The sequence below is a fragment of the Acanthochromis polyacanthus genome, chromosome 10, assembly GCF_021347895.1.
Source record: "Acanthochromis polyacanthus isolate Apoly-LR-REF ecotype Palm Island chromosome 10, KAUST_Apoly_ChrSc, whole genome shotgun sequence".
Classification (NCBI taxonomy): Eukaryota; Metazoa; Chordata; class Actinopteri; family Pomacentridae; genus Acanthochromis; species Acanthochromis polyacanthus.
Window position 1 is genome coordinate 33,966,622 of NC_067122.1, and position 72,089 is coordinate 34,038,710.

The 72,089-nt window shown below is 43.0% G+C and overlaps 2 protein-coding genes and 1 long non-coding RNA gene across 3 annotated transcripts; 1 reads left to right on the plus strand and 2 right to left on the minus strand.

Moving 5' to 3' along the window:
- Nucleotides 1–693: 693 nt before the first annotated feature.
- Nucleotides 694–29,135, minus strand: rnf130 (ring finger protein 130). Its single transcript, XM_022219310.2, has 9 exons — nt 28,140–29,135; nt 26,940–27,231; nt 22,323–22,514; nt 18,210–18,460; nt 13,169–13,240; nt 12,958–13,040; nt 12,293–12,389; nt 12,011–12,197; nt 694–3,936 (listed from the first exon to the last, which is right to left on the minus strand). Exons 2-9 carry the CDS (start codon nt 27,199–27,201, stop codon nt 3,824–3,826), a joined length of 1,257 nt encoding a protein of 418 aa, XP_022075002.1. The 5' UTR covers nt 27,202–27,231; nt 28,140–29,135; the 3' UTR covers nt 694–3,823.
- A 1,537-nt stretch (nt 29,136–30,672) lies between these two features.
- LOC110969258 (uncharacterized) lies at nt 30,673–35,953 on the plus strand. Its single transcript, XR_002596949.2, has 3 exons — nt 30,673–34,205; nt 34,475–34,528; nt 35,081–35,953. It is a non-coding gene; the product is annotated as an uncharacterized LOC110969258 (long non-coding RNA).
- A 12,249-nt stretch (nt 35,954–48,202) lies between these two features.
- mrnip (MRN complex interacting protein) lies at nt 48,203–53,785 on the minus strand. The gene is made up of 7 exons (XM_051954221.1): nt 53,589–53,785; nt 52,621–52,680; nt 52,175–52,281; nt 52,029–52,074; nt 51,798–51,925; nt 49,224–49,296; nt 48,203–49,094 (listed from the first exon to the last, which is right to left on the minus strand). The coding sequence occupies exons 1-7, from the start codon at nt 53,655–53,657 to the stop codon at nt 48,780–48,782; spliced, it is 798 nt and encodes a 265-aa protein (XP_051810181.1). The 5' UTR covers nt 53,658–53,785; the 3' UTR covers nt 48,203–48,779.
- Nucleotides 53,786–72,089: the final 18,304 nt, after the last annotated feature.

Below are 72,089 nucleotides of genomic sequence, written 5' to 3' on the forward strand. Positions count from 1 at the left end.
ATAAAACTACTAGAAAGATACACAAAATGACCATGAAGAGACACAAAATGACCACAGACACAAAATGACCACAGAGACACAAACCAACCACAAAAACACATAAATGGACCAAAAAAGATGAAAATGACTGTGAAGACACAAAATGATATCGAACAAGACGACATGGTCATCAATATCCCCCGCCACATGTGATGTCTATGAGTCTGTATCCAAAATAGTGATCAAGGGCCATAACTCTGTTAAATATTATCGCACAGGTCTCATTTTCGAACTTGATCAAGGTGTCCATGGTGTGAAGCTACGTAATCCTAGCTGTAATAGTTTCCGAGAAAAGCTGTCTCCTTCATCTCGGACGGACGGACGCACGGACGGACGGAGGGAGGGAGGCCAAACCTATATCCCCCTTTTCCGCTTCGTGGAGGCGGGGGATAATAACCAGAGACATGAAAGCACGAGAAAGAGACATAAAATGATCAGAAAGAGATACAAAATGACCACAAAGAGACATAATCTGACCACAAAAAGACATAAATGGACCAAAAAAGACACAAAATGACTGTGAAGACACAAAATGACCACAAAGAGACACAAAATGACCATGTCCCCGAGGACTGCAGACAGGGCTAGTTGGAGAGATGACTGAAGAGATGGCCTGCTGAGAATTTGAGAAATAAAGTGAGGCTGCACCTTAGAGCCAATAAAGACACTTTAATGACACAATGCTGAGGCAGTAAAGACACAGTGAACTAAAAGCATCACACATCCTCCTCCATCATCAGCACCATGACACACAGACAAGGACAGACAGTCAGACTGAGCATCCTGCTGGACGTCCTCAGGTCACTTCAGAGATAATATTGATCCATCGGTCAGGTTATAGATTGTATAATGTTGTTTAAATACTGATTATTATTACACGCTGAGTAATTCAGAAGCTGTTTAATACACTTTAAAGGAGCAATCCATCACTTCAGGAAATCCTCAGAGTCTCTGCTACACAAACACGTTAGCAGCTGTTAGCATGTTAGCAGCTGTGTGCCGACTTTACATGATTTATTGTATTAACGTGACTGACAGACATCACGTGTCGGTGTAAAATGTTCACTGCCTGAGTTTCACCTAAATATAAACATGACAGTGACATTCGATGTCCACCCCCTTTGACGCTGTGCTAAGCTGGACTAACAGTTTCTCTCTGCTCCCAGTCACTGTGCTGAGCTAGGCTAATCACATCACTGACTCACTGTGATTTTAATCTGACTGTGGAGCAGAGAACATGTCAGTCATTCCATTTAAACCAGTGCTCACCTCTAAATCACCTGTTTTTTTTAATCTCTTCTAACTTACATAGATTTAATGGAGCCATGCAACAAATTACTTTCATGTTGGGTAATCTTTTGGAATTACAGGCCCTTGAAATACATAGAGGTAGGTCAAAATTTATTTTTTTCCCCCGAGCATCATAACTTCATCAATACAGCGGTTAGATGCATAAAACTTTCAGGACTGAAAAACACATTTGAGCTCTAATAAACCTGCATCCTAATTACATTTACATCAACTCCAGATGTCACAATTTAAAGAAGAAACCTGATTTTTGTTAATTTTCACTATATCCAGCCATCAATATCATGGGATGTATCATAGTTTCAATAGCAGTGTAAAGATTATAACATACAGCCAAAGAAACTGGACCAAACACAGATTTTGCTTTTAGATTGTGACACTTGAAGTGGATGTAAAATTGATTCAATTAGTTTTAAACAGAACTGAAACATGTTTCTCAGCTGAAAAAAATATCTGTGTCTATCTCCTGCACTTATTGGGGTATGAGGGCTAAAAACTATGTAAATTGTGGGAAATTTGGACCCACCTCTATGGACTGTAAGGGCCTGTAACTCCAGCTATTATAAGACGTCAGACACATACCGTAGTATGAAAGCAAAACTTTGCATGGCTTAATTAAATATATGGAAGTTACTATCGATAAAATGTCTGCTGATTTTGAGGAAGTCTTGGGTACTTTTTTCAGATCTGGTTGATTTGAAAAGGACTAATGCAGAAGGGTTCACGGAGGAACCCAACGATACAGAGAACAGACAGCAGGAGGTTCGCTGAAATGTTGGACTGTTCCTCTGAATCTAACGTCTCTTCTTCTACAGAGAAACTTGATTTTTTGCTACAGGGAGATAACACTGTTACAGTTCACAGGATCCGAGTCCAGAATCTCCTCTGGTTTGGGTTTCAGTCTGAAGACAAAGACGAAGAACCAGCTCATTGAGTATTTACAGACAAGGAGTTCTGATCCAGTCCAGAAACTTGTTCATAATGTAATCCTCATCTGGCCCACCAGGAGGCCCAGATTTATGACAGACAAAACATTAGAAAACACAGATTCAGCGTTTAGGTTCTCTGGGTCTGCTCGGGTTCTGGTCTAGCTGCTGTCAAGACCGTATCGGTTCAAGTCCAACAGTCTTGGGCGCAAATTGTTCAGCCTGTTATCCAGGAATATAAGAACTCATTAAAAACCCCAGAAACCATTTCAAGACCCTTTGCAGGAAACTGAAGGATTTTGAGAACACAAAAACTTTTTGAAGACGTCTGAAATGCTTCCCAGGGGACTTTTTAATTGGGCTTAGAGAATTTTTCATGAACACAAAACCTCTTTTAAGACTTTAAGAACCTTTCCAGGAACCTTTCTAGGCACTCAGAAAGTGTTCCAAGAACATTTTCAGGAACTTGTAAGTTTTTCTTTAAAACTCAAGAACCTTTTTCAAGACTTCAAAAATATTTCCAGAACCTTTTCCACTCAGGAACTTTTCCAGAAACCCAGGCACCTTTTAATTTTTTTATTCAACAACCTCTTGAGGAAATCAGGAACTTTTTAAGAAACCCTTCCCACAAACCCTGTATGATTTTCAGGGGCCAAGCAACATTTCTATGAGAACTCAGATACTTTTTCCAGACCACAGGAACCTTTTTAGGCACTCACAAATATTCCTGGGAATCATTTCAGGATCTCAAGAAGTTTTCCAACAGCAAATTCACCACCAAAGAGCCCTTTAGGAACCAAAACACTTGAGGTAACCATTTTAGCAGCATGGGAACTTTTCCAGAAAACCATTACGGAATTTCAAATGTCCTTACAGACTGGCAAACTGCAATGGGAACCCATGAAACTCTTTTAGGATCTCTGGAACTGTTAAACCAACTATTATATGGTTCAGAAAATTTGGGGGAAGTCTTTTAGGAACCCAGGAACTTTAAGAAACTCAGTACTCTTTTAAGACTCTTGAATGAAATTCAACAAGTTTTCCCCAATTGTTTTAGTTGGCCAGGAACCTTTGACAGAACCCTTTCAGGAAAACAGGAACTATTCAATGAATCCAGGCACCTGTTACCAGGAACAAAAGCGCACTTTTGAGGATTTTACAACTTTTCTCAAAGCTCTGGACCTCCACAATAACATTGTTTCCAGTTACACCACAAAATCAGAGTTCAGGTTTCAGTTCTGGAGTTCAGTTCTCTGGGTTATTCATTTAGAATGACCCAACTACCGGCTCCAGTTTCTCCAGTTTTTGTCTACTGGAAAATAAAAATATGAGTGACAAAACTGGCCTAAACTGAAACCAGGATCCAGACCAGGATCGGTTCAGTCTGAAGAAAGTCTAGTGGAATAAATGATGGTTAAATGTTTGCCCTGGTCATCCCTATCAGACCCCCCAGCAGACAACAAAGAGTCCCTGCATCCACAGAAGGTTATCTGTCCATCAGCAGGTGGACTGCTGTTGGTACTAAGGGGTCATAACCATGGCGACAAGCCTCAGGACTTATTGTCGTCATAGAGGTCAAGTGAAGCCTGGATGTCCGGTAGCTCCATCTCACAGACAACACTGCGAGGAGACATCGAGTTTCTATTGAAGAAGTGACCGCCACCTGGTGAGACAGAAAAACACAAAAACACAAACATGACATTTATCGCAATAGTGAAAGACAATTTTCTTCATAGTTAGGATCAGTACCAAGATTAGGGTCAGTACTAGGATCAGAATCTGGGATAAGACCATGATCAGGATCAGAATCAGTACCATGATCAGAGTCAGTATCAGGGTAAGTATAAGTACAAGGATTAGGATTAGGATCAACACTAGTACTAAGATCAGTACCAGAATCAAGGTCAGCATCAGTATCAAAGTCAGTACCAGAGTCAGTATTAGTATCAGGGTCAGTATCAGGATCAGTACCAGGAACAGGGTCAGTAACAGAGTCCGTATCAGTATCAAGGATAGTACCAGGATCGTGGTCAGTACCAGGGTCATGATCAATGCCAAGATCAGGATCAAAACCTGTATCAGTGCCAGGATCAGGGTTTGGTATGATGAAGAAAATAGCACACCTTTTGGTACCAGTGTCACATGTCACCCCCTGCATTCCATTTTCCACGGTTATCCCCAATTCTGTTGTCTTTGTTGTATGTTACTGTCTGTCAGACACCTCCTCCTTAACTTTTGGTGTCACACCTTCCCATTTGCATCTGTATGCCAGATCCTTTGATTAAATTGCTCTTTCTTCTTTCTGTCTTATCCTCTGTTACTGATAACCAACTATACACAAATTAACCACTATTCATCCTTGTGTTTACCTACAGCCCCCTCCCTACCCTCGGATCCACCCTCTGACATCCCTATAAAATGGGTACCCTCAAAATACTCTGGGTCGGCTTACCTTCACAGACTCATGCTCTGTGTTGGTAAGCCCACCGTATGCTGGAATACCAATAAACACCCCACTACAGCAAACTTCGAAAGACTAAAGCTTCATTTCCACAAGCGTCTACTCAGTGCGACACGCATTGGCTCGTCATTGTTGGCAAGCGTTTCCATATGGACTAGTGGTTGGTAGGACGCAGAATTTTCTGCACCTTCTCGGCCGGGGTCCCAAGCGAGGTGACATGACCCGATACTAGTGCAGGCCACTGATTGGACAGAAGTGAAGGCCACTGATTGGACAGGGAGTGACGACACACAGAGCGACTCCAGCATGAAAACAAAACCCTGCATTAAAAAACTGTAAACAGCAACGGTGTGCATTGCTCTTCACAGAATTCTCTGTTCTTCATAAGTTTTAATATGACAGTCAGACCTGTACTGTGGATGAATGAAGTGTAGGGAGAAGCTGAAAAAGCTCAAAAGTGACTATCGGTCCACCAAGGACCACAACAGCCGGCGTGGGTCAACCAGGAGATGTTGAAAGTGGTTTAATGGATGCTATTTACTGGCATTCAAAGTTGTTTAAAGGCATTATGGAGGATGTTTTTTTTTTTTGTTTAATTTGTCTGATTCACATAAAATGAATATACTGACCTTTAGTGAACTTGTACGTATGGTCTCTAAAAGAATAAAAAATTTTAAAAAATTAACTGTGGACATGGCAGGACCTGAAAAACATCAGCCAATCAATGCGCTCGGACCGAGGCGTTTGGTTTGCTCCCCTTTTCCTGTCAATCAAAAATCTCAGGCCTAGTTACGTAGATTACGTACGCCTTGGACTTACGTGTTTTGTGTATGTGTTGCTTTGGTATAGCTTCATAGTTAGCTGGCGACTTGTTTTGCTCATCTTTTTTTACATAATGGCAGATAAAGATCCAGGGGGACCCAGCCGTAAAAGACAACTTCATGAGTCCTACGCAAGTTTCTGGAGGGGGGCGTTTCTTCGTAAATGTTAAGAGGGGGGAGGTTAGAGGGGGGTGAGGGAGAGGTTGTATGTGCGCATGCGCATGCTACGTTCAAAGTCGTAGGAAATTAAATCTCCTCTAATGCCTTTAAATCAATCCACTGGACTTTAAGAAAGTTCCTTGAAGACGTTTCACCTCTCATCCAAGAGGCTTCTTCAGTTCTGGTGGTGGGGTCATAACCTCTGTGAGGTTTAAAAGCTGAGGCAACACCAACTGTGACGTGAAACGTCTTCAAGGAACTTTCTTAAACTCCAGTGGATTGATTTAAACAACTTTGGATAACCAAGACCTGGATGAATGAGAACCTACACAGATATTTCAACACGGTCTCACAGGGATTCGTGAAACTGTAACGTCAGTTTTTGTTTCGGTTTCGTGCGCACCAACACGATGTCGTCATGTTTTTCGTGCCGCTCACCACGAGCGAAACCCGCTGTGGTAATCACATCTGAAAGTGGTTTATACCGGTGGATTCATGACGATCTAAGCTGTCCATCGGCGTTTGCGGCCGCCGCTGCGGCCGCCGGACATTCTTTAAATTCCTATGCAAATTCGGCGGATTCATGACGATTTAAGATGTGATCCGGCCGCATGAGTGGCCGGATGTCCGGCGGCCGCAATGGCGGCCGCGGCGGCGACCGCAAACGCCGATGGACAGCTTAAATCGTCATGAATCCGCTGAATTTGCATAGGAATTTAAAGAATGTCCGGCGGCCGCAGTGGCGGCCGCAAACGCCGATGGACAGCTTAGATCGTCATGAATCCACCGGTATAAACCACTTTCAGATGTGATTACCACAGCGGGTTTCGCTCGTGGTGAGCGGCACGAAAAACATGACGACATCGTGTTGGTGCGCACGAAACCGAAACAAAAACTGACGTGACAGTTTCACGAATCCCCGTGAGACCGGGCTGGATATTTACTGGCACTGCACCGGGGAGCAACGGGAGGGAGACTCTGCTGCTGCATTGGAGACATTTGAGAATGGTGAGTGTTTTATGACTTAAAGAAACTTTAACATCATTTATCCCATTGGTGGCAAGCTGCCTTTAAGCAAACGAGTATTAGAAAGTAACGTGGTTGTCTCTTGTAGCAGACAATAAGGTAGCTAGTTAGCCGCCATCGCGAGCTAGCTAGCCATCAGCGCTAACTCCATGCTCTGCTTCGTGCTGCTGTTTCTAACGTTAGCTCTCAGAAGCGAATACTTCAGTCAACATGACAAACTAAGCTAGTGGTCTTACAGGTTTATTTTTTTCACAAGTTGCAATGTCATGTTTTTCATGTACTCAGAGTGAGTGTTTATTTCTGTTCAAGAATCCCTTTCCACATGAAGCCTCCTTCACCTCCGTCACAGAGCCCCCAGCACCCCTGCCTCCACTCCAGACACCGACACTGTCAGTATCAACCTCCAGCACGTCACAGCAACGTCTTATCACCGGTGAAACACCATAAACAGAGACCATTGTTGATTTTGGCACTGTTGTTATTGCAGGTGTAAATGCCTGCAAGCGTGATCAGAACAGCGAGACCAAGGACCAAGAATTCAGGCAGGTGTAAATGCAAACTGTGCAGCATGCCAGCTCAGGAACGCCTGATGAAAGCTACGTGTAGCTGCAGTGACACATGAACAGAACACATACAGCTGCACTTTTTTCCAGTGACTTAACAAGTAAGTCAGTCTAATTAATTTACGTTTTTGGTGCAGCGTAGTATTGCAACCGTTCTTCTTATTGTCACTAGGTAACTGTGAAACAGAATGACTGGATGAAAATATACATAGAAATCAGAAAACACAGCTGTTCTTAACAACTCCGAAATGTGCACAAGACCAAATGAAGTTTCACACAACATTGTTTTTAGTTGTGGTGGCGGAGGTACTGTTTGTGCTTCGGTTAAAGAAAAGAGTGACAAAAATTTGTTAAAGCAAAACTATTATAGACATGATCATGATTGAAAATGGACGGATGGGTGGCTAAACACATCACATCATAGCTGTGGAGTTCTTCAAGCTCCTGGAGAGCACAATCTCTCAGGACCTGCAGTGGGAGACGAACATCCACTCCGTCCTGAAAAAGACTCAGCAGAGGATGGATTTCATACCACAGCTGAGGAGACACGGAGGAAGTACAGGAGCTGTTGATCCAGCTCTACACTGCAGTCATCCAATCTGGATCAGCCACATAGCAGGACATAACCAGACTACAGCGTGTAGGACGGACTGCAGAAAACATCATCAGAGACCCCACTCACCCTGGACATAAACTGTTTCCTCCCTCAGAGCCCAGTACACAAAAAACACCACACACAAAAACAGTTTCTCCCCCACTGCCATCACTGTAAGAAACAGCTGAGCCATTTCTACACACCTGTACAATAGTCAGTATTCCACTGGACAAGTATTTTTTTCACCTCGAACAGCATTCTGATTTTTGCACTACTGTGTTTATAGCAATTATCGTTTTGCTAATGTGTTCATATATTCCTTTCTAGCTGTAAATTTCTTTCTGTATTGTCTTCTGTTTAATTCTACTATTTCTTTTTCCTTCCTGTTCCTCTTTCTATAGTTTCGTTTTTTATTATTCTCTTCCATATTCCTAGGGTGACACAAACAGCCAAAACCAAACTCCATGTATGTTGTATGTACTTGGCCATTAAAGCTGATTCTGATCACTTTTGTGTCTTTGGTCTAGGCAAGAAGAAAAGGGGCCACAGAAAATTGGACCTTCCAAGTGTACTTGTGGAGATGCAGGTTGAGGAGGAGTGGAACCGTGGCCAGCATGATGAGAACATCCAGTAGCTCGTCAGCGAGGCAAGAGAGAATGATGTGGCCTTGCAGCGAGAGGAGATGGCCCAGAATGCTGCCTTCAACCAGTCATTCCTGGGTGTCCTGGGGGAGCTGGGGCAGGCAGTGGGCAGCTGGCGAGTGTGAGCGAGTCCACCTCCCAGAGACTTGAGATTTAGTTGTATATAGTTTTACTTTTAGTCCTCTGTTGTAGAAGAGGCCCACCACAGTTTATACTGTGTAAATAGTTTTGATTTTGCTGCTGACTAATAAACTATTTTGTGACTTATGTGATGTTAAGACACTGGTAGGAAAAGAGTCAACAGTCTGAACCAAACAATTCTGCATTCCCTAATAATGCATTTATATTTAATGGGATTTAACATGTTTTACAAACTGCTTCATAATTCAGTGACTGAATTCCCCCAAAGTAATACTGATTTATCAAACTGGAATATTCTTACAACAGCTGTCTGAATGTTTTGGCTTTAATTTGTCATCTAATCTTGCTAACCTTCGCAAATGAAACAAACATTAGTATAGTCACATCTGCAACAGGTACAAAAGTTTGTTAGAATTGCACCAAGAAAACAATAGCGGTCTGGGAGCGAAAAACAGAAGTATAAGAAGAAGAATAAGTTTAAACTTTTTCATTACACGTACTGCATCAGTGCATCCTGTCCATCTCTGCCCTCCTCCTCTACACCTGCTGCTGTTTCAGGTACATCCTATGAAATCTCATAAGAGAGCCATCTGAAACATACACAGCATGCAGTGGGTATGGAAAGTATTCAGACCCCTTTAAATTTTTCACTCTGTCATTGCAGCCGTTTGCCAAAATCAAAAAAGTTCATTTTATTTCTCATTAATGTACACTCAGAACCCCATCTTGACAGAAAAAAACAGAAATGTAGAATTTTTTGCAAAATTATTAAAAAAGAAAAACTGAAATATCACATGGTCAGAAGTATTCAGACCCCGTGCTCAGTACTGAGTAGAAGCTCCCTTTTCAGCTCGTACAGCCATGAGTCTTCTTGGGAATGACGCAACAAGTTTTTCACACCTGGATTTGGGGATCCTCTGCCATTCTTCCTTGCAGATCCTCTCCAGTTCTGTCAGGTTGGATGGTGAACGTTGGTGGACAGACATTTTGAGGTCTCTCCAGAGATGCTCAATTGGGTTTAGGTCAGGGCTCTGGCTGGGCCAGTCAAGAACGGTCACAGAGTTGTTCTGAAGCCACTCCTTTGTTATTTTAGCTGTGTGCTTAGGGTCATTGTCCTGTTGAAAGGTGAACCTTCGGCCCAGTCTGAGGTCCTGAGCACTCTGGAAGAGGTTTTCCTCCAGGATATCTCTGTACTTGGCCGCATTCATCCTTCCTTCAGTTGCAACCAGTCGTCCTGTCCCTGCAGCTGAAAAACACCCCCACAGCATGATGCTCCCACCACCATGTTTCACTGTAGGGATTGTATTGGGCAGTTGATGAGCAGTGCCTGCTTTTCTCCACACATCTTAGAATTAACACCAAAAAGTTCATTCTTGGTCTCATCAGACCAGAGAATCTTATTTCTCATAGTCTGGGAGTCCTTCATGTGTTTTTTCAAACTCTATGCGGCTTTCATGTGTCTTGCACTGAGAAGAGGCTTCTGTCGGGCCACTCTGCCATAAAGTCCCGACTGGTGGAGGGCTGCAGTGATAGTTGACTTTGTGGAACTTTCTCCTATCTCCTGACTGCATCTCTGGAGCTCAGCCACAGTGATCTTTGGGTTCTTCTTTACCTCTCTCACCAAGGCTCTTCTCCCACCATTGCTCAGTTTGGCTGGACGGCCAGGTCTAGGAAGAGTTGTGGTCGTCCCAAACTTCTTCCATTTGAGGATTATGGAGGCCACTGTGCTCTGAGGAACCTTGAGTGCTGCAGAAATTCTTTTGTAACCTTGACCAGATCTGTGCCTTGCCACAATTCTGTCTCTGAGCTCCTTGGGCAGTTCCTTCCACCTCATGATTCTCATTTGCTCTGACATGCACTGTGAGCTGTAAGGTCTGATATAGACAGGTGTGTGCCTTTCCTAATCAAGTCCAATCAGTTTAATTAAACACAGCTGGACTCCAATAAAGAAGCAGAACCATCTCGAGGAGGATCAGAAGAAATGGACAGCATGTGAGTTAAATATGAATGTCGCTGCAAAGGCTCTGAATACTTCTGACCATGTGATATTTCAGTTTTTCTTTTTTAATACATTTGCAAGAATTTCTACATTTCTGTTTTTTTTTCTGTCAAGATGGGGTGCTGAGTGTACATTAATGAGAAATAAAATGAACTTTTTTGATTTTGGCAAATGGCTGCAATGACACAGAGAGTGAAACATTTCAAGGGGTCTGAATACTTCCGTACCCACTGTACATATATTTAATACCTATTAGCGATAAATTGCAGCCATTGCAGTGTCGTTCACAGGACTGATGTAGGATAGCTAGCGAACTAGCATTAGCTTACCCTCATATGTCGTCTAATTCATATCCTCTTGTCTTCGGCTTAATACTGCTGTATCGCCGGGCGCCCGTATAGCTCAACAGGTTAAGTGGGCAACCCATGTACAGAGGCTGGTCTCTGACGCAGCGGGCCGGGTTCAATTCCTGCTTGCGGCCCTTTGCTGCATGTCTCCCCCTTACTCTTCTCCCCCGTTTCCTGTCTGCCTTCACTACAACTATCCAAATAAAGCCGAAAATGGCAAAAACAAAATACTTTAAAAAGAGAAATACTGCTGTATCCCCTCCCAAACTCTCTTGTGTGTCTCTTCAGTGTTGCAACTTGCCGCACTCAGCTTTCTCTGACTCTTCTATTCCTGTGAATCTTGACAGAGAGCCACAGACCGAGCATCAGGTACACCATCGCCTTCATCTCCATTGTGGTGTTGCGTTTGTGTCGCACACAAATGACGGTAATGGAGTTTCGACCCGCTGTGCTATTACGACTCCACCCATGGAGGTTGTATGGAGAAACAACTAAACTGCGACGAGCCAAGTCAGTTAAAGTTGCGGTGAGCTGTACCGTGCCGAGTAGACCCTTATGGAAAAACGCCTTAAGAGTGAAATTTCCTCAACAGGTACCAGAGTCAGGATCAGGGTCAGTATTGGGATCAGGGTCTGTGTCAGTTTCAGTCAAGATCAGGAACAGTATCACAGTGAGTATTGGGGCCAGTGTCGGGATTAAGGTTGCTGTAAAGTTACCCTACCTCGGTATAAAGTTACCCAAACCCGTTATAAAGTTGGTCTTCATTAGTATGAAGTTGCTCTACATCTAAGAAAAGTTTCTCTACATCTGAGAAAAGTTTCTCTACATCTGAGAAAAGCTGCTCTGCATCTGTGAGAAGCTGCTCTACATCAATTTAAATTAGTCTGTAAAGAGAATAAAGTTGACTGTAGTGTTTAGTAGCAGATGATGTATGTATAGAATGGCTGACAGTGTTGTGTCCATTGTGGCGTGCTGTGTTCTTACTGGTCACAGCGATGGTGATGTCTGCAGGTGTTCTGGGCGTGGCCTCAGGGTGAGGGGGGCTGAGCGGCTCCAGGCTGATAGATGGCTGGCTGCTGTCACCCAGGGGTGCCCTCTGGCTGCCAGATGCCTGACTGACACCCAGACGCTCCACATCCAATACCACGCTGTCCACACAAGGAAGACTGGTCTGAGGAAAAGAGGAAGGAGGGCACGGAGACAGTCACTATCAGAGGTCACAAAGACACACTTGGTCTGCTGCTGATGATGTCAGCGATGACTCACCATGATTCCCAGAGCTTTGAGGATGTTCAGTTTGCACATTGGACAGGTGCAGTGTTCGTTCAGCCAGGGGTCCACACACACTTTATGGAAGACGTGTCTGCAGGGGACACAGGGGGGTTAGCACTGAACCACTGGGACAGACAGACAGACAGACGGAGGACAGACAGACAGAGAAGCAGACAGAGACAATGGAGGAGCGACAGACGGAGACAGAGGAAGACAGGGAGATAGAGGATGCATGGATGGACAGACAGACAGACAGACAGACAGACAGACAGACAGACAGACAGACAGACAAAGAGACTGACAGACCGACCAGACAGAGACAGACAGACACACACAGAGACACAGAAACTGACAGAGACACACATAGAAAGACAGAGATAGACAGGTGGATAGAAAGAAGGATGGAAAACCGACAGAGAGACTAAGACAGCAAAATGGAAGACAGACAGACAGACACTCAGACAGACAGCTAGACAAAGACTGGCAGACAGTGATGGAAGACAGACAGATGGACAGAAACAGACAGAAAGATGGAAAACAGACAGACAGACAGACAGACAGACAGACAAACAGAGAAATGGAGGACAGATGGGCTTACAGAGGAATGGAGGACAGACGGACAGAGAGAAGTCATAATGTTCTGAGTGGTGCAGACTCACTTGCAGGGCAAGATTCGGACCACATCATTCAGCTGGTACGCTTCGATACACACCGCACAGTGGTTGAAGTCTGGATCAGTTTCCTATAACACACACAGACATGTGCACATACAGACACACAGGACAGACAACATGTTAAACTTACAACTTCACGCTGGACAAAAAGTTATTGTGTTGCTTCTGAGTCTCTGTGGTTCTGGTGGAGGCTCACCTTGTCTCCTTTCTTCACCGTCCTTGTGGTCAACTTTCCGATAGCTTTCTTTGCTGCATCGCCGAGACGACGCTAAAGAAAGACGAGACAGACACAGACATTTTAATGAGTTTGTACAACACAGCTTTCTGTTCATGTTTCTGTTTCAGATTGTCTGAAGCAGTTGGAAGGTTAGAATGTGGTGTGAGGTCAGAAACACAAAAATCAATTCAAAACAGTACCACAAGCCCAAAAGAGGTTTCACAGCTGGACTTCAGTGAGAGAAAATGAGCTGACAGTGTTTCTGGGCTCTGAGGACTTTCAGACACAGAACTTGGAAGTAGGTGGATGAGAAGGTGTTTGTTTGGATAAATGATTTAAATGGTTGGCCCTAGGGCTGGGCGATATATCAAATTAATTCGATTAATTTGCCTTTTTAAAACCTGACGATTTAAAAATTTGCCAAATCGTAAAATCGAGGCGAGCTTAAATATATAACAACACAGATTCTTCTTCTGCCTTTCACGACTTGTGCACTGGCGTTTGCTTCCGCTTCTCATCTCCTTCCCAGTGTTGCCAACTTAGCGACTTTCTCGCTAAATCTAGCGGCCAGATGGCAGAAGAATCACGCATGCACAAAGTCACTACAGATCCCATCCAGACTTACGGAGCAGGAAATAAATGAAAATGTTTCTTCACTGTCAAACTAAAATAAACCACAGCATTTCCACAACGTTATTCCCCTCTCCTACAACGTTGATTACAATTACATGCAAACTGGGAAATATGCAAATTAGGTGATGATGTCATTTAGCGACTTCTAGCAACTTTTAGGACAGCCAACAGCGACTTCCCTTACTGAGGAGTTTCAACACTGCTCCTTCCGACAAAACATTCACACCCCCGTCATGGCGGACAGAATAGCAGACGAAGAGTTGGTCGCGAGAAAAGGGCCTCATGTTCCATCGATTATATGGAAGTGGTTCGGCTTTGACAAGACTGACACAGAGCAAACTACAGTCATGTGCAAGGCTTGCAAAAGTAATGTGAAAACGAAGAGCAGCAGTACAACTAACCTCTTTCAGCACCTCCAGCAGAGGCATCCTAAAGAATGGGAAGAGTGATCGCAGCTACGGGAGTGCGGCATGGCTAGCACTAGCCATAGCAAACAGACCGCAAAGAAACAACAAAAATCGCTCAAAATCGTAATCGTCCAAGATGACTTAAAAAAAAAAATCGAGATTTTATTTTTTGGCCATATTGCCCAGCCCTAGTGGGCCCCAGATGTTGTATCCTGGAAGGTTTCTGGTTAGCTTAGCTGTCCTGTCTCTTTGGCTTATTGCCCTAATGCCCTAAGCTCCACCCATAGGTAGTGCAACTGTCTGAGAGCTCCGCCCACAGGTAGTGTAACTATGTCTGATAGCTCTGTCCACAATGAAACACCTGAACAGCTATGGGGTGATAATGGAGATGAAACTAATACAGACAAATGAGTCATCATCAATCTAATGCATTGCAATTGTATCGCTGTGACATCATCTGATAAATCAGGGGACAGGTAAACAGCAGTTTACAGGTTCACCTGACAGAGCCTGACCTTCAGCAGCAGCACCTGAACACAGCATGATTCATATCTCATCTTCAGGTGTTCCTGCATCACTCAGTCTCTACGTCGTTTCAGCTGCTCTTCAACTACTATCTGTCACATTAAACAAAATAAACCATATTTTGGCAGATGGTTTCCATGGTGATGATTTAACATGATGGAGAGCTGGTGACGTTTTCAGCCGATGGATGCAGGGAGGTGAAAGGACGGTTGTAGTGCTGCATGGAGGGAGGAGAGTCCTCAGAGGAGGATCAGATTACACTGAGGGGGGAGGAGGGAGCTCATTAAATATTCATGACTCATCAAAGGGGGTGGGGGCATTTACTGATATCACCTGATCGAACAAGACAGTCAGAGGTCACAAGTTCTACACTTTCCCAAAAAAGAAATGGGTTTGGGTTTTCTGCTGTATGTGTTTAGCATTGTAACTTTAGTTCCAAATTAGTCTCCATGAAAAATAATAATAATACTATAGTCTGGTAGAGTAGCATTTTATATCATTGTTGTCAGGTTTTATTCGTTAACATCGTAACCTCTGAAGTAAATTCACATCTTAAATGACATTACAGGGTCTCCACCTCAATATTTAAACTAAAATTAATTTGTAATATTTTTTCAGCCCTTTAGCAGCAGCTGTTGCTTTAAAGACCCTTACGGACTGTAATGTCATGGTATTCATGGAAACATGGCTAAACAGTGGAGTACCGGACAATGCTATCAAGCTAGCCGGTTGGCAGACAGAACAGCAGGTGACTCCGGTAAGACCAGAGTCCATCATATTGACAGCTACACTTCTCTGTGCTGGACTATATCAACATTGGTATCGAACATCTCAAAGACCAAAGCTATTATTTTGGGATCAAGTCACAAACTGTCATCTGAACCTACACTGAGACTGAACTTGTCTGGCGAATTTATAGAACAGACTGATAAGGTTATATTACTAGGTGTTATAATAGACAGTCAATTGTCATGGTTAGAACACATTGACACAATAATTAAGAAAATGGGTAATGGCATCTCTATGGTGAGAAAATGCCTTCCTTATGTTACTGAACACATTTTGGGTCAGGTAGTTAAGTCTTTTAGTTCGAAGTCACCTGGACTATTGCTCACCCTCTGCATCTGAGAGCCTGCTGAACAAAATTACCCAGAATGGAGCCACCAGACTTGTTTTACATTGCCCCATCAGAGCAAATACAGAAAGTATGTATCATAAACTCTCATGGTTAAAAGTAAAAAAAAAGGCTGTGTTTAAGTACAGTCACATTCTTTAGCAATACTGTTTTTTCCATCAAACTTGAGTTTTTACATAATCAAATTATCAGATGTAGTCAGATTCATAGTTATTCCGCAACGTTATTAGCAGATGATGGTAAATCCAATGCTTTGAAAAAGGCATTTATTTATCGTGCCATCAAACTTTGGAATAGCTGCCCCCTCCACACACACGACAATCTAACAGCAAGGCCTCATTCAAATACCATCTTAGAACGCACTACTTAACAGCTGAGCAGTAATCCAATCTGACAAGTATAATGTCCTATTTCTGTGTTGTTTCTTGTTCTGTTTGTTCCTGTTGATTGAATGATTGGTCTAATATCAACTTGTCACCGTAAACATGATGTACATTAGATGTCTGTTTTGACTGATGTGATCTGGAAACATGATCTTTTGATATAAGGCTGTCTTCTTTTTTCGGACCCCAGGAAGACTAGCTGGTGCTACTGGCATCAGCTAACGGGGATCCTTATAAATCAATCAATCAATCAATCAATCAACACCACCACTGACAGTGTAAAGGCTGCAGGTCCAGATGGCATCCCCGGTTGCATGCTTAGAGCATGCTTAGAGCAGCTCAAAGGGGTTTTTAATGGACATTTTCAACCTGTCCCTTACCCAAACAGCTGTGCCAGCATACTTCAAATCCACCTCCATTATTCCAGTGCTGAAACACTCCAGTCCCACATTTTTGAATGACTACTGCCCTGTAGCCCTCACACCCATCATTATGAAGTGCTTCAAGCGACTGGTCCTACCACACCTCAAGAATTGCCTCCCACCCACACTGAACCCGTAGCAGTTTGCCTATCGCAGCAACAGAAGTACAGAGGATGCAGTCTCCATTGCACTTCACTCTGTGCTCACACATCTGGACAACAACGACACGCAGATGCTGTTTGTTGATTTTAGCTCAGCGTTCACCACCATCATCCCCTCCAAGTTAATCTTTAAACTTGGAGGATCTGACTATTAACAGCTCCCTCTGCCACTGGATAATAGACCTTCTCACCAACAGACCCCAGCATGTTAGGTCAGGACACACCAGCTCCCCCACCATCAGACTCAGCACAAGCATACCACAGTCCTTTCCTCTGCTACCTCTTCACCCCCGACTGCAGGCCTGTGCATGGAACCAACTCCATCATCAAATTTGTGGATGACGCAACAGTGGTTGGCCTCATCAGCAACAACGATGGGACAGCCTACAGGGAGGAGGGTGAAGATCTGGCCACCTGATGCGCTGAAAATAGCCTGCTCCTTAATATCAGCAAGACGAAAGAGCTCATTGTGGACTTCAGGAGGAAGAGAGGAAGCACACACACAATCCCACTCATATCAACGGAATGGCTTTCGAATGTGTGTCCAGCTTCAGGTTCTGGGGACCCACATCTCAGAGAACCTCTCCTGGTCCACCAACACCACCAGCCTGGTCAAGAAGGCTCACCAATGCCTCTTTTTCCTGAGGACACTGAAGAGACATCACCTATCTTCGGCTATGGTAGTGCATTTTTAATTTTTTCTAGAGCAAACTCCTCCAAGGGGAAACTCCAATTCACCTCAAATTGGGCCAGTACATACAGGAGGCCTTAATGATCCAAAGTTATTAAAATCTTTTTCCAAAGTCAAAGGGCGTGTCCGTGGCGGCCTCTGGAATTTTGATCCTTCGCCATGAAATTTCAAATGCTGTGTAAATGCCCTGAACATGCTCCAATCTGCCTGAAACTTTACATGTACAATCAGAGTCCTGCCCTGATCACATCCATATGATGAAATACACCCCCTGTCAAAAGATGTAGGACAGGTTCTACTTTATTTGAATGAGAAAGTGTCCTAAATCTTTTGACAAGGGGAGTGTATATACATATACATATGTGTGTGTGTGTCCATCCCGATACTATGTCTATTGGCAAGTATGTTCATTGCACCAACTGTACTCAAAACAAGCCATTCATATTTCATGGTTATAATATATCAAGTTTCATTTACCTTATATATCTCTGTACAGTTTGTAAATCTTGCACTTGCTACATATTACACTTCTGGTTAAATGCCAAATTGCATTTTGTTAACTGTACTTGTACATGTGTAATAAAGTTGAATCTAATCTAATCTAAAATGTGTTGTGTATCACAGTGACTTGACCGCCTGTTAGCCTGCATGCTAGCCTGTTACCTGGCTGCGGTCGCGGGCGCTGGTATAGCGGATCTTCTGGATGAAGTAGAAGATGAGCCAGGCTGACGAGATGATCATGAGGACGATGAAGGAGATGGAGACGAAGACCAGCGAGCCTCGGTTGATGTTTTTGGTGGGACCACGTTGACCCACTACCACAGAGACCAGGACCGTCAGGTTCCGCTCCAGGTGAGCCAGGATCTCCTTACCGTATGCCTCGGTGATCATCACTGCAACTGTGTCACCAGTACCTGCAGATAGGATCAGGACCACAACAGAACAACACATCTATTCATTTCACATCAAACATCAGATGACAAGTATAAATCAGATTAACATGAATTATGTTTCACCATGCTGAATGTATCTCCAACCCCACTCCTCTGTTCACTGTTTGATTTATACTGCATTTATTTCATTGAACCAGGATGCTTGATTTTCCTCTCAGTCTCTCTTGTGTCCTCTCTGCTCTGTGGAAACACTGCCTGCAGTTCACCTGAAAACTAACAACTGAGTTCCTCATTGAGCATCAGTCATGCTGAAGATACAATACAATACAATAACTTTATTAATCCCTGAGGAGAAATTCAATGATGAAAAGATGTTCAGTATCTGGTGAGAGTAGGGCTGGGCGATAAATCGAATTAATTCGATTAATTCGCATTTTTAAAACCTGAAGATTTGAAAATTTGCGAAATCGTAAAATCAAGGCGAGCTTAAATATATAACAATACAGATTCTTCTTCTGCCTTTCACGACTTGTGCACTGGCGTTTGCTTCCGCCTCTCATCTCCTTCCGCCAAAACACTCACACCCCCGTCATGGCGGACACAACAGCAGACGAAGAGTTGGTCGCGAGAAAAGGGCCTCATGTTACATCGATTATATGGAAGTGGTTCGGCTTTGACAAGACTGACACAGAGCAAACTACAGTCATGTGCAAGGTTTGCAAAAGTACTGTGAAAACGAAGAGTAGCAGCACAACTAACCTCTTTCAGCACCTCTGGCAGAGGCATCCTAAAGAATGGGAAAAGTGACCGCAGCTACGGGAGTGCGGCATAGGGTTGCCACCCGTTCCTTAAAATATGGATTCGTCCTTTATTTGACTATTGTAGCGTCCCGTATTGATTCAATACGGGACGCTAATTGTTCCGTATTTTCATAAATGTCCCATACACGTCTGTCACACACGCATCAAAACTGCATAATAAACAAAATAAAACACACGAAATATTAAGGGCAGCCAGTTTCATCTTCCTTAGACCTATGTAGCGAGGACCCGATGCGAGGTCCAGCAAGTCTGTTTGCCGGTTCTGCCGCGGGTTTCCTGGTTACAGACGCTGCTGCTCCCGCGTGTTTAAAAATGTCTACACCTGAAACTCTACCACGTCCAAAGGATCAAAAACGTTTTCAAAAGCACAGGCGTGAGGGGGAAGACTGAAATCCTGGCAATAGGTACAGGGCAAACTGTGGTTTCTGTTGCTCATAGACGAGCTGAAGTAAGGCAGCATCAGGAGACCAACATGTGAGAAACATGAGAACAGAGAGAACCCAACCAGCAGGTCACAGTTTATCATCATCTAATCACCTCCTGAAGTCCCTTTGGAAAGGGACATCAGTACATGGTTGTGAATTTACCAGAGGATGATTATAGTCAGACTGATGTGGCCGTAGACTCTACAGTATTTTAGTGACTCAATAAATGCCTAAGTCGTTTAATAGTATTTTAAATGCTTTTGTTTTTTTTAAATATCGTTTATTTAATAGTCTATATGTGATCAATAAATGGCCTTTGCCTACCTGAAGAAAAACTCACTTAGAACTCTGATATGTTAACGGTACTAAATAAATAAGTCAGTAAATACATTCATACACACATAAATAAGTTAATACATTCATTGTATTAAGAAAATATTTAGATGGGAAAAATATCTGTAGAGAATTTCTTTGTCCAGTATTCTGCATTCAGTTTTTGCAGAATCCAGTATTCCACACTGTTTGGTCATTACATTTTATTAGTTTGGTTTCACTGTTTAAAACGATGCCACATCTTTTTAGACAGAACCTGTGATCATAAAACAATACAGAACTCTTAGTTTTGTGTTAATAAAGCACTTAAAGCTTTAAGTATGACTAAATGCTTTTTGCAAAATTAAATATACCACTCCTTGGGTGGTTGTGGCCCCAAGTTTGGTAAAGTTGGAAAGACATTCACAGATTCAGACTTCCAGCATCAATAACTCATTAGATATAGGTTGTCAAAACATAAACGATGCCTCTTTCCCATCGTTGTAAGGCAGATGTTGTGCTAGAAGCCCAGTTTTATCAAAAGTAGCTGTCTTTCAGGTTGCAGAAATAACATTGGTGTCTATGAGTAGCCGGCTGTGAACAGGGACCGCCTGCAAATTGCAGAACTGCTGCAACAGCGAAGAGAGACACAAATATTCAATAACCTCTTTCTGATACACTGTAGTGTCAACAGAATCACTGCAGCCTTCAATTGGCTCCAGTTGACACCAGTGTTATTCGTGCAGCTTGATAGACAGCTACTTTGATTAAACTGGGCTTGTAGCACATTGTCTGCCTTACAACGATGGAAAAGAGGCATCGTTTGTGTTTTAACAATGTATGTAACAAAAATCGATTAAAATCGTAATCGTCCAAGATGACTAAAAAAATGGAGATTTCATTTTTTGGCCATATCGCTCAGCCCTAGGTAAGAGTAAATGCTTTATTTTCAGATCACATTTAAAGTGAGACGTGTAGAAAAAAGTGATTCTGACTAAATGTTATGTGAAGCTTTTTTTCTTGAATATTCCTTTAGTTTCTACACTTCCTGATGATTAACTATAGTCCTGTATGTTCATGTCTCTGCAGGTCTGTTGTTTGTGCTCTCTGACATTCAGCATCTCACACACACACACACACACACACACACACACATACGCACTATGTTTTTCTATCATTGTGGGGACATACCATTGACTCCCATTCATATCTAAACCCTAACCCTAACCTTAACCCAGACCAAAACAATGCGTAACCCTAAAGAAACGTTTTTGCACTTTTACTTTTTTCAGTAACAACAACATGGCCAAGAAAACACTGTTTAAACTAAGTGACATTGTTTTCGGTTTTCCTACAGTTGTGGGGACATTTGGTCCCCACAAGTATAGCCAGCACCTGAGCCCACACACACACACACACACACACACACACACACACACACACACACACACACACACACACACACACACACACACACACACACACACACACACACACACACACACACACACCACACAGTGTGAGGTCACAGTGACCTCATAAATTAATGACACGATCTATATTTAGGATCGACATCAGGAAGTCACTGCTGCACACTGTCATCCTGCAGATCATCAATAAAATACAAAATACCAACAAACAACTAAACCTTCTCATGACTGTTTGTCTGATTGTGATTGATTGGTTCTCAGTTAATTGATCAGACTCATTCTGATTGTAATTTGACTGATCAGTCTCACTGTGATTATTGTTAATTCTTTTATCAGTATGATTGGGACAGCTGTTAATTGATTGATCAGCCTGATTGTGACGATTGTTAATTAACTGATCAGTGTATTTGTGACTATTGATAATTAATTGATCAGTCTGGTTGTGATTATCTCTAATTAATTGATCAGTCTTATTGTGATTATTGATAATTTATTGAACAGTGTGATTGTGATCATTGTTAAATGATTGATGGGTTTGATTGTGATTATTGTAAATTGATTAATAATTCCTATTGTCCCTGCCACCCATGACTTGCGGCTCCACTGCGGTTGCTTCATAGACTGACAGTAAACTCAAACAGGAACAGCTTCTGTTTGTCATGATGATGAACCTAATGATGCCATCAGACAGTTAGTTGAACCTTAAAGTGGAGAAGATCTCCTGCAGACAGACATCTCACTCTGCAGAGATAAAAGTGTGAACTGTTCAGGTGTAGGGTTATACTGGATGGATGTCTGTATATTGGGGAGAAGGTTTGATGAAGTTGCTGCTGTGTGACATCATACTAATAGAAAGGAAGGTGAACTTTGTGCCCTGTTTGTCAGGGACTCTGACCTTCGTGTCCCATCTTGACGGTCTTGTCGGTGGAGTTGTTGTAGATGAGGACAGCCGTGGCATTGTAGGCGGCCGCCTTCAGGATCTTCTCTTTAAAGGTGCAGTTGCCTCTCTGCAGAAGCGCCACCCAGTGGACGTTCCGGGGAGGAACCAGGAAACGGGTGCTGGGGTCGCAGCCCTGTCGGTCCACCACTAAGGACACACAGTGTTACCATGGTTACTGCTGGGTCACACATCATCACGCTCCATCCAACATCAATTGACCAATCGATCGGAGGAAAATCTATCAGCAGCTTTTTTTGAGACACTGAACACAAACCCAGTCATCAAACTGCTGATCAGACAGAACAGGACAGTTCAGTTATTTAACCAAACCACCATCAGAACTGCACCGAACGAACACAAAACAATAACTTCCACCAATTAATAGTCAGCCTTATTTTGAACACAAATTCACCTTTCTCTCCTTCACTCCTTTCTTCAGGAAACACTGTAAGAGCTTGTCCCCATTCAAGCTAGGTGCTTCTAAGTTTATGTACATCCTTTGTTAGACAGGAACGTGGAATCATTTTCTTTCATCTCTACATGACTTTTCGGACTTTTTGGCAGCGTTGTTGGCATGTCAAGAAAACGCTTCTTAGATAAACACTTCCTATGCCGCTGGAATGGTTACAAAATAAAAGCCTGCCCAATCAAAAATACATCTTCAAAATAAAAGCCTGGAGGGAATGGTTATTTTAACACTAGGAAAACAAAGGCTTGCCAAAAATGATGAACTGATCAACAGAGCTTTATAAGGGTAATTTACATGTGATTCAGTATAAATACATAACGTACACATGCATAACACATGCCTGTGTTCAGCACAAAGACATTTTTTATTAAAGATTTCATCCGTCAGAAATGATACGTCAACTGAGCAGCCTTGGTCCTGCACTCTCTGAGTGCTGTTCTTGTTATGTTGTGTCAACTGCTGCACAATAAAATGTGAATTGAAAACATTATAGTTTCTGCATTTATTTAAATTAATTATCAGTAATACAATGAAAATGAGAGGAAATGTAAATATTTATTTTGCAAGTCGATTTTGGTGTGTGCCCCTAAATTTTCTACTTGCGCTAAAATTTTAAGTTAGGGGTCACTGTGCTCCTATGAAACAAAGTTAGTCTAGAGCCCTGTGATGCCGTCTAACTGTAAAAACCTACAGGCCCCGCCTCCAACAACAAACCACGGTCACACCTGATTGGACAATCTCTTCGTTCTTGGGCTTATTTCAAACCAGCATGATGACTTGTTTGGAACCATTTGGTTATTGAATAGTTCTCCAAAATATTTTCAGAAAAGATCTGAGGAGAGAAATAAGCTGCTGAATCTCTATTTTCAGATCAATAATGTTTACTTTAACAGTTTCTTAGAAGTTTACAGTCATCGATTGGCAACTCCTGTTGGAAAGAAAGTAGTCGAGACCTCAACTTTATTCAAATGACGAGCAGGCAACGTGAAGCCCAACTCTGAAAACATTCTGTGACACTCCCAGAATGCATTGCACTGCTGCTGGACATACAGTCAGGTCCATAAATATTGGACATGGACACAGTTTTTAGCATTTCAGCTCTGTACACCACAATGGATCTGGGATAAAATAGTCAAGATGTGCTTTAAGTGCAGACTTTAAGTATTTACATCCAAATCAGGTGAACGGTGGAGGAATTACAACACATTTTTAGATATTCTCCACCTTTTTAAGGAACCAAAAGTGTTTGGACAAACTAACATAATCAGAAATCTGTCACTTTCAATATTTGGTTGCAAATCCTTTGCAGTCAATGACAACCTGAAGTCTGGAACCCATAGACTTCTCCAGACACTGGGTTTGGTCCCTGGTGATGCTCTGCCAGGCCTCTACTGCTGCTGTCTTCACTTCCTGCTGGTTCTTGGAGCATTTTCCCTTCAGTTTTGTCTTCAGCAAGTGAAATGCAGCTCAGTTGGATTCAGGTCAGGTGATTGATTTGGTCACTGCAGAACATTTCACTTCTTAAGGATAAAAAACTCTTTGGTTGCTTTGGCAGTAAGCTTCAGGTCATTGTCCATCTGCACCATGAAGAACTGTTCAATGAATTATGAAGCCTTTGGCTGAATATGAGCAGATAATACTACCCAAAACACTTCAGAATTCATCCTGCTGCTTTTATCAGCATCAACATCATCAATAAACAGAAGAGAACCAGTTCCATTAGCATCCATACATGCCCATGTCATGATACTACCACCACCATGCTTCACTGATCTTTGGATCTTGAGCAGTTCCTTCCCTTCCCCAGACTGTTGTCTTTCCATCATTCTAGTACAAGTTGATCGTTGTCTCATCTTTCCATGTTGTTGTTCCAGAGCTGCTCACACTCTTTTAGATGGTTGGTTTTTTTTTTTTTTTTTTGGTAAACTCTAATCTGTCCTTCCTGTTTTTGAGGTTCACCACTGGTTTACAGCTTGTGGTGAACCCTCTGGATTCACTCTGGTGAAGCCTTCTCCGAACTGTACACTTCTACCTCCTGGAGAGTGTTCTTGATCTGACCAACTGTTGTGAAGAGGTTTTTCTTGACCAGGGAAAGGATTCTTGTCTTCCACTACACTGGTATTCTTGGTCTTCTGAGTCTTTTGGTGTTGCTGAGCTCACCAGGTCGTTCTTTCTTTTTAAGAATGAACCAAACAGTTGATTTGTCCACATCTAATGTTTCTGAAACCTCTCTGATGGGTTTGATTTGGTTTCTCAGTCTAATGATGGCTTCCTTCACTGGCAGTGATGCTCTTTGGACTTCATATTGAGAGTTGACCTCATCAGACTCCAAACACAAATACCATACTTGAAATGAACTCTAGACCTTTTATCTGCTTCTTGGAAATGAAATAATGAGGGAAGAACACACACCTGGTCCTGAAAGAGCTGAGCAGTCCAAATACTTTTAGTCCCTTAAAAAGGTGGAGGACATCTAAAATATGTTTAAATTTCACCACCGTTCACCGGATTTGGATGCAAGTACTCTCAAATTGAAGTTGAAAGTCTGCACTTAGCACATCTGGATTGTTTGATTTCAACACTCATGGCTCTGAACCTGAATCTAAGCACCGTGCAGCTTCATCCTGGTCATCCTCCATCTTCCTCCAGGTTTTACTGTTTCCATTTCACAGTTTTTAAGCAAATAACATTTTTCTGAGCTGCATTTATTTCAATTTCTGAAGGTAAATTTGTGTTTTTATTGTTGTGTAAAAACGTGGTTAAAAATGATCAATCATACAGACTGAAATAAAAGGTTTTATGGAAGTGCTGGTAGAACGAGTGATGAAGATCAGAGGGAACCCCCTCAGTCTGAAGTCCTGCTTCACATTAGCTGCAGTTTGAATGCGAGGCTGCTGTGCAGAAACAAAGTGGCGGCTGCCCTTTAAGAGTCTTTTAACAGGAAAGCGAGCCGAGTCACTTTTCGCTCTGCAGTTCAATCTGCTGACAGCTGCTGCTCTCTGAACCTTCCTGATGTTCTTTGTTTCACTGACTTTAGTTCTTCTTCTGCAGTTGTTTTCTCTCAGCCTCCAGCTGCTGGTTAAACATTCAGATGCAGTTTTCTATGGATCTTATTCAGACTGCTATTTGTTTTACAGGAAACTCTTACAGAAGATTTCCTTTACTGTGCGACTATATTGTTCGGTCAAGCTGCTCCTCCTGTTCATCACTTGTATCTGTATTTGCTGATTTGCATCTCTGCGCAAACTGAAAATCTGCTGTAGTCATTTCACAATACTCACTCAGCTACAAGCTGCAGCTGTAATCCAGTTATGTACTCGAGTATTTCTGGTTACTTCCACCACACAGTGACTGTCAATAACCTTCTGCACCATCGGGTGATTTTAGTCTCAGTTAAAGAAGCCTTTTCTGATTCAAAGTCTCATTTTTCACCTCATTTTAAAGGAACTCGTCACTTCAGTTCACAAATGATGTGGATGAAGCAGAATGTTCAGATTTGATAACATGAGAGAGCTTTGCAGTCTGCTGAGGACGGATGCCCTCTGAAATCTCAACATCTACGACCTCCAGCTGCGGAGGAAGATCATGTGATCTGGCCGAGAGCTCAGTGTCCTTGTGAGGACGTTGAGTGCAGCTTCAGGTTTCAGTCAGCTGAGCAGCTTTCATCTGACGTGAAGTTAAAGGAGCAGACTGCAGAGTCTTCACAAGCTACCGCAACTCTTTCAGTATTGATAATTGATTTTCTGGATGAATTCTTGCTTTATTTCACTGTGAAGTAAGAAAACACTGCAGACTGGGATGATTCCTGAACTCTGAGTTGATTATTTAAATGTTGTTGCTTTACTCTGTGGAAGTTCACCAAAGACTTGATCGTCTGATTGTTTCAGTGCTAGCAGAACAGAAAACAATATTAATATTTACACAGAAAAAATGTCCACTCCTCCCCCTGAACCCCTCACAATCAGCTGACCTTTTATCTGCAATAACCTCAGTGTATTTAATGAAGGCAGGCAAACAACTACACACTGTACCTGAAAACTACAATGACACAGTTGTTCTGTGATGTCAGGGGTGTCCTCAGGTGTGTGTTGTGATGTCAGTACCTCCATGATGTGGTGCAGGTGCGATGACGACGCCCCTGGTGTCCACCTTTGGGGAGTTCTGTCCATACGTCCCCTCATCGCTGCTCATCATGTGGACGGTGTTTCCTCGTCCGTCCAACACCGTGGCGTTCACTGTGGCGCCCACATACTCCTCTGATACCATGGTCCTGTCAGAGCGGGCTGCTGACACAGGGCAGGCTGGAATCAGGACCAGCACCAGGACCGACAGGATGGGGAGCCGGGTCCACTTCGGGGACATCATGTTGTTGTCTCAGTCCTCGTCACATCCAATCTGTGGGGGAGGAAAAACAATGTCCTTCAGACCAACAACACTCTCATCCTGTCCTCCTGACGACAGCAGCGTCCTGCTCTCTCATTCTTGTCCTCCACATGTCCTCACAGACAGTCCTTCAACTAAACTCATCTACCAAACAGGATGTCTTTCACTCAGTATGTCCTTATGTCTCAATCTTTCATATTTCACTGCCTGTCTTTAAAAGCCTGCTTTCATGTCACTTTTTGTGTAAACCTGTTAAATATGTGGTCAAACTCTTTTAAATGTTCTTTTCATCCTCTATATGTCCACCAAATGTATGCTCATGTCTCTTTGTCCTAAACATCTCCACTATGTGTCAATGTCTGTCATTGAGAAGACATTTTTACCCCGTAACGTCCTCTGTGTCCTCCAGTTGTCTCATGTATGTCTGTTTATATCCCTGTCCCCTAACGTTTTCCTTGGTCTGAAAAAACTGTCCTCAAAACAAGTCTCTGTGTCTCCATCTTCCACTGGTCTGACTGTCTCCTCCAATATATCAGTGTCTGTCCTCACTGTCTCCAACTGCTCAAGTCAGTTTAAATCCCTCCAAACTATTTTTTATGTCTCCTACCTGCAAATGTCCCACCTTGTCCCTGAGTGTCCAAGTGTTTTCATTTCCAAAGGTGCTCTCATGGTCCTCCTGTTGTCTTTAAAAGACTTTCAATAACTGTCCTCTACCTTATTGTCCTGTTTTATCTGTAAATGTCTTTGTGTGTCCCCTAGCGGTCACCTATATGTCTCCTTTTGTCCTGAAATGTCTTACTTTCTCTTTGTCCTTCACATGTTCTATGTCATTTCTCAGTATTTTGAATTTCTAATGTCTGTTTATGTCCCTGAAAGTCTGTTTTAATGTCCTGAAAAAAATGTTTCTGGGTGTCTCCCACCTCAAAATGTCCAGCTTTGTCCCTCAGTGTCTTCTGTATGTCCTCCAGGTGATTTATGTCCTCCTGATGTTTTATTTGTCTCTGTATGTCCTTCAGATGTTTCATTTGTTTCTGTATATGTTCCAAATGTTTTGTTTCTGTATGTCCTCCAGATGTTTTATTTGTCTCTGTACTCCTCCAGATGTTTTTTTTTCTCTGTATGTGCTCCAGATGTTTTGTCTCTGTACTCCTCCAGATATATTATTTGCTTCTGTACATCGTTCAGATGGTTTATTTGTCTCCGTAGTCCTCCAGATGTTTTATTCGTCTCTGTACATCCTCCAGATGTTTTGTTCCAGTAGTCCTCCAGATGCTTTATGTCCTCTTATATGTCCTCCAAATGCTTTTGTCTTTGTACCTCGTGCAGAGGATGTATAGGAAACCCTGTTTATGTCCACACAATGTGTCTTGTCTTTCGTGCTGCTGTGCCTGGGTTCAGTCTGTCAGGTGGAGGACAGACAGCATGAGGACAGGAGGACAAACAGTGGGGCAGAGAGGCGGACATGATGAGGGCAGACAGTGAGGACTGACAGGAGGACAGGCATGAAGGCAGGCGGTGAGGACACCGATCGTCCTGTGCAGGCCCGCTGCCTCGGCTGGTTGAACTCACCTTCCATTCAAAATTCCGTAGAGAAAAAGCAGGATTTAAGGCGCGGCGATGAATGCAGCAGTGACTCAGTGTTTCCCCGCCGTGAGGAGCAGCGCTGTGGCCGCTTCGTCCCGCTGGGTTTCACCGTCTGGAGGCAGACAGACAGTCGGGCTCCCGGTGCTCCCACCCCGACGCTTCGGCCGACGCTGATCCGTCGGGTGTCCGGGAGACTGCGGTGTGTGCTCGGCGGCCGAATCGGCCTGGTGCTCCGTGTTTTCCTCCAGTTAGGTTCTCGGTTCGAGCTGCGGAGACTCGAGCCCCGTCTCTCCGTCTCTCGGTTTGGGGCGCACTGCGCAGGCGCACATCCACGGCATGGGGAGGCGGCAGGCCGGGAGCGTGTGAGAGTTGAATGTTTTGCAGCTCATAAGAAAACATCAGAGCAACGTTTTGACAACAGTTCAGAGTCCCAGATGTGGACTGAATGTGTCTCCTGTCCTCCGTCTGCTCAGATGGTCCACACTCTGATCCATCAGCTCTTCGGTGAGGACAAGTTCTAGTCTCTGGAGAAAGAAATCTAATGAACTTTACTAGAACAGCTGTATAGAAACACATTTTATTGGTAATGGCTGGTGATGCAGATGATTGTGGTGATGACGATGACTGTGGTGATGAGGATGATTGTGGTGATGATGATGATGCTGACGATAGTGGTTATGATTAAGATGATAATAATGACGTTAGAATGTATTTAATGTACAAATGTTCTGGTAAAGTTCAGCTTAAAGTTGATTCAGTCAACGTCTTGGACTCTGAATTGTTGTCCAAATGTTGTTCTGATGTTTTCTTATGAAAATATTCAACTCAGAGCCCCAGAGATAACAAGAGTTGCGACACTCATGCTCTCGCAGCGGGGCGGTCACGTGGTTCATGTAAGCTTCAATAGTTCCAAACAGGCAGCGCTGTCATTTCCTTCTATGGGACTGAGAGCGGCGATTTCACGGTAAAAAAGGAATAAAATCACACCTCCAAGTACTTGTTTGATTATTAATTCATTGGAGTATGTATGTAAATGTCAGTTTTACATTTTGAGCTGTAAGGTGACATATTAAAGACACTTTTGGGGTTTTGGAGGGAATGTTTCACATTCGTGTTAGCATGGAAAATCGACTTTTACACAGAAATGTAAGAGGATTGAAGATGTTAATTTTTGCCCAGCTGGATTATTGTATTTCCAGGCAATGTCTATATTTCTCTGATTCACTTACCTGTAGTCTGGGAGTTATTGAAAAGCAGAGTAACAACAGTCCATTCAGCAGATAGTGTCCAGCCACTTCTGATGAGGCAGGAGTTGACTCACTATAACTATTTTAAGACATGCACAAAATATATATTCAAGAATAACAACTCATTATGCTTTGATGAATGAAATAGTATGTTTTATTGACAATGGGAGAAACAATGAGGGTCTTCGTGTCTTCAGTGAGGGTTCTCGGGATACTGGTGGATAGATAGATACGATAGATATTAATAAATATATTTGTTAAATACTTACAAGTATAAGTTTATGCATTATAAAGGGTCTCATATAAAGGACGTAGTCTTGACAATTAAAAAGAGGTAGCGATGTAGCTAGGTAGCTTTCAAAGAAGAGTTAAACACATGGCAATGCCTGAAAGTCGGTCATCTGCTAATATTCACAAATACAGATAAATGTATGCACCACAAAGGGCTTCTGATATAATATAAAGATGTTAAAATTAAAAAAGAGGTAGCGACTCATCAACAATTAATCCATCAATATATCCCTGGACATAACTTCACAGCTAACAGCAGAGTCGAGCTAAAAAAGTAGCAGAAATTCGGCTGTCTACCAAGATAAAAATATATATATAATTACGCTGTGCAAATACAAATAAAGCTCAGCATATGCATCATAAAGAGCCTCTGATAAAATATAGGCAGTTGACAATTCAAAAGAGGTAGGCATTTCATCAACTTACCTCCACATATACTCAACAACCTGCAGTGCAAATGAACGGTGGCTATCACTGTCGAAGCGGTGCTTGGAACTAAACAAGCCTCCACAACCCGGAAATAGACCGAAAGAAAGCGTACAACGGCACCCTATGGGAGTGTCGCAACTCTTATTATCTCTTGGGCTCTGATTCAACTCTTACACTCGCCCAGCCTGCCGCCTCCCCGTACCGTGGATCTGCGCCTGCGTAGTGCGCCCCAACCCGGGAGATGGAGAGCAACTGCTCCAGAGAACCTAACCGGAGGAAAACACCGAGCACACACCGGAGCTCGCCGGACACCCGGCGGGACCAGCGTCGGCCGAAGGGTCGGGGTGGGAGCACCGGGAGCCCGACTGTCTGTCTGCCTGCAGACGGTGAGACACAGCGGGACGAAGCGGCAGCAACGCTGCTCCTCACGACGGGGAAACACTGAATCACTGCTGCAGTCATCGCTGCGCCTTAAATCCTGCTTTTTCTCTACGGACATTTGAATGGAAGGTGAGTTCAACCAGCCGAGGCAGCGGGCCTGCAGAGGACGATCGGTGTCCTCAGCGTCTGCCTTCATCATATCCTCCTATCTGTCCCACTGTTTATCCTCCTGTCCTCATGGTGTCAGTCCTTCACCTGACAGGCTGAACCCAGGCACAGCAGCACGAAAGAGAAGAGACATTGTGTGGACATAACGTTTCCTGTGAAACCTTTGCATCAAACATCTGGAGGACATACAGGGACAAATAAAACATCTGGAGGATTAAAGAGACAAATAAAACATCTGGAGGACTACAAAGACAAAAAAAAACATCTGGAGGACTACAAAGACAAACATCTGGAGGACATACAGAGACAAATAAAACACCTGGAGAACGTAAAACACCTGGAGGACATACAGAAGACACTGAGGGACAAAGCTGGACATTTTGAGGTGGGAAACGCACAGAAACAATTTTTCAGGACATAAAGACAGACTTTCAGGGACATAAACAGACATTAGAAATTCAAAATACTGAGAAATTACTGAACAGGTGAAGGACAAAGAGAAAGTAACATTTTAGGACAAAAGGAGACATATACAGTGCCTTGCGAAAGTATTCGGCCCCCTTGAACTTTTCAACCTTTCGCCACATTTCAGATATGAAATTTTAATTTTTTGTCAAGAATCAAAAAAATTGGGACACAATCATGAAGTGGAATGAAATTTATTGGATATTTTATATTTTTTTTAACAAAAACCTGAAAAGTGGGGTGTGCAATATTATTCGGCCCCTTTACTTTCAGTGCAGCAAACTCACTCCAGAAGTTCAGTGAGGATCTCTGAATGATCCAATGTTGTCCTAAATGACTGATGATGATAAATAAAATCCACCTGTGTGTAATCAAGTCTCCGTATAAATGTACCTGCTCTGCGATAGTCTCAGGGTTCTGTTTAAAGTGCAGAGAGCATCATGAAGACCAAGGAACACACCAGGCAGGTCCCAGATACTGTTGTGGAGAAGTTTAAAGCCGGATTTGGATACAAAAAAATTTCCCAAGCTTTAAACATCTCAAGGAGCACTGTGCAAGCAATCATATTGAAATGGAAGGAGTATCAAACCACTGCAAATCTACCAAGACCCGGCCGTCCCTCTAAACTTTCACCTGGAACAAGGAGAAGACTGATCAGAGATGCAGCCAAGAGGCCCATGATCACTCTGGATGAACTGCAGAGATCTACAGCTGAGGTGGGAGAGTCTGTCCATAGGACAACAATCAGTGGTACACTGCACAAATCTGGCCTTTATGGAAGAGTGGCAAGAAGAAAGCCATTTCTCAAAGATATCCATAAAAAGTCTCGTTTGAAGTTTGCCACAAGCCACCTGGGAGACACACCAAACATGTGGAAGAAGGTGCTCTGGTCAGATGAAACCAAAATGGAACTTTTTGGCCACAATGCAAAACCATATGTTTGGCGTAAAAGCAACACAGCTCATCACCCTGAACACACCATCCCCACTGTCAAACATGGTGGTGGCAGCCTCATGGTTTGGGCCTGCTTTTCTTCAGCAGGGACAGGGAAGATGGTTCAAATTGATGGGAAGATGAATGGAGCCAAATACAGGAGCATTCTGGAAGAAAACCTGTTGGAGTCTGCTAAAGACCTGAGACTGGGACGGAGATTTATCTTCCAACAGGACAATGATCCAAAACATAAAGCCAAATCTACAATGGAATGGTTCACAAATAAACGTATCCAGGTGTTAGAATGGCCAAGTCAAAGTCCAGACCTGAATCCAATGGAGAATCTGTGGGCAGAGCTGAAGACTGCTGTTCAAACGCTCTCCATCCAACCTCACTGAGCTCCAGCTGTGAAAGACATCCTGTTTGGTAGATGAGTTTAGTTGAAGGACAGTCTGTGAGGACATGTGGAGGACAAGAATGAGACAGCAGGACGCTGCTGTCGTCGGGAGGACAGAATGAGAGTGTTGTTGGTCTGAAGGACGTTATTTTTCCTTGCCCACAGTTTGGATGTGACGAGGACTGAGAGAACAACATGACGTCCCCGAAGTGGACCCGGCTCTCCGTCCTGTCGGTCCTGGTGCTGATCCTGTGTCGGCAGCCTGCTCTGACAGGACCATGGTATCAGAGGAATATGTGGGCGCCACAGTGAACGCCACGGTGTTGGATGGACGAGGAAACACCGTCCACATGATGAGCAGCGATGAGGGGACGTATGGACAGAACCCCCCAGAGTGTTTGCCCTCTGAGGTGTCAGATTACAGTCAAACGTCCAAGGACACTGCAGCTGTTGGAGCTTCGTTTGTCTGCAGTCGTCTTGATGCGCTTCTGCCTGTTCACATCAATAGCTGGGTTTCCATTACCCTTAGATTTGCGCAAAATGTAAATAGCGCAAAAAAAAAACTGGTAATGGAAACACCTGAATTTCAAAAAAGGACTAAAATATTGCAAAAAAGTTTTTACGCTCTCATGAGGTGGTTTTTCAGACGTTTCGATATTGAAAAATATCGCAAAAGCGCAATGGAAACACTTTTTCCGCAATTATACATCACCGGATGTGACGTACCTGGTCACATGACCAGTTCTCTCGGCGTAAACATGGCGCGGTGCGTGTGGACAGAAGAGGAGACCGAGACGTTTTTTAACATTATTTTTGAGAAAAACATCACTGTCATACTTGACAGCAAACAGCAGAGGAATGCAGAGTTTTATAAGGAGATAGAAGCGGAAATGAGGGAGAAAGGATTCGACAAGCCTTGGCAGCAAATGGAAAACTCTAAAGCAACGCTACCTAGCAGAACGACGCCTATTGTGCAAAAGCGGAGCCGGGGGGAAGGCAAAGATTAAGTTTAAGTACTTCGATGCCATGAACAGAATTTTGGGACATCGCCCCCATCTTGCAAGCAGTGTCCTCAACAATTAACAGTATGGGTAAGTTTTCGTTTGTATTTTGTCTGATGAAGTTAGCAAGAGTGCAAAAGAAAACGTAGCATTATCATGTTAGGATTCACTTGCAGATGGATGTGTAATAAAAGCGGTATGGCGATACCTTTAGGAAGTGTAACGTCAGATTTTTACATGAATGTTGCATGTTATCACATAAGGCTCCCCTAACACAACCTAGTTATTATAATATTTAACACATCTCTTGAATAATTACGAGTTACTGTATTTGATTATTACCATTCTGTGTATTACAGAAGCTGAAGCAGACGGCAAGGAACCAAATCGGGAGACTTCTACGGATTCGGAGGGTAGTACTGGGCTATCTCTAAAAGTTGCATCATATTAATCACTTGGATAATAGAATTGGTAGTGGATAAAAAAAGTAATTCAGATAAACAAAAGTGAGCTAGAGGATAAACTTAATCTGAGGAGAAACAGGATATGTAATTTAAAGACAGCAACTCGTCATAAACAATATTATTTTCAATTACATAAGAAACCGGTTATTTTCCCCGAATGTAAGATGTTTGATTTCAGTATGCACAAAACAGAACACAGTTTATTACCTCTGCTCAGGAGGGTATGTTTTCTCATAGAAAATACAGGACTATGATGTTGGGTGGAAATCACAATTTATGGGTGAAACCGAGCTGCTTGGTGGAGGCCTTTCTAGTTCATCTTAATATCACTGTGCAAATATTTCAGTTCCATGTTATTGTAAAAAGTTGTCTTATTGAAGCTGCTTTAAAACACAGACTCAGCTATATGAAACACCTTTTTTGTTTCTAAGAATTCAGAATTTTACCGGCTATATATTTTTTTCATTTATCACATTTTATTCACTCTTCATGTCACTATAGGATCATTTGATGTCTTGCCCTCATCACCCCATGATGACACTTGATGTGTCAGAGATGAGGGAGATTCATCCCAGCCTCCAGCCCCACCTCAAGAAACATGGAGACGGCCAAAGAAGCGTCGACCCTCAGCTTCATCACTGCACATGAGCAAGATGAGAGAACAAGCAAAACAGGATCAGGCCACCCTCTCTACAATTTCTGAGGTGCTCAGCCGAACAATTCAGTGTTTTGAGAGGGCAAAAGAGGTGGCAGAGCGCCATGCTCGTGCTCTGGAAGCGATTGCTGAAGCACGGCCCCCTTTCCCCCAACAAACACCTCCAGCATATACTTCCTACTAACAAGAGTAGGAAGTATATGCCACCACCTCAATCGCATCGCCAGCAGCAGCCTCCTCCTGCCTCTTCCCAAGACCATCCCCATTCTTACAGAACATACCGCAGTTTGTAGGTCTAAGTTCCCACATTGCCAGGTTCATTAGTTTGATGATATTATTAGTATCTGTTTACAATTAATTTCATCATGTTCTAAGTTAGTCCACAGAATTAAAAAAACATTTTAACTGATGTGTCACTTTACAAAAACAGCCTCAAGTTTTGATTGCTGTTATGTTTTTTGTTTTTAATGGCAGCACATACAAAGGACATTGAAAAGGCACTTTTTGAAGTCAGACAGTAAAAAATATTCTTTCAGAGAATTTTGAAACAAGCTTTAAAAAAATGTAGCTGTTGCTGTGGTGCTCATGTTTTTCTGTGAAATCTCAGGTTATATATGGAGACTTTTTTTAATCTCTGAAAAGCACTTTATAAGACAAAAATGTTTTGACAATTCTGTGTGAAAGCACACCTTAAACTTGAAATAAACTATTGTTCTATGTCCTTGTGTCACTGTATTAACTATGATACACATGAGAGTTGTGTTAAAGCTCAACTTTGCTTCTCATCAGTCATTTTACACTTGCTTCTTGAGTGGGGAAACTAATCAGCTGTGACCAAATGCTGGACAAGAGCATCTCTGATCACAAGGGCTCCAGTGTCTGGTTGGTCCTGATGCTGTCCCTGTGGCTGTTGGAGATGGGGCACTGTGGGACCTAATGCTGCAGGTGGTAGCTACTGTCTTTTCTCCTCACATATGTTATGAAGAACACAACATGCAGCCACCACCACAGGCATACAACGATTGTCTATATCAGACTGTTTAGCCAAAACATGCCACCTTGCCTTCAGGTGTCCAAATGTGTGTTCAACTTTAACACGGATGCCACTTAAATGTTCATTGAAAGTCTCCTGTGGTGCTGTCAAATTGGGACTAGAGAAGCCCTTCATGACCCAGGGTAACAGTGGGTATGCAGGGTCACCAGCTAGCAATAGGGGCACTTGAACTCCTATGTCCTTGGTTGCATGGGGATGTTTGTCTGTGTATCTGAAAACAGTACAAACATGTTTGTGATTTGGTGTGATCCACTCTTACAAACTAGATCACACAAGCCAAAACCAGCTTAATTCAAACATTTCAGTGGGAAGTGGTACCTTCTGGCAAGTAAAAAAAAGGTTAATAAAAGTGCCAGTGGAACAAGTGAAACATATTTCTTAAAATGTATATTCTACCTTCTTTTACTTGTTTAATTGGTTGATTTTTTAACACATTTAAAGAAAAATATCAAATCATTCACTGAAATGTATACGTTAAAAGATTTTGACTTAGGATTTGTCAGATATACTTTGTTTAATAGAATATGAAGTTTTACCTAAACAGATGTGATGTGGCAAACACAGCAGCATCATGTGCACATCCAGGTGATCCCACACTGATAGCCCTGATTATTAATTGATCATCAACCACAGCCTGTAGCGCTATTGATGTCCAGCCTTTCCTGTTGATGGAGTCGCGATAGCCATCACTTGGAGCACGGACAGGTATGTGGGTCCCATCAATTGCACCGTAAGCCTGGGGTATTTTATGTGTTTCGAAATTGCGTTGAGCAATTTCAAGTGCCTCGGAAACATCTGGCAAACAGAGTGAGTTTTTAGAGGGCAATAGCCACACACTTTTGAGTAGGCACCGGCTCCTGAGGGCATGAAAAGTCTGGTGCAACAAGAGGCTCAATAGCATCACACAGCTCACTGAATGTGGCTCGAGTCATTCTGAAATTTTGGATCCACAGTTCGTAGGTGAATTCATCATTTACTATCCTCTCCCAGAAATCCCTTATACGTGCCCTTTGCCACACAAACGGACTTGGCCTATGAACCATCGCCCGTAGTCTTCGTCTCTTGTTCAAAACTGTCAAGGCAACCACAGTCGATGTAAACATAACGACACCTACACGCAACAGGTTTTGGGCGTCCATTTTCCTGCAGTGAAATCTCGTGGGATGAGATTTTACAAGAGTTACGATGCTTCTGCCCAGAACAACCTTCAATGGAAACACGTTCAAAGCGCAAATATACTTGTCAAAATTTTAGAAATATCGCTTTTATTTTGTGAAAAAACTAATGGAAACCCAGCTAATGTCTCGGATAAATTCACACTTTATTACAATATAAAAACTTTACAGTTTCCCTCCATCAGCAATAATAAACAGACTAATATCAACTATCTGTCATACAATCAGAGAAGAACCCAAGCGGCAGGCATAGACAGGTGGGTGAAATTAATAATGTTTAATGAAACCAAGAATGAATCAACAGAAAACTCTTAATAGCAGTGACAGGAGGGACACAGGGGCAGGAGAACATAAGCTAAACTAAACCAAGGGCGGACCAGGAGGCCGAAATAAACTAATAATCTAAACTGAACTAAAATACAGGGAGAGAAAACTCACAGGAGGTGCAGAGAATTGTCCATCGACTGAAGGGCAGCAAGATGGGCAGAACAGGCTGAGACGAGGGAGAGATGTGACGAGGGCAGGAAAACAGGTAACAGTCCAAGGGAAAAAGGAGTCCAGTAAACGGTATGCAGGAAATGGAGAAGGCAGTACATGGTTTGGCAGAGTGTGTCGAGGTCTGGCAGATGAGCATGGAGTATAGCGCAATGAGCCGGCAGAGAACTCTGCAGAAAGGCTGGCTTTTATACTGCAGTGATTGTGAGTGTTGCCAGCTGTGCTCTCTGCACAGCTGTTCCTCATTTGGCTGATTAGGCCAGAGCACTGGAGCAGGAGGATCATGACACTATCAGCTAATAATCCAAATCCATAACAATCAATAATACACGCTCAGTAAAGGTTGACCAGACTCCACCCCCTGGACGGACATTTTCTCTCCAGCAGCCATGTTCCTCTTCTTTCTTCACAAACATTCAGAAACTGCAGCTCGTTCCTCCAGACCGTGTCTAAGTCAGCAGCACTTAGCCAATCAGAGGTTTTTATTCCATCCGAGGTCGCTTTACCGACTTCCGGGTGTGGAATTTCACGATGGAGAGAGTGTAGGCAGCTCTTGTTTTGGACGGCTGGTCTGCTCTAATCTCTATAATGCGCATTTCCCAATGACTCAAATAACTTATCCATTCCTCTTAGTATTTTGAAATCAAAGCCTACACTCTCTCCATCGTGAAATTCCACACCCGGAAGTCGGTAAAGCGACCTCGGATGGAATAAAAACCTCTGATTGGCTGGGCGGGCAAAGCGTCTCTCTGACTGGCCGAAAAGTCTGTCAATCTCAGAGCATAGAATTTATACACAGATCGGCTCGTTTTGTAGTTTTGCACCAAATATTTCAGCGGGACCGGAAGTTAGATTTCTGATTTGCACCTGTAGAAAACAGAGAATGTGTGACTCGTGGGGAGGATTATAGTGGTTGTAAGTAGCAATTTGTGTTTGTGTGTTAGAGGACACAGCTATTTTCGTGGTAGATTATTTCACATACTTATTGCACAAGTTCACATTCAGATTTGCACATATTCAAATTCTCACTTCAGCTTCACTTCGTACAATACAGGTGCACAAGTATGTTTTGCACTTAGTGTCCTGCAACAATAGGTGCAAAATGTGAGCGTGTCAGTGTTGAAATATGTGACTTGTAGAGAAGGATTTGTGCACCTGTAAATGTGATTTGTGCACCTGTAAATGTGATTTGTGCACCTGTAAATACGTTTTTTTGAATGTGTATTTTTGTGTTGTATTTGTGGGAAGAAAAAAAATCGACACATACAAGAAATTATTTTACAAGTACACAACTCATAGAGTGTGGGAATTCAGATTTGCTGATACACATACAAATTCAATGTTACAGGTGGTCAAACATTTTGCACCTGAAATACCTCCATACAATTGGTATTTAAACACTCATCTCTGCTGTTGTTCTCTGTACATAATTTTAATTCATACAATGATAAAAACAGCAGAAAAATGTTCCTAATTCTACCAACCTCACTCAGAGTCGTGTTCCTCTACCTAAGAGATGTCCTTAGTGAATTTTGGCTGCTCTACAATGCTCTTAATATTTCATCATTTTGTATTCATTTCATTGTAGAATGTTTATGCTGCGTTTGTCTTTAACCTGCTTTACAAACTGATTTGACCAGTTTTATCCTGTCTTTCTGTTTGCACATATTTCTGCAGCTGCCGGTCTGATGTTCTGCACACTTTGGTCGACTCAGACTGTTTTAAAATGTGCTGCAGACATAAACTTGTTTTCATAAAGGATTTGAATGTCAGAAAATATTTAGTAGATTAGATGTATTATCCATTTCTTCCACCAGGTGGAGCCTCTTCGTGTTTACTCATAGACTGTATATAAAGGAAGCCCTGTGACAGACTGGTGACCTGTCCAGGGTGTCCCCTGCCTTCGCCCAAGTCAGCTGGGATAGACTCCAGCACCCCCCGCGACCCTAATGAGGATAAAGCGGTGTATAGAGGATGGATGGATGGATGTATATAAAGGAGCCTGTCCTCATAGAAAAAACGACCACATAGGCTGTCTGTACACGCCCGTATTACGACCGAGTGTTACGTTTTGACGTTCAGTGACCTCTAGCGGTTGAGTAAATATCGACACTCCGGTGTCTCAGCTGAAACGTCCCCATGAACAAACTTTTACCGAACACTATCCCTAACATGGGGGTATTATTGTAGCAAAACTATTTGTCAGTGCGAATCGGGAGTTGTCTGTCTGTATTTCAAGCCATGTGTCCAAAGTGAGATTTGTCAATGTGTAAAAGAATTTGTCTATGTGAACTGAGATTTGTCAATGCGAACCGGAATCTTCAAAAGTCGTCTGAAAATTTAAAATTTGTCCATGCGTACAAAGAGTTGTCCATGCGTGAAAGGAGTTGTCAATGCATACAAAGGCATTTGTAGTTGAAAAATTACGTATGTCCTTCTGCCTCTCCAGCGAGAGGCAGAAGGAGAGGCAGAGCCCTGGCTCCAGCCAGGAGAGGCTGCAGCAGCCGCTCCACCAGTGAGCGCTCCAGGCCAGAGGCACTCCCTACAGCTGGCTGGAAAACTGAGAAGGACCCTGACAGCTTACCTTCTCTGCCACATTTCCTGCCCAAAAGGAGGCCAGGTGTCCAGCCACCTCTGTCAGAATATGTGGACAACCCTTCTCCATCAAACTGTCCAAGTACTTGGACCAGGCAGCCATCAAAACACTGTTTCTGATTGAACTCAGTAAAATAGATTTTCTTTTATTTTCAAATGCACTGTTTATGGTCTTATTGTGGTTTCATACATAAAATATATGTGTCCATAAGTATCTGGCACACTTAGAAATTTGATTGTAAACAGTTTCTTTTGATATTAATGTTGTGTCTTTGCAAATTTTGCACAGTTATTTATTTTCGTTTTTTTTCAGGTTACAAAATTGACCATATCTCAAAAAGCAAGTGATGTACAGACTCCAAATAAATTTCCTGTGGTTCTAAAGGATATTGTGCAACTTTTTTACATTCACAAAATTGAGGGATCTTACGTAGCCCCTAAGGTGCCACGGACGAAAAAAATAAATAAATCGTGCTCACGAGATACTATTCGTGCGCACGCGATACGAAAGCGTGCGCTCGAGATACTTATTCGTGGGCACGCTTTAGCTTAAACGTGGTCACGTTTAAGTTAAAACGTGAGCACGATATGTTAAAGTGTGTGCACGCTTTAAGATAAAACGTCAGCCGGCGGGAGGAGGACTCAGATTTGGTAAATATCCCTGTGCGCACTGACCGTGCGGAGCCGTCTCTGCGGAGCTGTTCATGGTCCTGAATGCTATACGTGCAGAGGAACACACCACCGAGGCAGGTATGGAAGCAATAAAGGGAATTTATTGTAGACAACGTAATATGGAGGCAGGTGGGTCTGAGGTGAGAGGGGAGTGAACCTGAAGATGAGTTCGGTTCCGAGGATGGTGAGCCGGGGATCGGCGGCCGTCTTTGGTCCGGTGGAGGGGGACGAGTGTGGCGGCTGATGGTATTTGGATCCCTGGCGGCAACGGAGTTGGATTGGGGTGGAGATCCAGAAGGATTGGTGCCGGCAGGACGGAGCGGGCAGACGTAGATGAGCAGCGGAGAGGTTCCTTCAGTCAATGATGCAGCATTGAAGTGGTGGAGAGCGCCAGGCTTTATGGGAGCGCTGATTGTTAATTTTACCCGGCTGCACTTCTCCGCACAGCCGTTCACCATCACACTGATGAGCCGGCTCACTGCAGCCAGAGGGGCGTGACAGTTTCTGTCAGAACCCTCTCTTCTTCCCGTTTCCTATCTGGCATCCAAATACATTTTCCCCATCTTTTCCCCACTTCTCTCTCTCTCTCTCTGGGTCCCTGTTCCGGTCGGGTGTCTTTTGAGAGAGTGTGATTTCGTGAGGAGGAAAATAAATATTTTTTTGGGATATACTGACTTTTCTCACCCGTTGTGCCTAGTGGACCTTACCTGTGTAGGTGTGCGCTGGCCGCCGGGTGAGCATCATGCCCGTGCCGGCCGGTGTGAGTGACTTTGAACAGCTGACACGCCGGCACGCTGTCAAGCTAGTTCCTAGCGGTAACTGTTCAGTGGAGGAAGCCGCCCTCGCCGTGGAAAAGGAGATTGGATATAACAATGTCAAATCAGCCTCCCGGATGAATGGAGCGATTGTGATTTTCTTGTCCAGCACAGAGAAAGTTGCGGAAGCGGTGGAAAAAGGCGCTGATATCCAGGGCACACACACACCTGTGCTTCCGTTGGTGAGTCCTGCTAAGCGAATCATCATCTCCAATGCTCCACCGTTCATTAGAAATGACATTTTAGTGACAGAACTGTCCCGTTTTGGTCAAGTTGTGTCTCCAATAAAGATGCTGTCGCTGGGCTGTAAATCCCCGCTCCTCAAGCACGTCATCTGTCATCGCAGACAAACGCTGATGGTACTACGGGACAATGAATCTGATCTTAATGTTTCATTTAGTTTCAAAATAGATGGCTTCAACGACATGGTTTTCGCTACATCAGAGACTATGAAGTGTTTTGGGTGCGGTGCAGAGGGACATTTAATCAGGGCATGTCCAGAGCGAGTGGATGGCAATGCGCCGTGCGTAATTACACACAGGCTGCTGCTCCTGCAGTGGCCTCCGCCGATCCAAGCGTGGCGGAGCAGGTCACAGAGGCTGAAGTAGATGATCCGGATGTTGTAGCTGCTCCTTCTGTAGAGCCCACGGACGCACCATCAGGCCCCCCCGCCTGCAGTGGCGGGTTCGAGTACAGACCTCTCCATCGATGTCGATCTCTCTCTCTCTCTCTCTCTCTCTCTCTGTGTTACCCGCACTGAATCCTCCAGAGGCCGTGAAACCCCCTGAATCCCCTCCTAATTCCGGTACTCCGTGCCCCCCTGGAAAGCCTCCATCTCAGGTCAGCTGGTTCTTCGTTCCTCCCTGTCTGGATCATCTACGTCTGCCCGCTCCATCCTGCCGGCACCAATCCTCCTGGATCTCCGCCCCAATCCAACTCCGTTGCCGCCAGGGATCCAAATACCATCAGCCGCCACACTCGTCCCCCTCCACCAGACCGAAGACGGCCGCCGATCCCCGGCTCACCATCCTCGGAACCGAACTCATCTCCAGGTTCACTCCCCTCTCACCTCAGACCCACCTCCAATAAATTCCCTTTATTGCTGTGTTCCTCTGCACGTATAGCATTCAGGACCATGAACAGCTCCGCAGACACGGCTCCGCACGGTCAGTGTGCACAGGGATATTTACCAAATCTGAGTCCTCCTCCCGCCGGCTGACGTTTTATCTTAAAGCGTGCACACGCTTTAACATATCGTGCTCACGTTTTAACTTAAACGTGACCACGTTTAAGCTAAAGCGTGCGCACGAATAGTATCTCGTGAGCACGATTTATTTTTTTTCGTCCGTGGCACCTTAGGGGCTCCGTAAGATCTAGCTATGCAATTTGTGAAAAAAACAAAAACGATTTTCATTGTGTTTGCAAGAGAAGGAATACCGAAAGAGATTGTGTGTGATCATGTGCCATTCACAAGTCAAGAAATGAGAAAGTTTGCAGTAGCATGGGGCATTAAGCTCACTCACTCAAGCCCTGGATATGCTCAGTCAAATGGCCTCGCCGAAAGAACTGTAAAAACAGTGAAGCATCTCTTAAAGAAGGCCAAGCAAACCAACTCAGATCCTTTTCTTGCATTACTAACTCTGAGGAACACACCTGTCACTGGAATGGACTATTCTCCAGCACAAATGCTCATGGGCAGGGTCCTGAGAAGCACGTTACCCAGCTCAAGCACAGTGCTACAACCCTCAGTTCCAACAAATGTGCATGCGAGTCTTCAAAACCTCCAGCGACGACAGCGCACATTCTACAACAGGAGCACGAAGAAACTCCCAGAGCTGCCGCCTGGTGGGACTGTGCACGTGCAGACCGAACATGGATGGCGTCCTGCTGTTGTCACATCAACACGAGCTGAACCAAGGTCTTATGACATTGTGACATCATCTGGACAGCAGTATAGGCGCAACAGGAGACACTTGAGGAAGACGCCCAGTGACATTCAAGTGTACAACGAACATGACAGTCTTGAGGATGAACAGGACAGCACCCCAGACAGTGCTGCAGAGCTTTCCTGTACAGAGCCTCCTCCTTATTCTTCTCCTCCTAAGACACTCCAAACAAGAAGTGGCAGAGCCATCAGGCCTCCCGAAAGGTTCAGAGACTATGAGATACCTAAACACTGTTGAATGTTTAAAGAAAAAGAAAACAAGAAAAAGGAAATGTGAAAGAAATATAACAGAATACAATGCAATGTTTTAAATGCATTATTTCATGTTTGTAATTTGAATACAAGGTTCAAGATGTGTTTAAGTATTAAAAAAAAAAAGAGTTATGCTGAACTACAAGTGTTAAAAGCCAATAGGCCTGCACTCAAGGTGAACATGTCAAATGAATGTCATGTGCTGTGTTTATAACTCCTCAACTGTTTTGTTTTATAAGAAGGGAGGATGTAGTATATAGTGCAGCGCACTTATACTTATAAAAAGTAGTACCCGCTTGGGAGGCGGAGTGATATGATGTTCGGAGAGTTGTTGTGAACTGTGGGTTAGGGCCTGTGTTGCCACTAAAATGATGCCCAGTAAAACAGCGCTAAAAGAACCAGCCCGGTGTCCTCTCTGTCCAACCTGCACCACGAGCTACGTCGTAATATGGTAACGTTAACAGAAACCACTACTGTGGGGGTGCTCAGTGTGGAATCAAGAAGGGCTAAGGCCATAAATCTTGATGAGTTTGTGGATGCGTTTGCCAAAAAACACAGCAACAGGTGAATAAAGTTGTTCTGAAAATACAACTGCAGCACTGACGATCTGCAACAGGAGAGTAAAGTCGTTGTGAAACGTGAGCCTGTTAATGAAAAAGATGATTGGTCCCTGTTTGGAAATTTGTATTGTTACAAATAAAGTTATGACTGTGGCTGAAACATGTCAGAATCAGAATAAAGGGTTTCTGTTTGTATCTGGAAGTACCTGCTTTTTCTGTTTTGATTGCAATAATGTACACTGTAAATGAATAATGATAACATGATAACTAGCCAATTTAACATATACATAGCAAAAATAAAACAGGATTGTTGTGAGACTAAAAATGTTAACTGTACTGTTGCTAGTCTATGTACATTAGATCATTAGTAACATTAAATTTAACATAATAAAGACTACAAGTTTAGCAACAGGCGCTTCCTCAATTCTTTCTGATAGTTTTCTGCTAGCCTACATACTACAGTATACTAAAAAGATAGTAATAATAGTACTAGTAAAATAAAATTGCTGAAATTATGACTTTTTAGTTTTGGTGTGCCACCCCCAAGTGGCCCCACCCCTATGAAAAATTTCTCCACTGTCCACAACACCAAAAGACCCAGAAGACCCAGAAAAACAGTGTAGTGGAAGACAGAAGAATCCTTTCCTGGTCAAGAAAAACCTCTTCACAACAGTTGGTCAGATCAAGAACACTCTCCAGGAGGTAGAAGTGTACAATTCAGAGAAGGCTTCACCAGAGTGAATCCAGAGGGTTCACCACAAGCTGTAAACCAGTGAGCCTCAAAAAAAGGAAGGACAAATTAGAGTTTACCAAAAAACAAAACAACCATCTAAAAGAGTGTGAGTAGCTCTGGAACAGCAACATGGAAAGATGAGACAACGATCAACTTGTACTAGAATGATGGAAAGACCTGACCTGAATCCAACTGAGCTGCATTTCACTTGCTGAAGACAAAACTGGAGGGAAAATGCTCCAAGAACCAGCGGGAAGTGAAGACAGCAGCAGTAGAGGCCTGGCAGAGCATCACCAGGGACCAATCCCAGTGTCTGGAGAAGTCTATGGGTTCCAGACTTCAGGTTGTCATTGAATGCAAAGGATTTGCAACCAAATATTGAAAGTGACAGATTTCTGATTATGTTAGTTTGTCCAAACACTTTTGGTTCCTTAAAAATGTGGAGAATATCTAAAATGTGTTGTAATTCCTCCACCGTTCACCTGATTTGGATGTAAATACTTAAAGTCTGCACTTAAAGTTGAGGTCTCGACTACTTTCTTTCCAACAGGAGTTGCCAATCGATGACTGTAAACTTCTAAGAAACTGTTAAAGTAAACATTATTGATCTGAAAATAGAGATTCAGCAGCTTATTTCTCTCCTCAGATGTTTTCTGAAAACATTTTGGTGAACTATTTAAAAAGCAAATGGTTCCCAACAAGTCATCATGCTGGTTTGAAATAAGCCCAAGAACGAAGAGATTGTCCAATCAGGTGTGACCGCGGTTTGTTGTTGGAGGCGGGGCCTGTAGGGTTCAATCAATCAATCAATCAATCAATCAATCACAATAAGACAAACAGTCATGATTTTGTTCGTTTGTTGGTATTTTGTATTTTATTGATGATCTGCGGGATGACAGTGTGCAGCAGTGACTTCCTGATGTCGATCCCAAATATAGATCGTGTCAATAATTGATGAGGTCATTGTGACCCCACTCTGTGTGTGTGTGTGTGTGTGTGTGTGTGTGTGTGTGTGTGTGTGTGTGTGTGTGTGTGTGTGTGTGTGTGTGTGATGCTGAATGTCAGAGAGCACAGACAACAGACCCTCAGAAACATGAACACACAGGAATATAGTTAATTGTCAGGAAGTGTAGAAACTAAAGGAATATTCAAGAAAACAAGCTTCACAAAACATTTAGTCAGAATCACTTTATTCTACACGTCTCACTTTAAATGTGATCTGAAAATAAAGCATTTACTCTCACCAGATACTGAACATCTTTTCATCATTGAATTTCTTCTCAGGGATTAATAAAGTTATTGTATTGTATTGTATCTTCAGCATGACTGATGCTCAATGAGGAACTCAGTTGTTAGTTTTCAGGTGAACTGCAGGCAGTGTTTCCACAGAGCAGAGAGGACACAAGAGAGACTGAGAGGAAAATCAAGCATCCTGGATCAATGAAATAAATGCAGTATAAATCTAAAACAGTGAACAGAGGAGTGGGGTTGGAGATACATTCAGCATGGTGAAACATAATTCATGTTAATCTGATTTATACTTGTCATCTGATGTTTGATGTGAAATGAACGGATGTGTTGTTCTGTTGTGGTCCTGATCCTATCTGCAGGTACTGGTGACACAGTTGCAGTGATGATCACCGAGGCATACGGTAAGGAGATCCTGGCTCACCTGGAGCGGAACCTGACGGTCCTGGTCTCTGTGGTAGTGGGTCAACGTGGTCCCACCAAAAACATCAACCGAGGCTCGCTGGTCTTCATCTCCATCTCCTTCATCATCCTCATGATCATCTCGTCAGCCTGGCTCATCTTTTACTTAAAATGGTTGTATTTATATAGCACTTTTATCCAAAGCACTTTACATGATACATCACATTCACCCATTCACACACTGACGGCAGAAGCTGCCATGCAAGGCGCTAACCACAACCCACCAGGAGCAATTAGGGGTTAGGTGTCTTGCTCAGGGACACCTCGACATGAGCTCAATGGCCCAAGGATCGAACTGGCAACCTTTTAGTTACAAGACAGCCACTCTACCCACTGAGCCATGCCGACCTTCATCCAGAAGATCCGCTATACCAGCGCCCGCGACCGCAGCCAGGTAACGTGCTAGCATGCAGGCTAACAGGCGGTAAAGTCGCTGTGATACACAACAGAAGCAACAGCTGCTGCAAAAGGGCTTTCTAATAGAAAATAAGATTACAAATTAATTTTAGTTTAAATATTGAGGTGGAAACCCTGTAATGTCATTTAAGATGTGAATTTACGTAACAAATTAAGATACTAAAGTATATATTAAGATATAAAATGCTACTCTACCAGACTATAGTATTATTATTATTTTTCATGGAGACTAATTTGGAACTAAAGTTACAATGCTAAACACATACAGCAGAAAACCCAAACCCATTTCTTTTTTGGGAAAGTGTAGAACTTGTGACCTCTGACTGTCTTGTTCGATCAGGTGATATCAGTAAATGCCCCCACCCCTTTGATGAGTCATGAATATTTAATGAGCTCCCTCCTCCCCCCTCAGTGTAATCTGATCCTCCTCTGAGGACTCTCCTCCCTCCATGCAGCACTACATCCGTCCTTTCACCTCCCTGCATCCATCGGCTGAAAACGTCACCAGCTCTCCATCATGTTAAATCATCACCATGGAAACCATCTGCCAAAATATGGTTTATTTTGTTTAATGTGACAGATAGTAGTTGAAGAGCAGCTGAAACGATGCAGAGACTGAGTGATGCAGGAACACCTGAAGATATGAATCATGCTGTGTTCAGGTGCTGCTGCTGAAGGTCAGGCTCTGTCAGGTGAACCTGTAAACTGCTGTTTACCTGTCCCCTGATTTATCAGATGATGTCACATGATGTTGTGGGCAGAGCGCTCAGACGTAGTTACATCAGTTTTGGGCAGCGATCTCAAAGGCAGCTCCAATGACATCATTGTTTACATTAAGCAGTATGAAACCGTTTCCTTTATTTCTGAGTTTCTGTCAGCGTTAAAGAAAACTTTAATAATTGCTTGGTCAGCAGCACATTTCCTCAGGGAAGACTGTGGTTTTCTCATCTTTATTCATTTGTCTGACAGTTTCTGTTAATAAAAAAAAAAACTAAGTCTAAAGTGATTTGCTGAGTCGCATGTTTTAAATAACCTGCAATGTAAAAAGCAAGGCAGATAAACAACGTATGTAGTAAACAAGACAGATAAACAAACAGCTCGTCTGTTCAACATGTATTTTCTTTACACCCTCTGGCACGTCAGAAAGTCATCGTCGTCAAAGCTGAAGTCGTCGCCACTCTCAAACATGGAGGAAACAGGAAGCGGGGGGCGGGGCTGGGCAAGGTCAGGGCAGGACATAGCAGTGGCTCCACCTATACATTGGCTCCAGCCACCCCCAGACAATCCCTTCGCCACCTGAACCTGACAACCAGTACTGAGGAAACGAGCACACCTGGAGGCCATACCACTGCTCACACTGGGAAGACTGGTGACCTTCTGACTGGGAGGACTATTTGTGGTTGAAGGTCTTCCAGGTTTCCTCTTCGGATAGGTTGGCTGCACAGAAGAAAAAGTAGAGCAGACAGTCCAACATGTATTTGTTTTCCTCCTCTCTTTACAGAAGTGGTCAGCGTAGCTTAGCACAAAAGCTGGAGACTATGACAGCTGGTGACATCAGCAAGTTACCTGGTGAGGTGAGCAGCTGTCCTCCTGACTGTCTGTCTTCTCCATTCTCTTTCTCTTGCTGACAGAATAGTCTCTGTAATCAATACCAGTAGAATAATCAATGTTCTAATCTGTGTTCTACCAGCACAGTAAACGAACTTAGTAGAAAATCAGGATCAAACATATTTTACGACATCTGCATCATCAACTACACTCTCCTCCAGAAGTACTGGAACAGTGAGGCCAGTTCCTTTATTTCTGCTGTAGACTGAAAACATTTGGGTTCGACATCAAATGAATATGAGACCAGAGATGAACATTTTAGCTTTTATTTCCAGATGTTTACACCTGGATCTGATAGACAACTGTGAAGATGGTGCCTTTTGTTTGAACCCACCGAATTTTCACATGAGGAAAAGTACTGGAACATGTGACTGACAGGTGTGTTCTATTGCCCTGCTGTGTCCTATTACACTGATTATTCAAATAAACAGTGCTCAGTGTCTGCGTTCAGTTTCAGATTTGGGTTTTGCTGTACAGACTGCATCTATAGTTAGAGCTTTAGTTTAGTTTTGAAGGGGAGTGCAAATACACACGGGGCGCATATTACCAGTGTGCACCACTGTAACTGTACGGTTTTAGTAATATACAGCACAAGATGTTTACAGATACATTTTTTTCTCAGCTGATAATCTGCATCGTTCATCTGCTAACCCACTAATCTCACTCCGTGGTCCATCCCTCTATTCTGGTCCTGCTGTTGTACTGGAGCTGGATCTCATACTGTTTTAAAAATGCCCAGTGTGATGAAAATCTATTTTTTGTTGTGGTTTCTTGTCAATACTGAAGTCAAAAGTTTGGACACACCTTTCCATTCAATGACTTATTAATTTTAAGTATTTTCTACATTGTAGACAAATACTGAAGACATCAAAACTATGAATGAACACATGTAATTATGTCATGAACAATAAAGTGTAAGCAAATCAGAATATGGTTTGTATGTTAAATTCTTTAAAGCAGCCCCCTTTTGCTTTGATTCCTGCTTTGCTCACTCTTGGCGTTCTCTGAATGAGCTTCATGACGTAGTCACCTGAAATGGTTTCATTTCACAGGTGTACCTTGTCAAGGTTCATTTGTGGAGTTTCTTGCCTTCTTAATGGGGCTGGGACCATCAGTTGTGTTGTGCAGAAGTCAGCCCTATTTGACGACTGCTGTAATCCACATTATGGCAAGAACCAATCAGCTAAGTAAAGAGAAACAACAGTCCATCATTACTTCAAGAACTGAAGGTCAGTCAGTCTGGGAAATTTAAAGAACTTTGACTGTATCCTCAAGTGCAGTCACAAAACCATCAAATACGATGATGTAACTGGCTCACACAAAGACTGCCCCAGGAAAGGAAGACCAAGAGTCACCTCTGCTGAAGAGGAGAAACTGTACCACGGAGTGAAGGAGAAGCAAGCAACAAGTGCTCAGTACCTCTGGGAACTCCTTCAAGACTGTTGGAAAACCACTTCAGAAGACTACCTCATGAGGCTGGCTGACAGAATGCCAAAAGTGTACAAAGCTGTCATCGAAGCAAACGGTGGCTACTCTAAAGAATCTAACATAAAAAAAACATTCTGGTTTGTTTAACACTTCTTTATTCACTACATAATTCCATATGTGTTCTTTCAAAGTTTTGGTGCCTTCAGTATTAATCTACAATGCAGAAAATACTTAAAGTATATAAAAACCACAGGATGTGTCCAAACTGTTGACTGGTACTGTAAAGATCAAACAAGTAAAAATCTGACCCAGATGCTACCTCCCAGCTAAGTAACCAATAGTGGTCCAGCTTTGTATAACCCCACGCTCTCGCTGCTTTCAGGTGCTCATTAAGTATGAGCAGCTGCCTCACGGTCCAACAGCTTTGTTTACTTTGTAGAGCTGCCTCTGTTAACTTTAAAATGCCTGACCCACCAGCAAAGTTTCCCAAATGTTCTGCTGTTGGCTTCAAGAGTCTTTATGCACTCCCACCATCCGAGGAACTGAGCACTGTAGAAACTGTGATGCTGAGGGACATTCAAAGATGTTGAAAACTTTAAACCAGTCAACAGGGTCGGGTACTGTGTTTTCATATCACCTGTTGAGCTTCAGTTCAACCTAAACTCAGCTGCTGTTTACATCTGTTAGCTTCCCTCCTGCTCTGTGCTCACATAAACATTTTAATGCAGATGAATTCCCAGTAAATGCCAAGATTTTCGTGTTTCTGTTCTCAGACAGCAGGATGAGGAAGAAACAATGACTAAAGTGCAGCAAATTAAGACTATACGTTGACCGACAATCACGTCAGAGCCATTTGCAAGCAGAAACAGCCCGTTTAAAACAAGCCTCAACCGTCCCTAAGCAGAAACGCTGACAGACACGCTAATCTGAAGGAAACATGAACAATATGGAACTCTAAGAGAAGTCTATAATGTAACGTGAAGCTACAGTAGGGTGTTATTGATAAAACTGTCAGTATGTCAGTCAACAGATGTACAGGAATGCACTTGTAAGGATGGACCGATGGGCATGGCCTCCAACAACATAAACACACTCTGAAGTCACCTGTCAGTCATGTTGTTGCCATGGAGCTGATGCCTGTCCATCAGAACATTCCACTCAGGCTCTTCCTCCTCCGCCTCCTTAGGTGTGTCCAGGTATTTGGTCCAGCGGCTTACCTGAGTCTGTGTCACCTGCAGGCAGTCAGAGGCAAACACAGGTGAAGGAGTTGACAGTTCCAGTTTCACAATGTTGTTAAGATATCGTTGGATCCTGGTGAAGAAACACCCGTTTCACCTGGTCTTCTCCCTGCTTCTGCTCCTCTGCCTCCACCTGCTGCTCCCTGCAAACAACAAACATCGGAGAGGACACCTGAACTGACAGCTGATGTGAGCTGAGGTGGGGTTATGAAGGCTGCAATATGCTGTGTGATGGCTTTTTACCATAGCGACCAGGTGTTGCCCTCCTGCTCCTCCATCATGGCTCCCCTCATTGCGTTCAGTTTCTGAACGTGGCGTCTGCAGTCTGCCCCGGAGCCCCGCCCATACTCCTGTCAATCAATCAATCAGTTCATTCAATCAAAGCTAATTTAATGTCAAGTGATGTAAAAGGTAATCAAATAGTTGAAATAATGCACCAGTTCCACTCTGGTCAGACTGTCGATTAATCTACAATCATCATACAATAAACACAAAACAATCATAAATAAATGTCAAAGAATAAACACCAAACAATACACAAACACACCTGACAAATGTTTTTCTGTCACGACACAAATCAAATAACACAGAAATAACAAATAAATAAATAATAAACACTAAATACAGAATGATAAACATGAATACAAGCTACATGTTTCATTGTTTATAGAGTAATGTTGTATTCTGACCTTCAGCAGCGACTGTTTCTCTCCACACAATTTACAGCTCCACTTGTTGGCCTTTTTCACCTGACAGACGCATCACAGGGGGAAAACACACTCTTATCATGACCATGATCAAGGAAATAATAACTGATAATCAATAAACTAGGGCTGGACCCGAATATCCGAATATGCGGTCGTGACGGTGGTATCCAGTGTTCTCGCCAGCGCATTTCAGTTTAAAAGAATACGCTGTGATTAGGGCTGCTATGCTGCCTTTCAAGTTGTGGTATTGTGTTTTGAGCACATTTGCTTACTGCAGAAAGACGATGCCCATGATAGCTCAGAACTCCGTAGATAAACTCTGATCTTAGTTTCCTTCAGTACCACAGTGACAGATGTCTGGACAGTCAGACATATGCAGACAGGAGCTATTAGCCTGTCTGTTAACCGTCAACTTGTCTAGTTGCCTGCCTGTTAGCGGATAACCTGTCAGTTACTTTGCCTGGTAGCCTGTTAACCTGTCCGGTAGCCTGCCTATTAGCCGTTAACCTGTCCGGTAGCCTGCCTATTAGCCGTGAACCTGTCCGGTAGCCTGCCTATTAGCCGTTAACCTGTCCGGTAGCCTGCCTATTAGCCGTGAACCTGTCCGGTAGCCTGCCTATTAGCCGTGAACCTGTCCGGTAGCCTGCCTATTAGCCGTGAACCTGTCCGGTAGCCTGCCTATTAGCCGTTAACCTGTCCGGTAGCCTGCCTATTAGCCGTGAACCTGTCCGGTAGCCTGCCTATTAGCCGTTAACCTGTCCGGTAGCCTGCCTATTAGCCGTGAACCTGTCCGGTAGCCTGTCTATTAGCCGTGAACCTGTCCGGTAGCCTGTCTATTAGCCGTGAACCTGTCCGGTGGCCTGTCTATTAGCCGTTAACCTGTCCGGTAGCCTGCCTGTTACCCTGTCTAGTAGCCGTCAGTCTGCAGTCTCGCGGTGTATCTTTGTTACCTGTTGCACCTGGAAGCTCTGACAGGAGAAACACCTGATGACATGGAACTCCAGAACCATGATGGACATCTAACAGACGCTCCAGCTCTGTTCAGAGACTGTGTGGTTCTTTCCGTACTGAATTTCCGCGGGTCTGTTTGAACCGCGGCAGTAACACGTCACAGCAGCAGCAGACTCGGGTGGACTGTTTTTTCTTCTTCTTCCGGCAACGTGGACGCCACAAGGCGTATTACTGCCCTCCACTGGCCTCTTGCTTAACTACATCTATTTATATACTCCAGTGTCATGCACTTCTGGCAGAGTTGGTAAAAACCATAGACTGTATAATAAAGATGGACGTAGCGCTTGGCTCCAAAAATGAAGCCTACCCGGAAGTGTCAAAAACTTGCAATATCACACCATCTGTCAGCTTTCATGGTCAAAACAAGAGATCAGGTGGCTGATTTTTAAAAAAAATCAATATTGAATTTTATATAGAATGTTTTGCAAAGCCAGGGGGAGTGGTTACATAATTGACAGTCTGGTCTGGAATGACTGACAGATCCTATGGAGGAGTCAGCGTAGACTCATTCAGCATAAACTCTGTTGGATTAATTCTGATATAATTATTGTTAGTTTATTTATTGGTGAAGCAGCAGAACATTTTCCACATACAGCTTTTCTGCCTGTTGGCTTGTTTTAACCAGTTTTCTATCTTCATCTGATTCTACCAGCAGACTAGGGGAGCCACCTTTCAAAAATGAAAAAAAAAGGATGCCCATTTATTGATTGATTTACTTAGTACTGTTAACATATCAGTGTTCTGAGTGAGGTTTTCTTTAGATAGGCAAAGGCCAGTTATTGATTACATATAGGCATATAGGATTACATATAGGCTATTTAATAAATATTTCTTATAAACTATAAAGCGTTAAAAAAATAACAAACAACTTAGGCATATATTGAGTCACTAAAATACTGTAGAGTCTATGAACACATCAGCATGATTATAAGTATCCTCCAGTAAATTCACAACCAGATACTGATGTCCCTTACCATATATATTTCAGAAGATGATTGGGGATGAAAAACTGTGACACTGTTGGTGGAGTCCTCTCTGTTCTCATGTTTCTTACATGTTGGTACCCTGATGCTGCCTTACTCCAGTGAGTCCATGAGCAACAAAAACACAGTTTGCCTTGTACCCATTGCCAGGGGTTCGAATCTTCCCACTCACGTCTGTACATTGCAAATGTTTTTCCTTCTGTGGACGTGGTGGAGTTTCGGTTGTAGACTTTTTTAAACATACAGTGCAGCAGCTTCTGTAACCAGGCAACTCGCGACAGGACCAGGCAGGACTGGACACACAGAGAAGGTGTATCTGCTGGGTCCTCGCTTCAAAGGTCCCACAAAGATGAAATTGGCTGCCCTTAATATTTCCTGTGTTTTATTTTGTTCATTAGACAGTTTGGATGAGTGTGTGACAGATGTGTATGGGACATTTCCAGCACGGCAACGCACCGTATCTGAAAATCGCACAGATGGCGGGCGGTCACTAGCAGACCACAATGTTGTCACGTGACAGTGCTCGAGCAACAGCGAGACACTACGTGGTCACGTGACCGAGCTTTCAGCTTAACGGTCCAGCAGGCATGTGTGGCACCCAGGACTTATAGACTATTAAAAAGACACCCCCCAGTACATTGTTTATGCTGTTTAAATCGTTGATCACTCGCCCACATTCACCTGTTAGTGTTGAAGTAATTTCTGGTGTAATAACAAGTTTCGCCAGTAGCTGGCAGTAGTGGATAAACAGACTGACCACGCGAGGTCACGTGAAGAAGCTCAGCTCAGACAAGCTGTCTGCCGTTGGTCAAGCAGAGAAGCCACTACTGACACAAAACTGTTATTTACTGTGATTACAGGTGAGTTGAGTGCACAAGCATTATATAGTGAACATCATAAGACGTTTTTGCATGTTCAGGTTAAAGTTTGATGTGTCTAAAGTAGATTTGGTCATTTTTATGAGTGTTTAAAGTTGTCCCAAACTGGCGCTAGCTTAATGCTAACTCGTTAGTATCTCCACTGCGTTATGGTTAAACGTTAGGCAACTTTTCTGTTTATAAACGATTTATTATCTGGTACAAATGACATCTATATTTGAGAAACATGTCCAGTGCTACAAATAATTAGAATAAGACTGAAGTTGTGAATTTATTGGTATTTGCCAAGTTCATTGTTTTCCATGTATTTCTGTTTGAAAGCGAAATGTAACAGAGACTGTTTAAATTACTGTGGAATTACTAAAGTGTTGTCAGCTTAGTAATAAGCAAAGAAGAAGCTCAGTTCAGACAAGCTGTCTGCCGTTGGTCAAGCAGAGAAGCCACTACTGACACAAAACTGCTATTTTCTGTGATTACAGAATAAAGTCATCCTGTTACACAAAAGTCAGATGCGTCTGTTATTACGAGTGTAACACATGTCGGGTAACCACAGTGGCTCGACTGCAAACTTTCCCTTTCATTTCGAAAGCACTTCAACAAAAAGTATTTCTGAAACCATTTGAGGTGAGAAATAAGCTGTGCAGTAGCTGAATCTCGAATTTGCATAAAGTAGAAGTCATGTCTACTATATGCAAATGAGCTGTGACCGCTCCAGGAAAACACACCGGATCGTAGCTGGAAATGCACCACAACAGGACCAGCATGCCACATGTGCTGTTTTTCCAGCTGCAATACGATATGTTTATCCGGAGCGGGTCGCAGCTCATTTGTATAAAGTAGACTTGACTTCAACTTTATGCAAATTCAATGCGGCATGCGGAGATTCCACCCATCATGAAACTGTCCTCAAACATCTAAACTAGCCGTCGATGACCTAAAACGAGGACAGATTCAGCTACTGCACAGCTTACTTCTGGCCTCAAATGCTTTCAGAAATACTTTTCACAGAAGTGTTTTTGAAACAAAAGGGAAAGTTTGTGGGCGAGCCGCCGTGTTTATCCAAAATGCCTGCCGGACCGTCAAGCTGAAAGCTCGGTCACGTGACCACATAGTGGAGGACACTGTAACGAAAAGGAACACTTTAACAGTAACAGCAGACATACACACACACACAACAATAATATGGACATTGCACATGCAGATATGATGGTCAGTACACAGGATAATGTACAGATTTTGGATAATTCATTTCCTGCTGTTGACTACAATCTTTCCTTAGAGGTCAGTGATCCTAGTTATAAGAAGTTTCCACATACCAACATGGCTGTACCGCATGTCCTCGGCACTGTCGGTGCTCAGACCCTAATAATAATTTCTAGGGTTTCAAGAATAACCCAGGTCGGGATCCTTGCACCACTTTGTGGTGCTCGGACTTTCCGTCCCTGATCGTTCTTTTGGATACAATAGGTTCCGGCTTCCTCCCACAGTCCAAAAATATGCTGAGGTTAATTCATAACTCTAAATTGCCCGTAGGTGTGAATATGAGTGTAATTGTTTGTCTGTATATGTCAGTCCTTCCAGGATTTTGCGGGCGTTTTTTGTGATTATTGCTGCCGAAAATATGGGGTGCCGCTTGTAAAGCAGCTCAGGCTAACAATAACAGCAACATTTTGTCACATTTAGCTGTAAACCATGTAAAAAACAACTGGTGTGAATTTTTGCAGGTCACCTTTTAGGACATTTACACCAATATATGTCATCTCATAAATAACTGAAATAATTAAATCTAAATAGTAAATGTCACCGATAAATGTCAAGTATTAAATCTAAATGTTAAATCTAAATCTAAATAATAAATCTAAATCTAAATGTTAAATCTAAATCTAAATAATAAATCTAAATTTTAATCTAAACATTAAATCTAAATGTTAAATCTAAATGTTAATCTAAATGTTAAATCTAAATCTAAATGTTAAATCTAAATCTCTCAGTTCCAACTAAATATTTAGCTAATATGCAAATTGACACTCCGGGTTACAGGAAGTGCCAAAATAAAAGCTCGGGGAGCTCGCTTAGTGATATGTGGACTGTCATGTCTGCCTTGCCGTCATCTCGGTTCCACTCGGTCACTGTTGCTATGCGCCCCGTGCTTACCACACAATGTCGAGGGATTCAGCTTTGGCTGAAAGTATTGGAAGGGCCGTTCTGACAGCTATGCAAGAAATGAACCCAGCGTCAGCTACGACGGCTGCTGCAGAGCCACAACAGCACTCGGTAAGTGTTTCTCGCCTAGCATTAGCTCAAGCAAGGCTAATTTACTGTAAACTGTGCACGAGAAATGTAATCAATTGTCTTTTTGACTTAACATAATTGGAGGCACATCAAATTTTCATGAGCCACATCAGTCATTTTATTACTTGGATCCATTCACACGTCATTGCTTGTGTTAAGTCGTGTGTAAATCATGGAGCCATTTGTGGTAATTAGGTTGCCATTCTAATTGGGGTGAGGAGAAATATTAAATCTAATCAATTCCCATAGACTTTATTAACTCGTAATGTTGACATTTTTCAGCGAGATCTTCTTATCTAGTATCTTTATCTTCACACACAGGCCGGTCTGATCGTGAAGAATCTGTGAACGGAACATCTGGAGCCCAGAGCAGACATCGCCAGTTAACCTGATCATCAGTTAAACTGGAACACCGGACCATCACTACTTGCCTGTCTGTCCTCTCCATCCCAGTTCAGCCACAGTCTGCATATAACACATCTGCTTTGCAACCTCCTGTTTGGCCCATCTCTGCTCTTATCCCAGTTCTAAATTATTCCAGACTCAGTTCTGCTCAGCGTCCAAATCAGTACAGAGTTTTGTAGTTTCGACCGTTGTTCAAGATTAACTGGTGTTCTGATTGACTGGTGATTCCAGTGTTTCTGAGACAGATGTTTCGAGGACGTGGACTTTCAGGACCCCTTACCGACTAACCAGTAAATAAACAATAGGACAACTCCATTCCTAAAATTAGATTTCTGCTGTATTATCCATTTTGGTCTTGATAAGAAAAAAAATCTGGAAATAAAATGTGTTCTTGCTTTAACAGACATGTGGTGTTGGGCTATAAAAGAAAAAGTATGTCAGTGCAGTTCGAACTAGTGGAGCTGTGATCACTGGTTCCTGTTAATACATGTTCAAGCAGGAAACAGGAGACCATCACACAGAGTGCACATTATTCTAAGAAGAAGTTTACTAAACTATGTCACAATAGAATTACAAAGTGTTACAGTACAACTAAAGTATGTGGCAATGCTACGAGGGTTAATGTGTTTTGGTTAATTACCAAATGACTGACAACGCCACCTGGGGGAATTTCACCCCCAAGAAATCCTATTAGAGGGAACCACCACTCCAAAACAGGGAAAAAGGTCACACAGGTACGTGCAACACTGGAGACAGATGTGACGCCAAAGTATACACAAAAAATAGAATTCATTAACAAGGTATATTCTTTTGGTTAAAATTACAATATTTCAATAAAAAAAAACCTTAGTGGCGGTGCCACGAGACAGCTCAGTAGTGAGTGGCAAAATAGATGCAGTCTTTTTGGACCTCCAGGGTGCAGCCACCAAACATCTATACACTGAACTCAGGGCTGAGGGCTTACCAGACCGGAATGACTGACTGAACAGGGAAGGGGAGCAGGGTTGCCCCTCCCTACACGCAGAACACGCGCTGTGAGTAGGGCCTCATCTTCCAAGGGGGGGCCCGTTTTGCGCAAGGGGACGCATTTGCGCACGGTAGCACATCCATGCGCATCCATTGCGCATATGCACTATATCGTGAGGCGAAGGAGAAAAAGACACCACCTGTAATCTGACCCCGCAATGATTGTCAGCATTCAACATCTGACCAATCAGATGATGGGTGCGCGTGCAGGCAGGTTCTCGCTGCAGAGCAGAGGGCGAGATTTCAACATGTCAAAAAGAAATTATGAATCCGGAGCGACCAAGGGAAAAAATGGGTATATAAGCTATAAACTGTAGCCAATCTATATATTGGCTATAATTTTATATCAGTTTATGCTGTTAAGAAGTTTTTGACTATTATTAAGGAGATAAATGTCACCTCTGTTGGTTAATTTAATTCACAGTCAATTTTTGAGGAGACATTAGAGAGAAACACTGAAATGAGAGTGTAACTGATGACAGAGGGATCCTGAATTATGTTCTTTTTGGACTGTAGTCTGTGCATAATAACAATACAACAACAATAATGACAATAAAAATATAATAATGATAATAATAATAATAATAATAGATAGATAGATAGCAATATGAGTAGTTTTTGTTTAATATTAGTAGAAGTAGCAGTAGAACTACCAAGCCAGTACTAATAGTAGTAGTGGTAGTAGTAGTATTTGTATTATAGTCTATAATAATAGATAGTAGTAACAGCAGTAGTTTATATCATGATTATTATTATTATTATTATTATTAGTAGTAGTAGTAGTAGTAGTAATAGTAGTTGTTTTTGTATGATTCACATTAATTGCTTTTGAATCTTTTAGAGGCTAGTATTTACATTAATTTCATCATGTAGATTATCATTAAGACCAAAACATATCTTAATCTGCTTGTATGGATTTGTCTCGATTTCTTACCATAACAGGGTCAATGCTGATATTTATCAGCACATCACCAGGGCCATCAAGCAGCATCTTTACACATACAGGTGCTACTCCAAGTGCACAACCAGTTGATCCTGTTCTTTGGCCAGCAGAGTTATCAGATGCTGAACGGGTTGAATTTGTGCAGCGAGGGCCTTTTAAGGTTGTGTCAAATTTCCCTTTCCCTAAGACAGATGGAAGAAGTTTTCATAGTAGCCTGTTCTACCGGTCACTTGCAAATGGAGACAAGGTAACAAGAAGTCGGCTTGTGTATTCAAAGTACAACAACTCTGTTTTTGTTTTGCTTGCAAACTTTTTAGTGCTCAAGACATAAAACTGACTACCAAGGGCCTTAGTGATTGGTCTAATATTAATGCTGCTCTCAAGAGTCATGACAACAACCAAGAACACACAAAGTCAGTGCTTAAATGGAAGGAACTTGAGCTTCGTCTGAGGAAGGGCCAGACAATTGAACATCAGGAACTAACTTTACTAGAGGCAGAGAGGAACAGGTGGTGAAATGTCCTCACACACCTTATTGGTATTACACTGTCACTTGCCTCAAGAAATCTTTCTTTTAGGGGCTCTTCAGATGAGCCAAATAATGGCAACTTCTTGAAGGAAGTTGAGCTCTTAGCAAAGTTTGATCCAGTGATGGAAAATCACCGGGCCAGAATAAAAGATGAGAGCACCCGCACTCACTATCTTGGCCAGAGAAAACAAAATGAACTGATACAGATAATTGCTGACAGAGTCCAGCAAACCATTGTCTCCTGTGTGCAAGAGGCAAAATACTATTCAGTTATCCTTGACTGCACCCCAGATGCAAGTCACAAGGAACAGATATCAGTCGTACTGCGGAGTGTGTCATTGAAACCCAAGCCAGAAGTTAAAGAATACTTCTTAGGATACGTGGTTGTTGAGGGAACTGTTGGCCTTAACCTATCAAATGTCATCCTGGATAGACTTGAAGAGCTGCAGATTCCATTTGAAAATTGCAGAGGACAGGCCTACGACAACGGGGCTGACATGAAAGGGAAGACCCAAGGTGTACAAGCAAGGCTGCTAAAAACAACCCAAGAACCCTGTTTGTCCCTTGTGGTGCACATACCATGAATCTTGTAATAGCAGATTCAGCTAAGTCCTCCAAGGATGCTGTGGGTTATTTCACCTATGTGCAGAAGCTGTTTATGTTTTTCTCAGGAGCCACACAGCGATGGAACATCTTGACTAAGCATGTCAATGTGACACTGAAGTCCTGGAGTGATGTTAGATGGGAGAGCAGACTTCAGAGTATTGCAGCTGTCAGACATCAAGCCAAACAAATCCGGAATGCTCTCCTTGAGGTTAGGGAAACTGTGAGTGACCCAGCTGCTAAAGTAGAGGCTCAGGCTCTGGCAGAAGAAGTGGCTTCCTACAGGTTTTTGATCTGCTCAGTTGTGTGGTTTGACATTCTGACCACCATAAACCAGGTGAACAAGCTGCTTCAGTCAAGGTCAATGCAACTTGACATTGCTGTCAAACTTATTGAAAGTGCAAAAAATTCTCTTTCCGTGTACAGACTGTCTGGGTTTGCTGATGCCCAGACATCTGCCAAGGAACTCTGCAAGACCCTTAACACAGAGCCAGAACTTAGAGTGAAGAGGCTGAGGAGTACTAAAAGGCAGTTTGCCTATGAGGCTGCAGATGAGCCCATGAGTGATGCTCTGAAAAAGCTTGAAGTCACATTTTTCAACACTGTTGTGGACTCTGCTGTCACATCACTGCAAGACAGATTTGAGACATTTAGTCAGGTTAAGGAGAAATTTGGTGTGCTGCTTGACTTCAGCCAGCATAAAGGGATGCCTAAGGACACCTTGCAGAAACGCTGCACTGAGGTAGAGAAGACACTGACTGCAGCGGGGGAGTCTGATATTGATGGCGCAGAGATGGCCCAGGAGATCATGAACTTCCCGGAGCTGCCACCACAAACAACTGCTCTGGAAATGTTGTCTTTTCTCCATGAAAATAATTTAGAGGAACTGTATCCAAATCTCTGGATTGCCCTCCGCATAGCAATAACTCTCCCAGTTACAGCTGCCTCTGCTGAGCGAAGGTTTTCAAAACTCAAGCTCATAAAAACATACCTCTGCTCATCGATGGCACAAGAACGCTTAAGTGGCTTGGCTATCATAGGCATAAACTCAGAAATGGCACAGCAGTTGTCATATGATGACCTCATTGATGACTTTGCATTGAAAAAAAGCAGACGTGTGCATCTGTAAAAGGCACACGTGGGCTCCAAATAACATTTCGCTTAGGGCCCCAATTTGGTCTGGGGCGGCACTGAAGGGGAGGGTCCGGATGCGACACACCACATGTGCAAAAAAAACAAAACCACTGATGGACACCCAAGTGCTCTACTGTACAGGGAGTGAGGGGACCACCACCTCGGGGGGAATCAGCCAGCCACTCGTCATACATTCCAACAGTTCCTGTCCACAGAAAAAGAAATACGGTTAGCCACAGGAACAGAGATCTCTAGAACTACCCTGACACCACACTATATCATACTGAACCCTGAAGGTCACCACCAAAGCTAACCAGGCCACCTGCTCACCCAAACAAATCAAAAACAAAAGAAACAATCATACAAAACCCAAAGAAATAATTGAAGAACTAAACAGAATCACAAAAAAAGGAAAAACAACCGATAAACAGATCACAAACTCAATGAAAAGTAATTCTAATGCTAATAATTTTAACAATCAATAACGGGCGTGCCAGGCGATGGGCACACGCACACCAGGACTGTCTTTAAAACCCCATATAATAAGACATAGGCAACAATTCCCAATGGCAGAGGACTTGCTGCAATGAACACAGAGACAGAACAGCAGCAGCTTGCTTCAGACGTAGAGCCACTCGTCAATAAAACCGCAGCTCCTCAGGCATCAGAGGAAACAGCCGCAGAGAACCCGCATGATCACTGCCAACAGCAGTCAGAAACAGTCATTTCACGTGCAGCCCAGCAAACGTATTCAAAATGACAGAAATGAGCCAGCCTACCTCAAATCCAACACGATGCATAAGTTATGCCCAGCTCCGAGGCCACACACACCCAGCTCCCAGCCTTCGGCCAAGGTACCAGCCGAATTCTACTGAAAGCAGAGAGCAGATCAAACACAGCATGAACGTCGCTTGGGGACGCAGTGACTGCGTCAGAACATACCTGACAAGTAGGTAGAAAAATACTCCGCCAGCATCTCGAGACTGCCACGGCAAACCACGCTGCAGAGTGAACACCCCAGTTCCAGGTAGAGGACGCATGTGGAAAATGCGCAGCCCTCTCCCAGATATAAAACTATGTGTAATTACCCTTGTATTCCTTGTACTTGCCCTGTGTTACCCTTGTATCCTTGTACTTGCCCTGCGCTGCTGCAATACCTGAATTTCCTCTCTGGTGATCAATAAAGAATTATCTTATCTTATAATGCGGTATAGCCCCACCCAGTGAACCAGGTGCATCAGGATGATTACTCCCGGCTGCACAAACCTGATCTAATACACCTCTGTGGAGACGGACTGGGCCTTCCTACCACAAGTATATTGATACCGTTGTAGCGGTTCAACTGAAAGATCATACTGTTGCACCCTACAAAGGTTCAGTGCTGGAAAAAAACCTTTGTCACCAATATCAAACCGAATATCACAGTCATTCTATACAACAAATAAAGAACAGGATACAGGCTTACAACAATCAGCACAAGTCAGTGGTGTAGTCCAGGGTATACGGCGGTATACGGCGTATACCCACTTATTTTTTAGTTAGCATTGCGTATACCCACTTCTAATGCTCCCTGGTGCGCATCATTCAGTAATATCTGTGTGCCAGGTAGCCCGATGATGAAGCCATGAACAACCCTCCTCTGCCTGTAATTGGCTGGTACATGCTACCTTCACTGATTCGATTGGTTAACTTTAGGGATGAGCCAATCAGAGGCAGAGTAGGGCGGGTCATACAGAGGGAAATTTTGCTAACACCTCTGTGGCACTCCAGTTGATTGACAGGTCTGCTTGAAAGATGCGCGGAAATGCGAGAAAGTCAGAATAAACACCTTTCAAGTGAGTGGCAAGTATCGAGCGAACCTACTTTCATGGACGATACAATTCTCAGGTAAGTTTTAAGGTGGTTTCCAAATGAATCATTGTTTTAAACTACTGGCAACATGACTGCACATTTCAAGGAGAAGATATTTTGTCGCCAGTGGTTAAAGCTGCAGTCAATTCCAGCCATTTTCAGTACAAAAAAAAATCGCTAATATTCTATTTGTAAATAAAAATATGACGAGAAATACAGGGAATATTGGACGCGCATCGCGAGGTGCATTTCCTCGAAAACGACCTATTCGTGGAGTATATACCGTTTTCAAGACATGTTTTGGACAAAATAGTTTACTGGCTTGTTTCGTCTGGATGTCCAAGGTTGGATTATGGCCGTTTTTGTGGAATATTTTCATCCGTGTGTAATAATGAACCCGGAAATGTGAGTTGCGCTGTGTACGTTGAAGCCGTGTACAGAGAACGGATGGATGGATATTCGTTTTTTGTCGGACAAATGTGTTTATATTACCCGCTGTGGTAATCACATCTGAAAGTGGTTTATACCGGCGGATTCATGAGAATCTAAGCTTTCCATCGGCGTGTAGTGTTTGTATAATCGTATTTGTATAATCTGCTTATGCAGATCTCAAAGTGTATCGCGGGCGGGACACTGAAGCGTAACTGAAGCGCAACGGGTTAAACTGAGTGTCGGGCCGAGTCTGACTAACGTTTTGAAAGGCTAACGTTATTCTAACGTAAGTCTGAAGCTAGCTAGATTGGGATAATGTGGGAAAACCTCTAGGCTGGTAGTTGATTTTAAAGTAAGTAAAAACACAAGAATGAGGACAGGTAGTTTAAGATTCGACCTAAAACAATATTGAAGTTTTATTCATGATGAAATATGAACAAGGATGCACTGTCAGCTTCATATTTGAAGTATTATATTTAAATAAATGTTCAAAAGTAACAAACACCATGTTTGCCTCATGATAAATACATGTTACATTAATCCAGTTTGCTTGTGTGACCAGTAACAACTACAAACTGCTCCTAATCAAGTCATGATAATTTTATAATAGTGGGCAAGTAGAAATGACTGAAAAAATTGAATAGAGTAGTCTTCTATGTCACTGTTTCTAAAACAGGGCGTTTTTCAGGACTAATTTTTTTTTTAAAAAGGTGAAAATTAAGAGTATACCCACTTCTCCAGGGACCACTACACCACTGGCACAAGTTATTTATAATCCAGTCCGGATTTTCAGGAGTCTCTTCCTTCTACAGTCTGACCTGTCCAACATAAATAATCCACTCCAGGTTTTCCAAATAATCCAACAAAAGAAGAACCAAACAAGGAAGTGGGTTGTGGCTGTTCATTCAGTTCCAAAGAAATGAAAATACTCCAAAGAAAAATGTTGCCGTTCGATTTGGGAACAGAGGATGAATCACAACAAAAAAAGGAAAGTAAACCAAACTCACAGGTCCATGGTGTCTTACGTGTACGGCGGAGAAGCTCGTGCTGCAGCTGGGCATCTTTTGGGGCAAAGTCCGACTTGCGCCGGCAATCGGTAACCGGCAACCATGAACCACTTGTTGGGATTATGTGGAAAGACCAACACCATGAACGATCTGTCGCTGACTTGCCACCATACTCCTTTGGAGGCTGGCAGATATGAGGAAGTCATAGGGCTGGCTCTCCCAGCGCGTGAAAACACAACCATATTACTGGCTGGAGAACAGACGGCTGATGGGGTGTGGAGATCAGGTGATTGTAAAGAACAACATCCCTAATAAATTAATCTAAGCACTTTGACTATCGCCACACCGTATTGGCAGAGTTCGATCACATTGTAGCTACACCATCTCATTTAAATCCACAAACCCCCAAATTTTACCAAAACAGTCCAGCAGTAGTTAACGTACTGAATTTGAATACAGCAATTTAGCAAAAATCACAGGCCATTCATGTTCAAAACAGCAGTAGAAGTTTGTTGTGTCAAAACTGTGACATGTTATTGAGAAAAGACAGCAATTCCTTCTGGTAAAAAACATTTGACAGCTATTAGAGTGGTAGCCTCCATCTGTGGGTGGATGCCCCACACAGGAAATATGGTACCATCTCCCTGTCAATCTGAAAGGAGATTATAAAATAGATGTTAGAATACTGTCACAAGATAATCTGGTGGAGATTTTCACTCTTACTGCAGCTGAGCGCTATTTCCACTCCGTTAGGTGGAAGTCCTCATTAAACCGAGTATTTTACTGGTAGACTGAACAGCCGTAAGTCCAAACAGAGCAACAAGTATTTGTGGAACCGATGTTAAAGCTGACAACAAGAATATTTCCGAACAGTTTACTGACGTCTGCGTGTTTTGAACAGGCATCAGCACAGTCACCTATGGTCTATATCAGATCACTGAATGTCATCAGTTAATCAGTTAATCGAATGGTACTCCCTGATTGCAGATGATTGTCCAACCAAGATGAATCAATCCAATCCAACTAAAGTAAGCAAGTCCAAGCAAGTCCAACAACATCTATTCTTTTTAGTAATGTTTGATGCTACCCTAGCTTGGACCTTGCTAATATTCATGCACCCTAACCCTAACCCAAACCCTGAACATCAGTTTGACTCAGGCTTTGGCCTCGGCTGATCTGTTCTGGTGCCAAGATCTGTACGTATTAGTTTTGGACCCAATCTGTCCGGTTGCTTGCTATACCAATATTTCGTACCTCATTTAAATGTTAAGTAACATTAAAAACACTAAAAAACTGTTTTTTCAGGAAGTATGACAGATTTTAAAAGGCTTGTAGCCAACATTTAAGAGTGCCACGTCCAAGGCAAGACCAGCGCTTATGCTCACACACTCACACAAAAACTTAGTAAAATTTACCTAATGACACCTACCTCCTCTCACTCTAACAATTCTGAATCAAGGAATATCCAGATGTCCCAGTTAGACAATGTTTCACCCACTGGAAAGTCAGTTATCATCATCAATTGTATATTTAACCAGTGAGCACAGAACAACTTTCCTCTCAGCAAACAAATGACAGCAGGCTTTTAGTCTCACACTGTTTCACTGTGGAGCCTGATGTGTAAACCCTCAAGAGGAATAAAACAAGTAAAGCATGTCATTTGTAGTGGTGGGGGACTTAGATGATGTTGTTCAAATCCTTAGCTTATTTTATAGATTGTAGAGGAAGCATGCCAAACAAGCTACAGCAGCTCAAAAGCCCCATTACTGCCATATACTGGGCTGGAGTGTAATGTACATGGATTTACAATATATGTAAAATACACACTGGTGCTTTTTAATGTACACATAGGATGAAGCTGCAGTACATCCTGTACATACAGACTGTTTATATATAGTGTCTGCTGAATATACAGTGGGTACGGAAAGTATTCAGACCCCTTGAAATGTTTCACTCTCTGTGTCATTGCAGCCATTTACCAAAATCAAAAAAGTTTATTTTATTTCTCATTAATGTACACTCAGCACCCCATCTTGACAGAAAAAAAACAGAAATGCAGAAATTTTTGGTCACAGATGAAGTTTCAGGGGTCGTTGGATTAAATGTAAATGTTTTGCAAGATGGCACCATTCCATAGTGAATGGTGCATAGTTGCTTTCCCTTAGCTGCTGCTGTTATTTTAGATTCTGTATCCTGGAATGTTGGTACACACAAATTACAGATTACTGCTCCAGGGAGGGGACCTGGTGGTTCTGTTATGCTGTGGGAAGCATGTGGCTGGCATTGCTGGTCCTCTTAGAGGGAAGGGTCGCTGCAAATCAGTAAAAGGTTGTTCTGACTGACCTATACGTATGTGAATATTATGCTTTGACCTTCACAGTCACCAGATGTCTAATCAGTTTGACACATATAGAAGATTTTGGACTAACACCAATATCAATAAACCCCAAATGAGGAACAACTTTGTTAAAAATGATGTTCCGGTCCTCCAGCAGGGTTCCGAGGGACTTGGAGAATAAGTGACATTTTATGTTGGCTTTTCCCTTAAATTGTCACCCATCTGTATGTTTTATGCCTGTTCTATGTCAGCTCTAACACTCTTTTGTAAGTCAAAAGAATTGTGAGTTACTCCTTTAATCTTGCCTTAAGCATTCCTTAAGCTTACCATATACAATGCCTTGTGAAAGTATTCGGCCCCCTTGAACTTTTCAACCTTTCGCCACATTTCAGATATGAAATTTTAATTTTTTGTCAAGAATCAACAACAATTGGGACACAATCGTGAAGTGGAATGAAATTTATTGGATATTTTATACTTTTTTTAACAAATAAAAACCTGAAAAGTGGGGTGTGCAATATTATTCGGCCCCTTTACTTTCAGTGCAGCAAACTCACTCCAGAAGTTCAGTGAGGATCTCTGAATGATCCAATGTTGTCCTAAATGACTGATGATGATAAATAGAATCCACCTGTGTGTAATCAAGTCTCCGTATAAATGCACCTGCTCTGTGATAGTCTCAGGGTTCTGTTTAAAGTGCAGAGAGCATCATGAAGACCAAGGAACACACCAGGCAGGTCCCAGATACTGTTGTGGAGAAGTTTAAAGCCGGATTTGGATACAAAAAGATTTCCCAAGCTTTAAACATCTCAAGGAGCACTGTGCAAGCAATCATATTGAAATGGAAGGAGTATCAGACCACTGCAAATCTACCAAGACCCGGCCGTCCCTCTAAACTTTCACCTCCAACAAGGAGAAGACTGATCAGAGATGCAGCCAAGAGGCCCATGATCACTCTGGATGAACTGCAGAGATCTACAGCTGAGGTGGGAGAGTCTGTCCATAGGACAACAATCAGTCGTACACTGCACAAATCTGGCCTTTATGGAAGAGTGGCAAGAAGAAAGCCATTTCTCAAAGATATCCATAAAAAGTCTGGTTTGAAGTTTGCCACAAGCCACCTGGGAGACACACCAAACATGTGGAAGAAGGTGCTCTGGTCAGATGAAACCAAAATCCAACTTTTTGGCCACAATGCAAAACGATATGTTTGGCGTAAAAGCAACACAGCTCATCACCCTGAACACACCATCCCCACTGTCAAACATGGTGGTGGCAGCCTCATGGTTTGGGCCTGCTTTTCTTCAGCAGGGACAGGGAAGATGGTTAAAATTGATGGGAAGATGAATGGAGCCAAATACAGGAGCATTCTGGAAGAAAACCTGTTGGAGTCTGCAAAAGACCTGAGACTGGGACGGAGATTTATCTTCCAACAGGACAAGGATTCAAAACATAAAGTCAAATCTACAATGGAATGGTTCACAAATAAACGTATCCAGGTGTTAGAATGGCCAAGTCAAAGTCCAGACCTGAATCCAATCGAGAATCTGTGGGCAGAGCTGAAGACTGCTGTTCACAAACGCTCTCCATCCAACCTCACTGAGCTCGAGCTGTTTTGCAAGGAAGAATGGGCAAGAATTTCAGTCTCTCGATGTGCAAAACTGATAGAGACATACCCCAAGCGACTTGCAGCTGTGATTGCAGCAAAAGGTGGCGCTACAAAGTATTAATGCAAGGGGGCCGAATAATATTGCACGCCCCACTTTTCAGGTTTTTATTTGTTAAAAAAGTTTAAAATATCCAATAAATTTCGTTCCACTTCACGATTGTGTCCCACTTGTTGTTGATTCTTGACAAAAAATTAAAATTTTATATCTTTATGTTTGAAGCCTGAAATGTGGCGAAAGGTTGAAAAGTTCAAGGATGCCGAATACTTTCACAAGGCACTGTATTTATCTTGAAGTATAGCTGAAAAAACATATGTGAAAGGTCTAAAAGGTGGAAGGTATAAAATGAACATCTAAAACTGCTGGAACAGAAGTATGAAGTAGCATAAAATGTGAAGTATAAGTGCATCAAATGTGCACCTCTCTACAGCAGCTGAATGACTGGACTTTCCATCACTGTCTGCTCTCTCATTTGACCACAGAGGGGCAGTACAGGTTTACTAATGTCGCTTCAGCAGCAGGTAAAGCCATTAAACCATCTCTAATACATTTTGCAGCATTGCAGTCTGACATGGATCTTCCTCTTTTACTCTACTGTTCATCAATTTTCCTTTCTTACTGTTGTTCATCCTCACCCTCTTTTACCCGTACGCCCCTTTCTCTGTCTTTTTCCTACAGATTACATCACACCCTTCTATGCAGCACCACATATATTTATTTATATTTTTACAACACAGACCCATCTGGCCTCACACAAGCACATATATCTCACTAAATGGCAACCTGTAACATTAATATGGAGTACTATGTGCATCAAAATGGTGTATATGTGTGAGAGGGCACTCTGTCTCACTCTTTCTGCGGCAGTTTCCTAAGTGCCATACATCATATCCAGCCTGGCTCATGGCCACATGCACTGTCAATATTCTACTCAGAAAACAGTCAGTATGTTGTATGATGTCTGCACAGTGTGTCTGCAGCTTTGCCTATTCCTTCCTCTCCTCAGTGTTGACACTGTATTTCCAGCTATGTCTATAGCCAAAAATGATCTCTGTATCATTTTACACGTGCAGCATCGAATAAAGACCCTCATCTATTACAGCCTCAGAGAGACCATCTGTTAGTGAGCAGCTGTACAATCTCCAGTTGTGTTATCACTTTACTGTCTCACATAATTAAGATCGTATCAGTTAATTTCGAGTATATGGTACAATATTTATTGTTTGTTTGTATGGTTCATTGTTGTCACATTAGGAATGTTTTCATATCTTAAATGATCAAAACACAGTTTGAACTCAAATGAGCTCAACTGTAGCTATAAATCTATGTAGTTTGTGTATGGTGTGTGTGTATAAAGAAGTATATAAGTAAACTTCAACAAGATCCCAAACAAATGTGATTGAAGATGATTGTAGACCACATGACAACGTGAATGAGCTCAGCTCATCAAAGTACAGTGACTCCACAGTGAAATGAATCTCCAGCAGACCAGTCAGACACAACAGTGGAATTTAAAGGGAACATATTATCCAAATCTCACTTGGTGAAAGTGTTCTTACAGTAGTGTGTGTTGCAGTAGCCTCATTGTGAGGTTCGAATTTGAAAAGTGTCTGTTTCCTCCCTGCCTTGCTACACCACATTTTGTGAAAATGCCTGCTCAAACGTCTGAGTTTGAGTTGGGTCCGCTTATGACGAAATAAGCGGATTTAACTCCTCCCCCTGACTGTGCCCCCCACCCCTGGCATGGCCGCACTGTCCTACCAGTGTGCATTGGTCCTGGGTGAGGGAGGGGGATCTGGAGTATCGGTTCCCTCACAGCGCCACTCTTCTCTCATTTCCCGGAGCTCGGCTTCTCGGTGCGGGTGCCGGGCAGTCTCGTGCGAAGTGACCAGGCTCATGGCACCGGTAGCAGGCGTCTGGAGAGCGGCGGCAGCGGCGCCGGTCGGCTCCCCGCTCTGGGCTGGTGGTGGCTGGCGGCTGGCTGCTGGAGCATCTCTCCTGCTAGCGGCAGCGGCTCCCCGCTCTCGGCTGGTGGTGGCCGGCGGCTGGCTGCTGGAGCATCTCTCCTGCTGGCGGCTGCTGCGGCGTAGGCTTTGCCGCCTGTGGCGTCCCACCGTTTCGTCAAGGGGCGGCGGGTTCTTGGTGTGGTGGAGCTGTTGGGGATTACAGGAGCGAACTCTCCGCTGGCCAGCTCTTTTCCTCTTGGGTTTGCTCCCAAGAGGCGGCTCAGTCTCTCGGTGACAGCTTGTTGTAAGCCGCGTCCTCTCCCAGAGAGGGGAGGGGGAGTGGGCATTCATTTGCATACCTGGAAGCAGGCCCAGAAACAGCTTGTTCTGAGGAGGGCTGGTGAGA

What these genes read in the sequence shown, in the direction of transcription:
- mrnip (XM_051954221.1), bottom strand. Translation starts at nt 53,657, where the DNA reads ATGTCCATCATGGTTCTGGAGTTCCATGTCATCAGGTGTTTCTCCTGT. An exon ending in AGAGCTTCCAGGTGCAACAG is followed by an intron (nt 52,681 to 53,588) that starts GTAACAAAGATA and finishes TGCGTCTGTCAG; the next exon opens with GTGAAAAAGGCCAACAAGTG. An exon ending in AGAAACAGTCGCTGCTGAAG is followed by an intron (nt 52,282 to 52,620) that starts GTCAGAATACAA and finishes ATTGATTGACAG; the next exon opens with GAGTATGGGCGGGGCTCCGG.
- rnf130 (XM_022219310.2), bottom strand. Translation starts at nt 27,201, where the DNA reads ATGATGTCCCCGAAGTGGACCCGGCTCCCCATCCTGTCGGTCCTGGTG. An exon ending in GCGCCCGCGACCGCAGCCAG is followed by an intron (nt 13,241 to 18,209) that starts GTAACAGGCTAG and finishes GTCTTTCTTTAG; the next exon opens with CGTCGTCTCGGCGATGCAGC. An exon ending in CATCACCATCGCTGTGACCA is followed by an intron (nt 3,937 to 12,010) that starts GTAAGAACACAG and finishes CTGTCTCACCAG; the next exon opens with GTGGCGGTCACTTCTTCAAT.